At 32.6% G+C, this 53688-nt stretch overlaps 2 protein-coding genes across 2 annotated transcripts; both read left to right on the top strand.

The window, feature by feature from the left end:
• Nucleotides 1-11334: 11334 nt before the first annotated feature.
• LOC127730060 (failed axon connections homolog) lies at nucleotides 11335-28386 on the top strand. The gene is made up of 6 exons (XM_052238111.1): nucleotides 11335-11635; nucleotides 17253-17376; nucleotides 23991-24187; nucleotides 26153-26349; nucleotides 27583-27699; nucleotides 28194-28386. Exons 1-6 carry the CDS (start codon nucleotides 11529-11531, stop codon nucleotides 28295-28297), a joined length of 846 nt encoding a protein of 281 aa, XP_052094071.1. The 5' UTR covers nucleotides 11335-11528; the 3' UTR covers nucleotides 28298-28386.
• A 7048-nt stretch (nucleotides 28387-35434) lies between these two features.
• LOC127730058 (uncharacterized) lies at nucleotides 35435-51744 on the top strand. Its single transcript, XM_052238109.1, has 3 exons — nucleotides 35435-36020; nucleotides 38661-38894; nucleotides 50795-51744. Exons 1-3 carry the CDS (start codon nucleotides 35573-35575, stop codon nucleotides 51475-51477), a joined length of 1365 nt encoding a protein of 454 aa, XP_052094069.1. The 5' UTR covers nucleotides 35435-35572; the 3' UTR covers nucleotides 51478-51744.
• The last annotated feature ends 1944 nt before the right edge of the window (nucleotides 51745-53688 follow it).

The following is a 53688-nucleotide window of genomic DNA, read 5'->3' as shown; positions in this document are numbered from 1 at the left end:
GTCCTGATGATCAATTTTGGCTCTTTCAGAATCCCTCTATCTATTATAGTTTTAAAGATAATAACCTAAATCGAAAATAAATTTAGTGAAAATCGTCATTTAAGGGCAAGAACTCCTATAGAAAGTCGTATGACAGTTTTGGTCTGAATAAATGGTAGATAGATCTTGACATTCGGAACATTTTTGCTCTACTATATTTCTGTATCTATAAAGATTTACGAGACAATACATAATACTTGAATTTTACATCTCCGTTCTATTTTTAGCCTTGGGACCCATGATTCTTGGTAGGCGGGATAATTGAACACATTTTGTAAACTAGATACTAAGGATGATCGTGGCCAAGTTGGTTCTATTTGGTCCAGTTGTTTCAGAGGAGAAGATTTTTCTAAAAGTTAATGGATGACAACAGACGACGGACGCTTAATGATAGGAAATTTAATGGCCATGTGAGCTAAAATTGTAAAAACAAAAGAACCATTCAGTATTGTATGGCAATGCATTGAAGACAAATTTTATGTATATAGTAGGAGTTATACAGGCCTAGTTGTATCATTTAACTCAATGTCATAAACAATTATATAACTACATTATTCCGTTTACTAAATAGGACATTAATTAAAATTGAACGTCCATCCCCAGCAATTCCTCCTGGACATGGCTGTGTTTCATCAGCAATAAGGACAGCCGTTTGTGAACAAGGTCCATCAGGTACCACCTTACAATTATCAGGTTTTCTATTGATACGTGTGCCGATACTGAAACAGAGATGAAACTTTATAATGTGAATAAACCCATCATAGCTACCAGGTTTAAATTTTGTACGCCAGACGCGCGATTTGTTTACAAAAGACTCATTAGTGACGATCGAATCAAAAAAAAAAAAAAGAAAAAAAAAAAAAAAAGAAAAGCAAAATAAAGTACAAAGTGAAAGACCATTGAGGACCCAGTGAAAGGATAATGATTTGATTTTATCCGTTATTGAACATTGTTGTCTATAACTGCTTACAACTAATTCTTTTGAAATCAGGTGGATAGTTGCCTCATTGGTAATCATTCCACACATATAAATGTATACTTAAATAGTTTAAGTCTATCATTTAAGTTTTGATTCTTTTTGAAAAATACCGCAAAATGGAATACTTGCGAACCAATTGACAGTACCAAATTTCGAGAAAAAAAGTACACCAGAACAAAGTGCATAAAAAGTAAATTAATGATATACAGTAGTCGAAATGAAACCGATATGACAAACAGAAAAACAACTTACGAGCAGCAACTCAGGAATCCTTTCGTACAGCTGCAGTCAAGACATTCTTCGGTAGATTTATAATTTGTTCCATTCTTTATTATTCTTCCTTGGTAGACACAATCTAAAGAAAACGAAAGATTGACTGTTAAAATTACTGTAACAATCATTTTAAGTAAACTATTCCCCTTATCTGATTGATAATATCTCATTTCTTTTTGAAAGTATTTGTTAAGATACCAGACTTATAACTTTGTACACCAGACGCACGGTTCGTCTACATAAGATTCGTCAAATTATACTGAAATCAAACCAGTTGGAAGGCCTAACTAGCTCAATAACAAAGTTGAAGTTTCTTGAAAAAACATAAATGTTTCAGAAAGTTGTGCCAAATCTTTGCCTGGTTGTAAAAATGTTAGTTTCGAAATTTTAATATTTTATGAACCGTAAATTAACATGAAATAATACATCAATGATATGGCATGTCAGAACAATACCGCTTTCTATAAAGTTAATGCAAACAAATCTACCAAATGACATGTATAAACCATATTCAACAATTAAAACACCCTAATACTATCAGAAAAAAAAATTTAATATTTTAATATTAGTTTTTTCTAATTAAATTAATTCCTTTCACTGTTTTCAAGCTGCACATATAAAACTATAAATCGTTTAATCACTATGATTACACAGAAGCAATACATTTAATTCATTGAATTTTTCAGTGATCAGATTACTCGAAAACTTAGAAATTGGTTGATTTTGTATTATTGAAAGATGCTTACAACTACCTCTAAACACTATGAAAATTATAAATGTGCATTTTTATTCCATATTTATTTATAAATACAAAGAAAAGATAAACATTTAAATAAAAGAAATTAGCGTATTAAAGATTTTAATGTACTTACCTTAATCTGCGCGTCTAGTGTACAAAATTTTACGCCTAGTATCTAAGATGAGTTTATTTACTTTTTCCATAGTTCTCGACCAGTTATCCGTAAACATGATACGACTGCAATTAATGTCTTAGCGTATCCTTTGGTTGTTTATCAAAAGAAGAACAACAATCGATCTATTTTTTTGAAAACTATAGTAATAATCAGTTATTCAAAAATATTAGTCATTTGACCAAAATGAACTCTTGGTGCTCAAATCATAGTGTATATTTATATGACGTCACGGCCAATTCATATACACTACTAACAATTTTGAATTTGTTAAAATATTTTTACTATATAATAATTACATGAGGAAAAGTTTGAAATATTATACTGTACAGACAAAGATACATTGAAAACAATGTAATTCAAAAATCTGAATTTTAATAATTCATTCCGAATTATCAGAGTGTCATAGTGATCTGTAAATCAGTGTGATACTAAATTTTATTTGCATACAAGTTGCATTTGCATATGTCGCCAACACCACTGGGCTTAGAAGGAAATTATCTGCAAAATGTATGTGTTTGAGATACAATGAGTAATCGTTTGTTCTTTAAAAAAAGATACCATGAGCCCGGATGGCAAATGATATCTTTTTAACGTACTAACGCTTATTAATTGTGTCTCGCTCTTAAATTATTGTCGATTCGACGTTTTCTAATTGCAGTTCCTTTCTTAATTAGACCGTATTATTTGTAAGCTTAAACAACCACTTAATTCTTTAAACTACTAGATTCATACAGTCATGTTGATGATTTTAATAGTAAAAGAAAATTAATATAAAATCGTCTAAACTTATAGTATAAAGAATAATTTTCAGAAATATATCCATTATTGACAAACACAAGTATAATCGAACTAGTTTTCCAGTTAAACATAATGCTAATGGAAGAAAAATCCACTTCTCGAATTACACTTTATAATTAACTGTTAACACAACTTTGAATCATTCGAGAAAAAAAAACTAGGGATTTTCCAACGTCGAAATATATTACCTTAGCTGTATTTGGCAAACCCTTTAGGAAATTTTGGATCCTCAAATGGTCTTCAACTTCGTACTTGATTTAACCTTTTTAAAATCGTTGATTCGAGCGTCACTGACGAGTCTTTTGTAGACAAAACACGCGTCTGGTGTACAACAATTTATGCTTGGTATCTTTGATGAGTTATTATATATTTTATGAATATGTCAAAATATGCAGTCAAAAAACGAATGAAATTGGCTCAAATTTTATTTTGAGTTGCATGCAATGGTTGATAATAATCAAACAAAAACAAATAATTATCTTTGATATTGCTAAAATACCAACGATAACCCAAATGAAATTTATGAAAAACGGAAAGCTGAAACAGAGATTCGAACTATGTTTACAAGTGTAACTCTCAACGGTAACTCTTCATCTCATCCCAACCTTGATGTTACAAACTCACTCTATAAACATGTCGTTTTTAAGTATATTAAAGCACAAATGCTGTGTATATAGTGTACTGTGTCATACTGATATATGTGAAATTGACATTTGAATATCATCAGATTGGTAGCTGAGATGTGTCTTGAGTGAGTTAGAACCCCAGTCGCAGTCCATTTAAAATCCAAACTTTTCTGATTGGATTCCATTAATATATCCCCAGAACTAGAAATGAAGGAAACAACAGACACGGCTTCTTCTGCCTCATTTTTAGACTTATACCTCGAATTTGACATAAGTGGTCATCTCAGTACCAGAATATATGACAAACGACCTGATTTTAATTTTGAAATTATAAATTTCCCCTACCTTAACAGCAATATTCCAACTTCACCTGTATATGGAATATACATTTCTCAACGCATTCGGTATTCACGAGGTTGCAGCTGTTACTCCAACTTCATAAAAAGTCACCAGTGTTTGAGTAGAACGTTGACGAACCAGGGTTATGTCAAAGAACGTATTGTCCTTTTTCTAAAAAAAAAGTTCACCGGAAGATACGAAGACCTTGTTAATAAATATACCGTACCAACTTCACAAATAATACATGATGGTCTTGAAGTATAGATTCTAGGTACTGACGTTGTTCATCTAATTAATTACGTGTTGTAGTGTTCCATATTTGTCTTATTTTTGTTATTTTACTTTTAAAACTAATTCCAGATGTAAACCGATATCAGCAGTTTGCGAAATCAAACTTATTGAATTTAAGCATACACAGGGAACTATTAAATATATTCACGTCAAGTTATGACCTTAATTCTAACTACTAGTATTTCAAATCGCCAGAATATGGCCGTTTTCAAATTAAAAAAGGTCGTATTTGCATGTTAATGTTAACTATGATTACAGAACGCGAATTTTAGAATAAATCTGCAACGTAAGGTCTTTTTAATCTCTAAACGTAAATTTGTGATCTAAATAAGTTTATTAAAAAAAATGAGTTTAAAGGGACACTATTTAAATTAAAAACATCACCATAAAAATTAGGATGTGATATCCCGTTTGTAATCAGAATTCATCAGGTAAAGCCAAACTTTCTAACCAATCATTTGTATCCATGAAAGAATTTAGTTAAAGTCTTAATGAATTTGTGAAAACGAAATAATTGACTTAATAATTTACCAGTTATAAATAAAGAATGCAATATAACACTCCACAAAAAAACCAAATACTTGGCGAATGCAACCCCACCAAAAATCTAGGGGTAATATTATGTGATTCGGAAGGCTAATCAGATCCTGCTCCACTAGTGGCACCCATCAAGTGATGTGTGACATTAATTGCATTGTTGCTATAAAAGTGTGGTGAATGATATATTTCTTCTTTTTAAAGGGTCTATGCGCTAGCAGAGAGGTCTTAATTCATTGACGAAAATGATTTTGATAGGTTAAATTCAGGCCCCAATTATTCATATGATATGTGAATTTTACTACAGCTTCTAGTCTAAACTGTTTTAAAGTAAAAAGGAAATGGAAAGTAAAAGATAAATATTCGGTTTGTGTTATGATCATGATGACCACCATCATAAGTAATATACATTGTTTAAATTTACCTGTTGGTCCCTGCCCAAAACAGTTCTACAGTTGATGACAGCCCTACGATCAGACAAAACACACACAACAGCAGAATGTGCACCATGCTGCCAAAAAGTTTGAATACATAACCTAAATATATGCTGCTAAGTATTTATATAACCGGAAAACCAATGGCTTAAGAAAAGATTACTCAAGAATTATTAAATAGTCATCATCAAATCAAGCAGTATTTATATTGATGTTTTTGAAGAAATCACGTACACTTCCTGGACACATGTTCGTAGATCGCTTTCGATTATTAAGCTATTTATCGTAAAGGTTGTTACATAATTTATCAAATTTGGCATACCATGCATACTGAAATGTACTTTTGTAATTCTGAATTGTAATGTGCAACATGCCGTCTTTTCATTCGTTATAAACCTGTTTGTTGTATAAATAGAAAAGAAAGTTTCAAGGTCAGAAAAAAATCGGTATATTATCTGTTTAATAGGGTTGCTAGTTTTCTTGTTCTGTTATATTTTCATTTCATATAATGCACAATAAAGACACGCAGACTATAAACGAACCTAATTGACTTAAGGCTGCCTGTCTTCTTTGTTTTTCATTTGTTCGTTCTATAGAGCATATATTAGGCTTTGATTATCTTTAATATTTCACATTTTTGTCAAGCCGGGGCCCTTGTATATATAGACGTTGCGAACGGTATTGGTGTCTTTTTGAAAAAGTGTGGTAGATGGCGGGTTATTCACATTCAATAGAAATGAGAAGATGTGGTATGAGTGCCAATGAGACAACTTTCCATCCAAGTCACAATGTGTAAAAAGTAAACAATTATAGGTCAAAGTACGGCCTTCAACACGGAGCCTTGGTTCACACCGAACAGCAAGCTATAAAGGGCCCTAAAATGACTAGTGTAAAACAATTCAAACAGGAAAACTAACGGTCTAATCTATATAAAAAACGAGAAACGAGAAACACGCTCCTTTGATACACAATAAATGTCTATGTTTTCCATATCTTTCGAAAGAAAATAAACCAAAGAAATCAATAAAATAGTTGATTTGTTGCTTTGTATGTTATGTAAAGAAAAAATCTGCTCATTTCGATGCCTACAGTATAACGTCATTGTAACTTGTAAGGGTGTCCCGCTGTTACAATTTTGTTTTGTGCGTGTCTTTGAAATCCCATAGCGGATTAATTAGATGGTTAAATGTGATGAAATTTTACAACAGTATTGTACACCATTGACGAAAAATGGTGTCATAGATGTTTTTAACTGTGAGTGAAAGAATAAAGTCAGACGTCCTAAAGATGCTATCTGAAGTCATCACTATATAACTGCGGTCTTACTTTCAAAACATCGTCAGTTTTCCCGTTTCAAATAAAATGTCCCAATGGACAAAATGACGCATAGAACAATTTGGAGGCTGCTTATTAAATGAAATTTTACTTGATCCAGTATTTTAGCATTTTTAACTGATATAAATTGAAATTATATTTAATTTCCTCTAAAATGATATGACATATATTTTTTTTGAACTGCAGGTAGAAAATACGTAACGATCTAAGATGTCTAATGACATGTCCTCATAACTGTAATTTGACGTTCACGTCATGATAACGCTAAACTGTACACGAATCTTCATGTATATATTTGGTATGAAATTAATTTCAAAACATTGTCTGATCTATATTAAAGAAATAATAAAGTTCTTGTTTAATATGGATCAAACATATATCAGACTCCAATGTATTAATCAACATACACTCCCAAATACATTTCAACCTAGTTTAAGCCCCCTTTCTATGTATGCTGTGTGGATAAATGTTTCTCTCCGGCTACCTCCATCAATAAAACTGACCGCCGCAAGGTAGCAAATTGTGCTTTATGTTGCGTTTAACATCTAAAAAATCAATCAACAAATGTGTTCGGTGGAATTTTGTTTTATACTTGTTAAACCCGAAAATAAACCGTTTGGAAAGGGTCTAAAAATGTCAAAGAAAATGTAGTGTAAACCGATATCCAGTTATATGTTGAAATTGGAAACGCTGAAACAAAAAGAATTTATAGTATGAGAAGCTAATTAAATGCCTTTCTGGTTCATAGCACTTTCTTTTAGAAAACATTGATCATTGTATATTTACGAAAGCAGTTTCTGAAATAAATATATCTTGTCACAAGTATATGAGTATACTTTTTAAAAATTGGATTTTGGCCAGCTGTTAATCAAAAAGTGGTTAAGGTTTAGGTCTATATAAAAAGGCATAGAGTTTCCACATTTTGTCAAAATGCTATAATCAAAACATAATAAAAAGTATCGACCGCCGACCTATTTTAAAGCTTGAGTTTTTAAAAATATCAGATTTTGTAAGGATGCTGCAAAGACATGGCACTTTTATGTAAATATTGATTGATTGATTAGTTGGTGTTTAACGCCACTTTCAATACTATTGTGCCATTTCGTGGCGGTCAGTTTTTATTGATGGAAGAAGCCGGAGTGCCCGGAGAGAACCACCGACCTTCAGTAGGAAAACTGACAATCCTAGTCAATTAAGATTGGAGTCGAGTGCAACTGCCGCGTGCGGGATTCGAACTCACAACCTCAGTGTTGACATGCTAGTGATACAGTAGTTCGACTACTTAGACCACTCGGCCACTGAGGCCCCTTTATGTAAATAAAAAGAAAACTAAATAATAGTTTTAAATAAAATATATATGAGAAGATAGCTCATTGTTATAATGTGCTTTCCAAAAGCAAATTAACGAAAACAAACGGAATCAGCGTACTTGTTTTCTTACTTAATCACAAAATAGGTCAATTTATTGAGATTCCTTTATACAATAAAACTTTTGAAGGAAAAAGATGTTACCACAAAACAACCTCATAAAATATGCTTTTTTTATTTACATGAAAAGTTCACAAATTAATTTTTGCATCATACATGCTAATAATAGTTGTAAAAATTTAGAATCGATCATTTGCAGCTATCTACAATAAAAAGATTTACCTTTAGTATTGAAAATTGCCGATGGCAGCATAAGTACATGCAAGCATTTCTTTTTCAAACTTGATGCGCAAGTTATAAAGATTTTCGTTAGGGAAGAGGATTTTCGAATTTATCAAAAAGGATATTGCTTTTTTTTACAATTTAAACAATTCGCAATTGATGTAAGGATCGTGAACTAATACATAAATGATGATTATTTGTTCGATTTTAACCAAATAAGATATGAAATATAATATTAGCCACTTTTTAAGAAAATAATGAATACAGCTAACCTCTTATGAATAAGGGTGTAGATAAAATGAGATTAAGGGGAAAAATATCAGGCTCATACGTCGTCTATCAGCATCTTTCAAATAATCAAATTAACAAGAATTTGAATATGAACGTAAATTTAAAAAAGAAGACAAATTGTGGGAGAGAAATGACCAAATAACAAAAACAAACTAAAACGTATAATAGATAGAAACAAATCGTAACAATTTCACTACCCAAGATTGAGAAAGTCTTACAACAAAAATAACATTGCTAAATTTTAAGAACAAGAAGAAACTGATAATACTCAAAAAGTAAAAGGAAATTAAAAAAAAAAAAAAGACATCGAAGGTTATAAACGAAGACATTCATTGTGATATGTTTTAAACACGCTCGTCCGTAGAGTAATGAGGTAGCGTCAGTTTTCCCCCGTATCTATTTAACTCATATTATCAAAGTCAGTTTTAAAGTTTCAAAACATTATGGGTTTAGAGAAAGACGCCAAATAAGATACCAACAATATTTTAAATCATGTTACATACAATCATAACATCATATTGCTATTCGGTGTTGAATATTGCTGCTAGGGGCAATTTTGACACAAAATTACTAATTTTGCATGTGTTTAGATATTCTAAAAATTCTATGAAAATAAATTTTGATATGAATGTTTACATTTATTAATGCACCCCGGGTTGAAAATTGAAAATATCAACTTAAGCAACTTAAAAAAATCCCTGCAAAATGAACACTTATTAAGCACATTAGTAAAATACGTGTACGCTTGAAACTTTCTTTGGAGTTCTTTTTTGCTCCTGACTATCATAGTGTTTGCCTGCTTCAGTTGACTGTCCATCGCTCCAGAACGGTGGCGAACTCTTTTGGTATCAATCGTACAATTTGGACATAACACATTCAAACCGTACCCCTCTTCACTAACAGTAGTTCCACATGTAACATGAATGCGTTTGTCACATTTACTTCACATATGAGCTCCCGATGTATCCTTTTCACATACATAGCACTTTAAGACATCCTGAAAAACAGTTTAAATAAATAATAAGGTTAAAAACATGTAATTTGGTGTAATTAAAAATATTTATAAAGCCGGACTAAAATAAAGCTATTTTTCAAATTAACTTCCAATTTTGTGGTAATGACGTTTGTGTTTACAGATCGTTCCACTAACACTCAATATAAAAATACGAAGATGTGGTATGCTTGCCAATGAGATAACTGTCCGCCAGAGGCAGAATGATATATAAGTTAAGACCTATAGGTCACCATATGATGTTAATCCAATAGTTGCACATTTACCAAACAAAGCTTCATAGGGTGTACTTTGTTCTCGAACTTAATATTTGAAATAGTTGTCACTGGATGTTAAGGAATCCATCAATCATTTCAAACATTTTAAATGGATAATCGAAATTATAACAATTTCTGAAAATCAGTCATCAAAAATGTCCTTCAATTTTTTAGATGTGCTCATTTCTACAACCAAAAGAGAAAACACCATATTTGAAGAGGATGAACACGCAATTATACATAAAAACGTATAAAGGCAATTATACCATAAATGCTAGTCCTAAACCGAAAAATGGACTGTTAGTAGCCTATTGCCAGTTTTTTTTATGAAAATAGTTATTCAAGTTAAAACTTTTTAGATTAACAAAAAAATGAATGTAATTAAAAGATTTGAAAAACTTAAGATTATACACATTACGCACAGATAAAGCTCTTTCTTCTAGCTCCCTGCTAAGGCAAACAACTACTACAAATGGATATCTAATTACAGGGTCAATTACGAAGATGGCTAAAAACTATTATATAATATACGGCCGCCGGAATGAACACGTTGGTGGAAAATACAATTAAGGATACGATTTTCCTCCATTGAGATGTTATGACTGTAATAAAATAAAGAAGTTGACTTTTTTTGTTTTTATTTGTTTTGTTTTTTTAGGGTTTTTTCGGCCCGGGTGGGGGGGGGGGATGGTAGTTGAAAGATTAATTGTTACTTGTTACAGTATTTGTTATGAGACGATTTTTCTCTATTCTTTATTTATGCCCTTTATTCGATCTGCACGTTTTGCCCATTAGTCTCTATTCTGTAAACCCCATCCAGACCCTCATAGTGGCTACCACGTAATAATGTGTATTTCTCTAGTATCAACAAGCAAAAAGCTAGGTTAGTGGTTTGTGCGAAACGTTGTTTCAGTTTGCTGTTCCATTGTCTCGATTTGTGTGTATGGTTTTTTTTTCGATTTGTTACTGCGCGCAGTTTTAGTACAAGATTGAAGATTGAAGATTGAAGATTTTATTAACCAATTATGGACCCTCAAGGGGTATATACTCAAAATATAACTATTTCACAATGATTATCATAGCACACCAAATCATTAAAGATACATTGTTAGTGCACAAATAATTGTACAAAAAGAGGCAACAATTAAGATATAAGACACAAGATTTGCTCTGGAACTTCGTATTTTATTTGGCCTTTTTTTTTTTTTTTTTTTATCTTTTTTGATTCAAGCATCACTGACGAGTCTTTTTGTAAACGAAACCTACCCCGCCAGACGCGCGTATGGTGTACAGAAATTTAATCCTGTTAACTATGATGAGTTTATATGAGATATTTATAAGTATCAAATCCTAACAATCGGATTGCTGCTAAATGACACAAATAAACAATTTAATTAACAATACAAATATGTAACCTTTACAAAAACGAAAAAGAATTTAAAACAAAGTCTTAGTTTGTTTATTTGTTGTTTTTTTTCTTCTTCTGACTTTTCTTAAGTACATAAAAATCTATATATTTATGGAGTAAGGGAAATAACTCAGGTTATTACGGTATTTACCCACTCGAACGCAACACCAGTTTGTTTACGATCCAATGTGATATCATGAGACTGTTTAAATTAGTTGGATATGAATTATCCATCGTCTAAATATAAACAAGTTTACTATGCATTTAAATACACACTGTTATAGACTCTGCCTGTGTGCAAAAGTTGTGTACACAAATTGATGATCAATAGTGTGAGACAGAAACATGGAGAGCGATGAAGTATTGTTTTTAGCCAAAGCAAGTGGAACGTTACTGATTTCGTCGGCCGTGCTTTACGTCGCATGGAAAAAAATAACAAGTAAAGCTCCCAAGTAGGTTACGTTCTTTATAATCACATAATTTCATCATCTCTGCATTTATACATTATAATTTATATATATACTGAGCATCAAGATATATACAATAACAATAACACATTTATATATATATATACGCTGTCGAGTTGATGTAATCAGCAGAATGAAAGAGCAAAATTGCATTATCATTAGTAAATGATTATACATTTGCGATCACCTGAGGGGTATGCCACGCTTTGCTTTTGAGGGACATTTGGCGTAACACAGTACGGGTGTGGGATATAGGGGTAAAAAAGGTGGGGATCTGGGAAATAGGGGTACAAAAATGGGATATGGATAAAGGAAGTAAAAAAGTTAAAAGTGGGGAAAACATGTAAAAAAAGCGGGATTTGGGAAATGAGCACCCCCCTTTTTCATCACTTGTGCACTTCCTTCACTGTACTGGATACCAAAATTACATAAGTGTCCATACATACAACGTTATATCTATTTCCAAAGTATTAACACCAATTTTATCAGCAATCAAAGCCGGGCTTCAGATTTACTGTGAAACTTTCCATTCTAGGGGAGATGTGAATCCGATGTGGATACTTGAAAAGACATCTATTTTAGTACATACAATCTAAGTCTCTTTCCTCTTGTAACAGTATAAAACATTTGACTTCTCTTTCCTGTATACTAGTATTCACCATTCTAAAGTTAATGACAGATTGAAAAAAAAAATCCTTTTTTGTTCCAATAAAATGAATGACTAACGCCGTAGGGCTATGTTTAGTTCTTGTGTACCTCTAACTGTAATAAAACAATTCGTATAAAAGTGGGACTTTGACTGTTTGTCGTTTTACCTGTCAAAGTAACACCAATACACAAGAAAAAACTACACTATCAAGACAAGAATACTAAATGTAAGAATCACTATTATTATAGCCACAGCACTGTGTTACTTATAAGGGATCGTTGAGTCTCTGGCTTTTGGTGAATATAAATGAGAAAGTTGGATATACAATATATAATTTATTAACCATGTATAAGAAATAATTATAATTTGTTACACAAAAAATGTCTTATTATAGTCAATATATTTTTGGGTAGCTGCCTGGTCCTCTTGCACAATTTATTTTTCTGCGGAAATATATTGAGAACCTTATACAGATATGGAAATAAAACGGTTAGTCTTCTCGTGAGGATACTGTATAAATCTTTAAACGGACAGTCTTCTTTTTTTTTAACTGACGGTTGTTATGACACGGTAATATTCTCTATTATCATCTGTAACAATGATACATCTGCAATTGTAAATGCTCTTTTGTTCCGACGTTGGAAAATTCCGGGCGGAAAGAGCTAACTAGCCGAAAAGTTCCGGAGGAACTTATTAACTAGTTACTTTGTTCTTCCTCTGGTTTAAAAGTTCCACCGGAACAAAGTGACTAGTTAGAAAGTTCCTTTTTGCCAAATTAGTCAAACCGGAACTAACAAACTAGCCCAAAAGTTCCAACGGAACTTATCAACCAGGCAGAAAGTTCCATTTGGAGAATTGATGCAAAGTAAAAGCGCAACATATTATATTTGATCCTTTCAAAGGGAAACCAAGATACTGATTACAAAAGTCAGAAGGAACTTATCAACTAGCCACAAAGTTCCTCTTTGGCAAATAAGTCAAAACCGGAACTAACAAACTAGCCCAAAAGTTCCAACGGAACTTATCAACCAGTCACAAAGTTCCATTTGGAGAATTGATGCAAAGAACCACATGAGGAGGGGGGTATTCTTCCCTCTCTTGAGGTTACTATGAATACTAAATTTGCATGATAATGCAACTTATTCCGTTTTATGTGAGCTATGAAATACAACTTAAATTTTGCATATTTGTCCCCAAAGAAACCCCTTTCAGTGCGTTGGGTATTCTTGTAAATTAATGATTTGCTCTTATATATACTGATACTCATTCTTCCCCCTCTTTCTACAAAAAGGACGAAATATGGTATATTCGGAACGACGTAACTAGTTGTTCTGTTCCGCCAGAACTATTCAACTAGCTACATTGTTCCGGGACTTTTCAACTAGCTACTTTTTTCCGGAACTTTTCGACTGCACTCGGAATAAAACAACTAGTTGAAGGTTCCATCGGAACGAAATAACTAGTTGAGAAGTTCCGCCGGATCAAAGTAACTGACGGAACATAGTGGCTGTTACACTTTTAATATACTATACTAAAAAGCAAGGTATCCTAGATTTCATTTCTTCTGTATGCTGGAACTGGCTGGTCAGTACAAGTATTCTAATATAACTTGTTTATTGCTTTTATCCGAAAGTAAACTCTGTACAAATTCTAATGTATCTCTAACCAGATACGTTCTTTATTTGTACGGTAATTAAGGGTCGTATTGCCTGCTGTAATTTTACAAGTATGCTGATGTGTCAATCAACACTATCAATATAAATAATTTATAGTAGTTTTTGTAATTACACTACTAAATCTATTCACTTATTCAAATTCTCCGCCGGTTAAAGTGTAAAGAACTTGACAATAATTTATAACATTGTCTTAATCCAGACAAATAAATGAATCCCTTAATTTTAAGGAACTTTTGTCACAAGAAATAATTATATATTTCTCTAAATATTACGTGTTTGCTTTAGCTGTATTTATCGTTAAATTCAACTTGTGTACTTCTGAACCCTAATAGTTATGTATGAAACTCCGTTCACAACTAACCACGTAGTCAAGGTGCAAGTAAAGGACACCCTTTTTGTTTTATTAAATTAATTTCTTTTTCAGGAATATTCTGTATTTAGAAACCTTTCTTTGTTTCCCCTTTAGACAAATAATTAAAACTGCTCTTGCCTTCCGCCTAGCAGTTCTTTTTATTTTAGCTACGTTTCCGCCTTGATCCTTGTAGCCAGACTGCCCAACACACCCTGTGCAGGTTGTTTTATAATCATTCTCGCGTGCTCTATCCTCGTGCATCTCACGAGGTCCACTATGGTTACCCATAGATTAGATTACATCTATGGGTTACCACAATAACCAATCAGCCAATCATAAATTGATTTCTACGGGAAACGTCATATTTTCGTTTCCTACCTGTAAATATGTCTTTATTCCGCATTTACTTCGCCGTAAAACCTGTATAGTTATATTCTAGACATTGAGAGGAATTGGAGCATCACTCGTTTATCATGATACGAGTTTTATAAGTGGAGAACCGCATGAAAAAGCTATGAATATTGTGTCGTCTACAGTTAGATCAGAACAACGTCAATTTGCTATCAACTTTAGACAACATATTTCTATATTCAGACATCGCCGTAGATTAAAATTGTTATGAAGTTATTCTGTGGATTATGCGGGTTCTATGGACTATTCTTTTAAGCTGTTAAGACTTGTCTAAACTGAGAACATCGATTACGGCCTCTAGACTATCTGCCATTGTTCTAGGAAGTGTTTGTTTACGTCACATTCCAAAGAATGACAATGACAAATACTTGTGTAAAATTACACAACACATCTTTATACGTTATAGTTTTGTAACAAAACCGCTTTTACCATGAATTTCTTCAACTGCAGCCATATATATATATATAAATTCAAATTCTTTATTAACTTTGAGTCTTACGTCTCATCATGTAACGAAAATAAACACAAACAACCTCCCTGTCCTAGTGTGGTTTTTTTATCTTTTCTACACAAGATGTTTTTATTAGAACTCTACAGGGTCCTTGTTTCATGTGTACGTTATTTTAATTATAAGTATTTAGCGCAAGGTACATGATCGTGACAATACCAATATTATGCTTTACATGCTTTAGGAAGGGATAAATCATACTTGAAAGAAACACTTTGATTGAAACAAAAATTTCTCTGAGACTGACATCACCAAGATGCTTGATTTATTTTATTAGCAATATATTTGTTATGTTTGGAGGTCGTGTTTTTAAACAAACAATTTCTATGGGAACCAACTGTACTCCTTTTCTTGGCGACCTGTTCCTTTATTCATATCAGTGAGACAGACTTCATACAGGAGCTTTTCAGAAAGGATAAAAAAAGTTGGCCTTATCCTTTAACTTAATGTTCCGCTATATAAATGATGTCCTCTCAATAAATGATTTAAAGTTTGGATGTTGAATGCATCTATCCAATCGAAATTATAAATTTGAAACCTTGACTTGCATCTTGAAATTGACAATTGGAGTCGGTTGAGAACAAAACTTTACGACAAAAGGGATGATTTCAGCTTTCCAATTGTGAACTTTGCATTATATACTATGTAGCAACATTCCAGTAGCACCTGCATAATGATTATAATATTAAGGCATCAATCATACTGTGTATAATATGACGCAGGTTTCTTCAAAAGTGATGATTTTCTATAAATTGTTTGAAATTTCACAGTGATATCATACTTTAACTTTGTTTAAACCTGTTTATTTACTTTTGACTTTAATTATTTATCCCTTGTAATTTTTTATTAACTGTGCATTTGCATTCAGGTGTCACAGGTCAAATTTATTCGTTCATTGTGTGTTAATTTACGTTTTTGGATTGAGTTACGCCTTCCAATTGATATTTTATAGTGTGTTTTTCTATGTTGTGATGTTATACTATTGTTTCAGAAAAGGGAGAAGCCATTAAAACGTTTAATCCCGCTGCAAATGTTTGCACCTGTCCTAAGTCAGGAATCTGATTAAAGTAGTTGTCGTCTGTTTATGTAGTTCATACGTGTTTCTCGTTTCTCGTTTTTACATAGATTAGACCGTTGGTTCTTCCGTTTGAATGGTTTTACACTAGTAATTTTTGGGGGCCCTTTATAGCTTGCTGTTCGGTGTGAGCCAATGCTCCGTGTTGAAGGCCGTACCTTGACCTATAATGGTTTACTTTTATAAATTGTAACTTGGATGGAGAGTTGTCTCATTGGCACTCATACCACATCTTCCTATATCTATTGGATGGAGAGTTGTCTCAATGGCACTCATACCACATCTTCTTATTTATATTTGTAAGTTCTCCTTTAAACAATATTGTTAGGTATGTGCAACCTATTATCTGTATTTTGATTTTTTGTATTTTTAGAAGTTATAGATTATTAATTTCGGATAAGGTTTAGGAATTTGACCAGTGATAGGATAATATATATTGGTACTGAGTTAGCTTGAAAAATAACAGAAGTTAACTCGCACTAAGATCAAATTAGACTGAGTTTTGAATGTTCCCTTCGTATCTTCCGTCTTTTGTTTCCCATAATACCCAGTATGTCTTCAGTAACAACATACTAAAATATAAAACCATTAGTTGAATGGTTCATACTAAGTAAGTCATTGTACGGAAACAACATAGAGTGTCATTTTCCAATTATATCAAGGACCACAACTCCTGAACAGAACTGCAGACGACAATAATAATCGTCAATTTCGAATTATACCTCCATTCCGTCATTAGTAACAACATATTAAAATTTGAAAAGTATTGGTTGATCGGCTCATAAGTGATTGCACGGAAACTGTTGGCAGCAGCCCGCCGCCCGCCGTACTCCATTATTTCAATAACCGGATTTTTCCTTCGAATGAACCCGGTTAAAGTGTAAAACGCCTCAACAAGCTGTACATGTAATTTGTTATTTTGTAATTTTAGGAAGGATACTGCACCAGATACAGTAATATTGCATCAGATTGGACGGGGTCCATATGCACCCAGTCTGACACCATATGCTATTAAATTAGAAACTTACCTGCGTATGGCAAAAATTCCCTATGAGGTAGGTATACATATCTATTACATTATAGTTAGATCTGGTGTGTAATAATCGGAAGCTTGATACCTATTCGTCATTAATAACTAACTTCTCGATATCAGGAGCAAGTTTCGCCTTTTTTGTGACGCAGTGATGTTAAGGCAATTTCGATTAGATTTGGTCAGGGGGAGGTAACTCCGCAAAGACCTCATTAAATATTCATGTATTCATTAATGGCGATTTGACATAAACAGCTTGTTATGCACGTTGTATAAAAGAGAGGCGAAAGATACCAAAGGGACATTCAAAATCATAAGTCGAAAATAAACTGACAACGCCATGGCTAAAAAAGAAAAAGATAGACAAACAACAGTACACAAAACATAAAATAGAAAACTAAAGACTGAGCAACACGAACCCCACCAAAAACTAGGGAGGGATCTCAGGTAGTCCGGAAGGGTAAGCAGGTCCTGCTTCACATCTGACACCCGTCGTGTTGCTCATGTAAGAACCAACCCGGTGATAAGTCTAATTCGGTAGGTCACATTCGGGGAAAGGGGGACGGGATTGTAGCTACAACAATTGGAACATATCCGTAATCATCTGTATTGCATTACGGTCAACCAACTCGTGATGGCGTCCGTAAATTTTACAAAGGGCTGATTTCAACTTCACCACTTGGATCTCTTGATTTAATAGCTTCCTTGTGAGCAGCAACCCTCTATCAAGGAAATCAAGATAGAAAATGCAAGCCCTGGAATATCGTATCAACTGGGAGATATATACTCCGTATGCAGCACTGCTGGAATGTTGCTACATAGAAATGGAAGGCTCACTATTGGGAAGCTCTTTTGTAAGACGACGTCATATGTTGACCAGACATCCTTAATTTTATTTCTTTAGTACTTTATCTCTTGCGCTCTTTTCGAATTTTATATTAATTTCTTGTCCATCGTTTTTTAGTGTTCGAACATATATAGTTCTGTTTAATCTGTTTATTTCTGAAATATAAATTATCTGAATGTGCGAAAATAGTGATTAAACAAATCATATTTTGTCAATATCCAAATTGGACATTTTCCCATTGTTGAACTTTGTTGGCCGGGTTGGCCGAAAGTGGTTTCCTAACTTTTGTTATCAACTCCTACAGTTTTCAACCAAGACCCCTGAAACTTGGGAGAATGATTGCACATATTTTTAAGTTGTTCATCTGCTTTTATGGAATAGTTGATGAATTTCGTTTCTCTTTTTACCAGTCTTAAGAACTTAATAAAATTGAGAATGGAAATGGGGAATGTGTCAAAGAGAAAACCTGACCAAAGAGCAGAAAACAGCTCAAGGCCACAAATGGTCTTCAACACAGCGAGAAAATTCCGCAACCGGAGGCGGGCTTCAGCTGGCCCTTACACAATAATGTATACTAGTTCAGCAAAAATGGACGTCACACTAAACTCAGAAACATATAGACGAACCAAAATTTAAAAAGCATACAATAGATATAAGAAGATGTGTTATGAGTGCCAATGAGACAAATCTCCATCCAAGTCACAATATGTAAAAGTAAACAAGACTAACAAAGGCCAGATGTTCCTGACTTGGGACCGGCGCAAATATGCGGCTAGGGTAAACATGTTTTGTGAGATCTCAACGCTCCCCTTATACCTCTAGCCAATGTGGAATAAACAAACACACACGTCAATACGCACAGTAAAACTCAGTTCAAAAGAAATCTGAGTCCGATGTTAGAATAGGTAACAGAAGAAACTAAGCAAAATGACAATGATCAACATAAATTAATAAAGGACTACTAGCAGTTACTGACATGCCAGCTCAAGACCTTAATTAAACTGATTGAAAGCTTATGTCTTCATCATACAGTCTCTTACGTTAGGGATTTAGTATCATACCATTATATAAATAACACATAGCTGGGAGGGTGATAGAGCAGATTATTACCCCGAGAAAACGTTGTCAACTGAGCCGACCAAGGTTGACAATGTCTTTTCGAGGAGTAACAATCTGCTCTATCACCATCTCAGATATGTGTTATTTGATTTATAATCCTGAATGTTCTGTTATAACTGTCTATTAAATTTCAAATTCAAAGTAATAAATTATGTCGTCTTGTACGTACATAACAATCATCCGTACACTTGAGCAAGCGTCTCCGTGAAGGGTATTAGAGTATTTGCCATGGGATAGAGTAAATGGTCTCCCTCGTATTAACCAATCAAACTCTTGCATTTTGACATGAAGTTTAATAACATAAAATATACGAGAAGAACATAACCCGTATTATGCCAACAACTGGTGTTATAATAAATGTGTTTATTTCCGATGCAAAGACCCTATGAGTGAATCAATATTAATTCCAAAAAAAAATGCCATCTTTAATGACCTGACAAGCAGTCAGCAGTCAGGGATATATAACTCTATAGGGTTATTGGAGAAAATATCATACATGTGTTATTACAGATACTTTCATGAGTTGTCTACTCTTTATTGCTTAAATTTTCTAAATCTGTTTTAACATATGTTTGTTATTTATTAAATAAATCATTAATATTTTAATTTTTAATGGGCACTTGGGAAATCTTGAAACTTTGCGCAGAAGCTAAATACATAGCCTTGATTACTAATTTTCGAATTACATTAATACATTTTTCATCAACCATGGTAAATCAATGAGACAAGGCTTTCAAGGGATAAACTTAGCTGTAAAAACAAGGCTTAGTTATTAAAGACATGTAACTTATTATATAAGACCCTTGGTAATTACTTGGAAGCTTGCGCAGAACCTCATTACGTGCCATGATCATTATTTCTTACAATGAATTAAAATACATTGTGATTAAGCATGATTTATGTCTGAGGAAAGGCTTTGAAGTGATGTAGAGAAGCTGAAATAACATCCATTAGTTATTACAGGCATATTTTTTCTGTAAAAACATAGGTGTACTATGCATGATTGGCAAACTTTGAACTGTTATATCTTTCTATAGTTTAGTATACATAAAGACAATAATAATATCAATAGAACTTGTATACATTTTAACAAAACAAATGATGTATATTGGCCCTTTGAAACATGTGACATACATATGTTATCACAGTTCTTTGATTTTTTAGTCCACAATAACAAATGTATGTTATTTTTCTCTTATAACCCTATAGAGTTATAGCCTTGACTGCTGACTGCTGACTGACAACAGTATCGTAACTATATCCCTTCTGAATAAGTCTATTTAAAGATTTGGTTAGCTTTTGAGATTAATGACAACATTTTTTGTGCTTTGTATAGAATATTACCATAAAAGATGGGATGTGAAATACCTGAACATATAAGATGTCTACACGTTGATTTATATTTACGAATGATGTCCTTGTACCGATGATAAAATTTAGTGAATGTTTTGACAAGTTTGTGATATCGAAAACCCTGATGTTATAATTTTTCAGTAATACAGAGATTTTTTTCGTTAAAATCAAATACGTTGGTACATACACGATCGAATCGAACAAGTTGAGATACATAAACACCATAAGATGTAGGAACGTCACCATCTAAAAATGGATTATTAACAATCATGAAAAATCATCTCTTTCATTGTAAATTTTAGTATTAAGATTCCTGTTAAAAATAAAGTCAAGATATCAAGATCCAGAAAAGGGCAGTGTTCATTGTTCGTATTAGCTTTATTTAAAGTCAGTTCAACACGATAAATCTCTTTAGTGTACACACTGAAGTCGTCATTATTGAGAGCCAATTTTTCATTCAAATATCTAACAGTGTTATTAAATTTTTGTATCGATGGGTTTTTGCTGATTTTAGCCATAAATTGTAACCCGTAATAATACAGAAGCAGTTCCGCATAATGTGGTGCACAGTAAGTCCCCATTGGAATTCCAATAACTTGACGATATACAGAATCTCCATTGCGAACAAAAATGTTATCTAGTGAAAATTCAAGGACAGTTATCGTATCAAAGCTGGTCCAAATGACATACTTCTTTTGTTTGTTGTTACTAAAAACTGAACTAAAAGAGTTTGAGCATAAATATTCGCATTCTGACTTTTTAAATATAAAAATATTAAGAAGATGTGGTATGATAGCCAATGAGACATCTCTCCACAAGAGACCACATGACACAGAAATTAACAACTATAGGTCACTGTACGGCCTTCAACAATGAGCAAAACCTATACCGCATAGTCAGCTATAAAAAGCCCCGAAATGACAAATGTAAAACAATTCAAACGAGAAAACTAACGGCCTAATTTATGTACAAAATAATTGACAAAAAATATATATGGTACGCAGCAACAAATGACAACCACTGAATTACAGGCTCCTCACTTGGGACAGGCACATACAGAATGTGGCGGGGTTAAACTCGTTTGAAGGCGCCAACCCTCCCCTAACCTGGGACAAAATGCCCATCTAATTATGTATGTGATTTTCTTCTTAATGAGAATATGAGGCAAAGCGGTATATCGGGTAGAAAAATCAAAACTTTGAACAGATTCGAAATCACCAATATGAGCATCGAATTTATCAAGTAAGTCCAACGAATTTTTGAGACTACAAAAGTCATTAATTCCACTATTTTCAAAGGCCTTATTTGATCAATTTATTACCAGATTTTTGATTGTACCAAGTGTACTAGTAAGTAGAATAGACAGTTTAGAAGTGGACAATGGCTTGAAGACTCTTTTAGCAAACTAAATGAAAGAAGGTACACGTTTTTAAATTTTCCTACAGTTTTCCACCAAGATCCCTAAGACTTCACAGAAAGATTGCATATGTTGAAGTTGTGCACCTGATATTATGGAATTGTTATAAGAGTTTTTCTCATTTTCCAGACTTGGGAAATTAGTAATTTTTCGGGCAAAATTTATGAAAGAGGGTACAGGTTTTGTGTAATCAACTCCTACATTTTTCAGATTCATGCAGCTTCACAGGACGATTGCACATATGTTGAAGTTGTGCATCTGCCTTTAAGGAATTGTTTGAGGAATTTTTCTCATATTTCCAAACTTGGGAACTGAGTAATTTTTCAGAAAATGTATGAAAGAGGGTTCAAGTTTTCCACTTCTACAGTTTTCAACCAAGATCCCTTATCTAAGACTTCACATACAGATTGTGTAAAAATGCTGAAGTTGTGCACATTCTATTATGGAATCGTTTGAAGATTTTTTTCATATTTTCGGTACTGCATTGTAAACATTCTACATTGATTAGTCACAAGTATTGTAACCCTGTCATTGGAGATTTTGGCCCTTTGTTTACGTTTCATATAAGGATCATATATGCCAGCATTTTATTCTGATTTGTTAAAAATACTACCATGGTTATTAAGAGAATCGCGTACAAGTTATGAAATATATCGCATCATAGGGAAAAAACAAAAATTCTCCCATATTAAATCTCACAACAACTCCTAGGATATTTCTTCAAATCGAACGATGTTACCAAACTATAAAACGCAGCACAAGATATTTGGAGAGGAAGTTATATTGAAATATGCCTGAAGAAATTGCAACACTACACGATTATTTAATGTATAAAAAGAATATGTTTGAAAAATTGAATTGTCATTTTGTGACACAATTTTATATTTTTTGAAAACAAAACCATCACTGCCATCGCATATGCGATTGTTTCACGTATCTTGTTGCCTTATACAGGCTCTCCGCAAAATACTTCCCATTGTGCACTAGGGTCCAATATAAAGGTATGGAGATGTGGTATGATTGCTAATGAGACAACTATCCACCAGAGTTCAAATGAAGTAAATCCAAGTCAATTTCAAAAACATTAGTATTAGTTTTATTACAAAGGAATCGATACAACACTGACTTTAACATTTTCATATGTTCTGATTATAAATATACAAGTTATTAGTCCCCTACCGACGAAGTCGAAGGGGACTTTAGGATTGCACTCCGTCCGTCTGTCTGTCCGTCTGTCTGTCCATCTGTCAGTCCGGCAAATCAGTTTTCCAGACTTTTTTCTTCGTGCTTGAAGATATTGATTTAATATTTGGTTTATTGTTTTATCATGACAAGTTACAGGTCAAGTTCAATTTTCACGATTTTAGATTTTCTCTTTGTTCAGTTAAAGCCCTTTCCCTAGAATTAAATTTTTGATGAAATACTTATTAATTAGTAGATTTCTGTTCAAAGGGAAATAACTCATTTTTTAAAAGATTTTTGGATATTTTTCCTTTTCTTTGGTAAATTGTTTGAAGAATTTAGTGGTAAGTTTGTTGGTCATTCTTGAAGATATTAATTTGATAATTAGTATATAGTTTTATCATGACAAGTTACAGATCAAGTTTGAATTTTGTTCCGGTCTGATGATTTTGTGCAGAGTTATGGTCTTTGGACATAGAAAATTCACTTAAATAATCAGTTTCAACAGTTTTGTCGTCATGCTTGAGGATTTTGACTTGATATTTTTATGTAGTTTACACCATGACAAGTTATAGATCAAGTTAGAATTTCGTTCCATTACAATGAATTTCAAACCGGTAGGGGACTATGTATTGCCATGCAATACTCACAGAATGCTTGTTTTTAAAATTAACGTACCTCTATCATTTATATTTCATATATGCTGAGTATTTTTTTTAAGAATGTACACAGTTTCACTATTAGCAAGAAAGGAAAAGTCCCATGGATCGAATACAATGGAGAGAACATACCAGATTCTGAATTTTGTATAGAATATTTAAATAATAAACTAGGAATCGATCTAGATAAAGATTTTACAGCAAAGGAACGGGGAATAGCAAGAGCTTTCCAGAAAATGTTAGAAGAAAACACTTACTGGTATGTCAATTCTACGTTTTGAAATAATACACTTATGCCGAATACCATATCATGCATTTAAAAAAGAAAGTGACCAGTATTAGTTTATGTAGTTCATAAACAAGATTTTTTTAAGAGTCATCTCCACTTCGCACAAGCGTTCTCAGGTAGCAATTTTCATATACTAGTATCTGAATATTCTGAATACGACAGTACCATATTTATTATCAAACATTTTATATTTTTAAGTCCTACTATAGATATAGACTAATAATACCCTAGAAGCGTGGGTTATAAATTGTAATCACTTTGTCTGTTCTTCCAACACTCTTCTCATGTTCTACTGGACAGAATATTTTCATACTTGATCAGTAGCTTGCCACTGATGAGTTGTCACGTGTAAACAATTTTCGGGATTTGACGGACATCAATTTTCTGCTTGCCGGTACTTTAACTTTTTTAATATTTTGAATGAACTTAATATTTTCGTCGCGCAATTTAAAAAAAAAAATTCTAGTACTATACTAAACAGAATGACTTCATATTGGTCAGCAGCCTGACAGTGATGACTTCGTGTTGGTCAATCTTTAGTTTTCTATAATGTGTTTTCAATACTGTTGTTTGTCTTTTGATCGTTTTTCGTTTTTTGCGATGACATTGTCAATTTGTTTTCGATTTATGAGTCTGAATATCCCTTTGGTATCTTTCGCCTCTCTTGTAACATGTGAGTGCTTTTGCAAAAACACCATTAAGCCAATTGTTTATATGCACTAGATCGAACTTTTAAAAAAGGCAACAGTAGTATATCGCTGTTCAATAGTCATAATCCGATTGAGCAACAACAAATCCGGGTAACAAACTAAAACCGAGGGAAACACATCAACTATAAGAGGAAAACAACGGAACAACAGAAACACTGAACTACAACAAAAGCAAACGACAAAATACATAGAAACGGACTGTCAGATAAAAATTGCCATATTCCTGACTTGGTACAGGACATTTTAAGAATAAATGGTGGGTTGAACCTGGTTTTATGGCTAGCCAAACCTCCCGCTTTTATGGCAATGTTAAAATATTGCTACGTGACAGGAATACTGTACAAACAAACACAAGAACACTCAGCACAGAATACCTCGTATAACATATATTCCATATTGAGGTTACATCAAAGTTGATGTATCCCAAGGTCTTCTTTTATTCACTTTGAAGATCCAAACCAATTGTTTTTTTCAATTTTAACTGTGGACTCATTTTTTTTTCTCTGATACCAATTTCCATAGATTGGGGGGAATGCGTTTTTAAGTAGATTTTTGGTTTTCTGGTTTTGCAAAGTTGTATGTAAACAAGCCGAACGACAAGTTATGCTTCGTTGAACAATTAAATTCACCGTATCCATGAAATTATTGAAAACTAGTACTCCATGGATAATAATGAATCCAAATTTCATCATTATATCGTTTTTTTTCAACATTTGTCAATATTCAGAAATACATCGGTTGTTCCCTTCCGTAATACACACGTTTCCCATCGTGAAAAGTTCTGCATTGCGTACTAATAAAACCTTTCAAAGGGATTATTTAAGACACTATGAAATAGAATAAATTCTAATAAAAAGGATAACAATGCGCATTAAAAGGTGTGTTCATTTTTTTCAATCTGTCATTTACAACATGAAACAAGAAGTAGTAATTGCCTCGAGCAAAAGTTGCTTTCTCAGGGACAACAAACTTGCTATTATCCTCATAACCAGTCAATAAATACCCGTATATTTAATATTTATTTGAAATAGTTCGAAATGTATAAATGTAATAGGTTTTAATTTATGAAGGCTTCATTTTAAATACTTATGTTTAAGTCTACTTAAATGGAGATTAAATAACCATGACAAAATCTTTTTGACTTTTTTTTAATTGGTACTGGTTTTAGAATTAGCCGGTGTAAAACCATCAATCTTTTCACTATGAATTCTTTCGTTCATATCAGGGCCTTTGTTCTTGATAGATGGTCATATGATAAAGACTGGGCAGCTTTTAAAGCAATGAAAGTTCCAACACTAACTGGTTATCGTATCAGACGAGCTATGAAGAAAATGTCGTATGCCCATGGTATGGGACGACATAGTTCAGATGAAGTGTACCATATTATGGAGATGGATATGAAGGCTGTATCTGACTTCTTAGGTAACGTGTGGGTCACTGTGTAACATTTATTGAATTAAGATTTGACAAAGAAACTAAGGTTTCCTGTCCCTCATGCAAAATTGATCTTAGATGGATTTGGCTATTATTTCAAGGTCCCTTTTGATCATATAGCTCTTCAACTGTTTCGGTTCTTATACATCCTTGGCTTTCAAAAATACGACTTTAAGCGTTCCTGACAAAGGTAAGTTTAGAAAAGCGCTTCGGACGCATGAAATTTATAAAAGTGTTGTTTTCATTTGTTTCCTTCTGACATGCATTATACTCCATTAATAGGCAAAATAATGTAACATTGTATCTATATAAATTTCTATTAAAGGACAATCTCACAAACACCTTTATCATTTCGGAATTTGTTCTAATAGCTTTTATCCGCTAGGTTGAAAATCATAGCAATAGTGTCGAAGTTTAAAAATCTGCAGGTGGTGGGGGCGTAACACATTTTGAGGGATTGATGTGGTATAACAGTCTATTAGAGTGGTTCAGAGAAAAGAAATGTCCAAACATTTTGCAACTAGAATTCGTTTGCAAGATCGAAAATCGACTCTTCCACCTTGATTCAAAAGCGGCTCTCTTTTTTTCTGCGACTCCCTCGGTTGTGCACGGTGAATTACATCTGATGTAAAAATAATGTTCCTATGATTAGTCAGATGTTTATTTCAAAAAGGTACTCTTTAAGGAACATACTTACTTAAGCTTGTTCATGCTTTGACTCTCTAAAGATTTTAGTACTAGTATATGAAATTTATTGCTTAAGCTATACAAAAATATAATTTGTTTAATCAGTGGGATCATGGTGATATTGTTGTCATAAACATGTCACAATAAGCATATTTAAGCAAAGCAAATTAGGCATGCTAAAGCAGAGTTTCTTGATGATTTAAAGTATAAGAAACAATTTATCCACTAATTGATATTTTACTCTTATAATTTGGTTACCTTAAAATTTTGAATATGTTCTGTAGATTGTAGTTTACATTTATATCAAGCAAGCTTACACGAACACATTCATGGGTTGTTTTAGAAAGGTAGAGTTTCACGCAAGTCGAAAAAAACTCACCAAACTGTTAACAAAATGGAAACGAAATTTTTTATTATAAATCTACAGTACAAAACTCACTTTGCATAGCAGTGTACAGTTGAGAATTAGTTCTAAAACAAACCATTAAAAGAAGCTTGCAACTTTGTTTTTACTTTTCTCGAACTTCTTTTTAGGTAATAAAAAATTTCTGCTTGGAGACAAGCCATGCCAAGCAGACTGTAGTGTATTTGGTCTTATTGGTAATGCTTACTGGCAATCGTTCGGAAGTACAGTAGAATCAAGAATCAAAGGTAAGTATCACCTATCCAAATGTCATGGTTATCCTTATTTGTGTGATTTCAGAATGATGATTTTTAATTCAACGAAACCTAGTAAATATTTTTTTTAAAAATTCAATTCATATCTTTATTGTCATTATACTACATGTACATCTATAGCATGTGACACACCATTACAAAATAAAAACAACCAATATCGAAAGGAGCATGTATATACTTTATGAAAGTAAATATTTCAAGAATAACTAAAATTTTCATTCAGAAAAAAACAGTTTTTTTTCTTTCTTCTTTTTTGTAACAAATATAAATTTACAATATGAATAATGAGAAAACAATGCAAACCGTTTACTACATTATTTGTAATTCTTTATCAAAATATGCCTGTTCCTCAAATACATAAATATTGCTGACATATATATAAAAGAATGTCGTAAACGAAATACATTGATAACCATAGGAAAACTAACTGAACTTAAACAATTTAAAATCTTAATTTTTATTTTCAGAATATAGAAACTTATGTGACTATTGTGAAAGGATGAAGGAGACATACTGGCCTGACTGGGACGAATGTATTACCCATGGATATACAAAAGAGGCAACGAAATGATTATTTTTTTTGTAATGAGCTTGTTTGGACATGCGTGTATATTATCATAAAACGTGGGCATATAAATCTCAAATAAAATTCTTTCATTCCTTTTTCTTCAATATTCAAATAATTAAGATGTACTTGAAGTGAATTGATTCGATTAAAAGGGGGGCAATAGGGGGTCCGTTAACATGTTGACAACACCTCGATTTTGGCAAAAACAGTTAACAACAAATATAAAATGCTGATAACAGTAACAACAACTTTAATTGTGACTTTGGGATTTTTTTTATGAACACCACAGGTTTCAGTAGTGAAGCAAGCACTGCTTACTTTTCCGGAGCACCTAAATCCACCTTGGTTTGGGTCGGTTTTGTCAATATTAAAATTTTGGTGTTTGTTTTTGCGGATTAGCACTTTTAGTCCCAGATGGCGGGACGCTTACTCTGGCAATGCGTCCGGTTTCACTCATTCTGAAGATCCTGTTATTCCTTCAAGTGTTTTCTTCATTGTTTTCCCTTCATTGGTACCTTTTGAATGGATTTTTTAATTTTTTATTTGAACATAGGAAAACTACTGTTGCTTCCATTTTGGCCATGGTGTTGTCAATATTTCATTTGACCTACGGTTTTGATTCCACCTTCGATAGGTATCCTCTTACATTTGTATTTGCATTCGTGATGGTTAAAGGTCTTGATGGGAGGTCTTCATTTCTTTTTTTTTAAAATTTATTTTTAAAGACATTTTTTTTAATTCTTTATATTTTTTGTCAATTATTCTCTATTCTTTTTTTAACACCCATTCTTCTCTATTCTTTATCTTTATTACCATTTGTTCGAATCTTTATTTTATTTGCCTTTTAATCTGTGAACACCATCGAGACCATTATGATTGCTACTGGACATAAGTATCTAATGACTAGTAAATAAGACAACAGATACCGATCCTCTCTATACTGGTCTGATCTCACTTTGTTTGGATATTACGCGATTTCGTCTGTTTTCCCATAACGTGTGTCTGTTAATACCTTAACCTTCACATTATCAGCCAACTTACAAAGTGGTGAACAATATTGTGATTAAGTAATTTTAAAATGATAACGATATTGATTTTTTTAATGAGTCTTTTAGTATAGTCCCATTGTCTTTATGCATCTTTGGCATTCTGATCACAGGCACTTGTCTCTGAATTTTTTCCTCCTATATACCTTAACATAACACAAGGTACTTAACAGCGATCCTTATATTTCCAATCGGTTGTGGATATACAAAATAATTACGGTTGACATACTTGGGTAGGCCTGCTACGAATGATTCCGACAAAAAGGTAGGCGTGTTATAGGTCGTTTTCAAAATCCATCCATATTTTAGATAGAAATTGAGAAAATATATTTTTTTTCAACTAAATTCAATTTTGATTAATCTAATGAACTCTCAATTATTTATATGAACCTACAAAATCTAAAATGTGCAGTCTTAATGAAACTGGGAAGATTATTTTGAAAGCAAAATGAGATTACATAAATTACGGATTTGTCAACTACATACCGCGATAGCAATTATGTTGATATCTTAATGTTTGGTACTAATGAATGATGATCTTTTGCTTAAATATTATAAGATAAATTTACTTTTTTCTAATCACTTTGGTTATTACAGTGTTCAACGACCTATTTTGACTTTTGCTTTTTGTCACCTACATAACGAAATTAGGTGAATTGTTATGTAGTTGACATATTAACACTTTGGGGCATTTTTTAATACCACATTCAATGTGCTTTTCCTATAAAAAAAACCACAGAAAATTGATTATAATGATATAGATGTGGACGTGGTGTTCCATTGTTATCTTGAAAAAAAAATCATGTTACCAAGTGGACAAGCTAAATAAATACGGGGGTTCCTCTACTTAATTAAATGCCAATAATTGATGATACCATTTACAGAGTTATCTTTTTATGCTTCCATTATTATAATGATATGTAGAGTTTGTGCTGAGGCACTTTCTAGTTAAAAAGGGGTGTCAGAAGTTATAGTATAGTAAGCAAAAACGTTTTCGTTATGTAGTTGACAAAATATCAAGTACACTATAAAAATGTTAAATAAATCTGAAACCATAAGCAGCTAATATTTAAAGCCTTTATAATATCATTCTACATTGTATTTTCTATCTTAAAACAGAAAATTGTAAGATTTGTGTAATTATAAAGATGTCTATGTTGATACCATATTTGGTATTTTTTGGAGTGGGAACATGTTGTTTGAGGTAATTTTAGAGCTTTGAGCACGATTTTCAAGAAAATCCATGTACCTATTCCTTATTTTTCTTCTGCAATTAGTAGAACTTACGCATGATGCACTATGTAGGACACCAAAATTCAAATAATGATAAAGCCGTATTTTCCTCACAGGTCAGCCGTACAAGAATATTGACGGATTTTTAAAATGACATCAATGTGTAGATAAATCAATTTAGATTTACGGCATAACAAGTTTTAGTTGGGTAGACAACCGAGAAATCGAAATATAACGGAAGTTCGCGACCGGTTGACATTTTTCAAAAACGCAAGTTAAGTACCTGGTGTTATATTAAGGTATAATAGGGAAAAGATGTGCTTGTGATTCTGATCTGTCCAAAGACAGTTACATCGCATGTATGCTGTTTATGTTAATCCTTTGAGGGAGCACCGAAAAGAAAGAAATTAACAGCAAATTTAATGGGATTAGTGAGAATCTTGAAAATTAGTTAACAAAACGCGCAGCCCTCCTTTGAACTTTTTCAATGCTATATATGTCTTGTTGTAAGTATGGATCCCAAACAGAGCAAGCATACTCTAGTGATGGTCTTACTAGGGACTTATATGCTTGCTCTTTAATGGATGTTGAACTTATGTTCAGGTTCCTCCTTAGAAAGCCTAGTGTGCTATTAGCTATTTGCATATGTTGTTAATATGCACATCCCATTTAAGGTTGGAACTGATGGTGACCCCCAGATATTTTGCTGTTGTTACATGTTCTAAAGAATGATTGTGTAATGTGTAGTTAAGATGTGTAGATCTTAATGTTGCCATTCCGTCATAAACTCCATACTAACAAAAAATACAGTTGACGATCGCTCTTTCCTACCAACGCACGTTTAAATTCTAAAAGTCATTTTTCACTTGCCGAAAAAAAAACCCAGTAACTTCTTATTGCAGTTTACTATCATCTACGACACAAAAAGGGGTACAATTAACACAAAGAAACATAAAACAAACAAAAAATGGCTGTCTTCATTATTAGCAGAATTATATAAAACAGATTAGGACGGACAAATAAATCAAACCAAAACTAACGATTACCCTTTCCCATCAATAACAGTATGATATTGATGTACATCAAAGGAATAAGCTGAAAAAAAGCGGAAAAGGATCTCTTAATGTTGTCATGCCGTCATTAACCACATACTAACAAAAACTAAAGATGACAATCGCTCTTTCCTACCAACACACGTTTAAATTCTAAACAGCATTTTTCCCTTGTCGCAAAAAGATCAGTAACTTACGATTGCACTTTCCTACCAATTACGACACAAAAACAGGTACAATTAATAAAAGGAAACATAAATACAAACTAACGCTGTCTACGTTATTAGCAGAACTTCGTAAGACAGGTTAAGACCGACGAACTAAATCAAGCACAAACTAACAGTCCCCTTAATTTTCCTATCTATAACAATATGATAGTGATGTACATAAAAAAAAGAAGATGAAAACGGCGTAATAAAAAAATGATCTTAATGTTGCCATTTTATCATAAATCCCTTACTAAGAAAAATTTCCATTGACGGTCGCTCTTTTCTACCAACACACGTCTAATTTTAAACAGAATTTTTCACTTCCAAAAAAAGAGCAGGTACTTGAGTTTTCCTACCAATCACGACACAGAACGAAGTACAATCAATATAAGGAAACATCAAAACAAACTATCCCTATCTACATTATTAGCAGACATTCATAAAACAGGTTAGGACGGACAAATAAATCAAACACAAACTAACAATTACCCTTTCCTATCAATAACAGTATGATAGTGATGTACATCAAAGAAATAAGCTGAAAAAGGCGGTAAATGATCTCAAGGTTGTCATTCCATCACAAACCCGCTACTTACAAAAAATAAAGATGACAATCGCTCTTTCCTACCTACACACGATCAAATTATAAAAGTCTTTTTCACTTGCAGAAAAAAATGTCAGCATTTTACTATTGCACTTTCCTACCAATTATGACACAAAAAGAGGTTTAATTAATACAAGTAAACATAAAAACAAACTATCCCTATCTACATTATTAGCAGAAATTCATAAGACTGCAGGTTAGGACGGAAAAACTAAATCAAACACAAACTAACGATCGCTTTTTTCTATCCATAACAATATGATAGTGATATGCATCAAAGATATAACATAAAAAAGGCGGAAAACAAAAATGATCTTAATATTGTCATTTTCTCATACACCCCTTACTTAGGAAAAAAATAAGTTGACGATCGCTCTTTCCTACCTACACACGTTTAAATTCTAAACAGCTTTTTCCCTTGTCGAAAACATATCAGTAACTTACTATTGCACTTTCCTACCAATTACGACACAAAAACAGGTACAATTAATATAAGGAAACATAACAACAAACTATCGCTGTCTACATTATTAGCAGAAGTTCATCAGGCAGGTTATGACGAACAAACTGATCTCAAAACAAAATGATGATCGCCTTTTCCTAACAATAGCAAAATGATAGTTATGTACATCAAAGAAATAAGCTAAAAACGGCGGAATTCAATAATGATTTTAATGTTGCCATTCTGTCCTAAACCACTTACTAAGAAAAATTTAAGTTGACGATCGCTCTTTCCTACCTACACACGTTTAATTTTGAACAGAATTTTTTACTTCCAAAAAAAAAGAGCTTCCTACCAATTACGACACAGAACGAGGTACAATCAATATAAGGAAATATCAAAACAAACTATCTCTATCTACATTAGCAGAAATTCATAAGATAGGCGAGGACGGACAAGCTCTTTCGATCGCCTTTTCTTATCAATAAGAATATGATAGCGATGTGCTTCAAAGCTATAAACCGAAAGGAGGTGGAATACAAAAATGATCTTATTATTGCCATTCTGTCATGAACCCCTTATTTCGAAAATCTTAAGTTGACGATCACTCTTTACTACCTACACAGGTTTAAATTCTAAACGTCATTTTTCACTTGCTAAAAAATCATCATCAACTTACTTTTGCACTTTCCTACAAATTACGACACAGAAAGACAATTAATATAAGGAAGAATAAAAACAAACTATCACTGTTTACATTATTAGCAGAACTTCATATGACCGGTAAGGACAGACAAACTGACGATTATCCTTTCCTATCAATAACAATATGTTAGTGATGTACATCAATGAAATAAGATGAAAAAGGCGGGAAATTATCCTAATGTTGTCATTCCGTCATAAACTCCATACTAACAAAAAATAAAGTTGACGATCGCTCTTTCCTACCAACGCACGTTTAAATTCTAAAAGTCATTTTTCACTTGCCGAAAAAATGACCGGTAACTTCGTATTGCAGTTTACTATCATCTACGACACAAAAAGGGGTACAATTAACACAAAGAAACATAAAACAAACAAAAAATGGCTGTCTTCATTATTAGCAGAATTATATTAAAAAAATTAGGACGGACAAATAAATCAAACCCAAAATAACGATTACCCTTTCCCATCAATAACAGTATGATAGTGATGTACATCAAAGGAATAAGCTGAAAAAAGCGGAAAAGGATCTCTTAATGTTGTCATGCCGTCATTAACCACATACTACTAACAAAAAATAAAGATGACAATCGCTCATTCCTACCAACACACGATTAAACTCTAAAAGTCTTAGATCGCCTTTTCCTATCCATAACAATATAATAGTGATATGCATCAATGATATAAGCTGAAAAAAAGGCGGAATACAAAAATGATCTTAAAAGAGGGACGAAAGATGCTTAATGTTGTCATTCTCTCATACACCCCTTACTTAGGAAAAAAATAAGTTGACGATCGCTCTTTCCTACCTACACACGTTTAAATTCTAAACAGCTTTTTCCCATGTCGCAAAAAGATCAGAAACTTACTATTGCACTTTCCTACCAATTATGACACAAAAACAGGTACAATTAATAAAAGGAAACATAAAAACAAACTAACGCTGTCTGCGTTATTAGCAGAACTTCGTAAGACAGGTTAAGACCGACGAACTAAATCAAGCTTAAACTGACGATCACCATCCATAATAATATGATGTTGTTGTACATAAAAAAAAGAAGATGTAAACTTTTTCACTTCCAAACAAAGAGCAGGTACTTGAGGTTTCCTACCAATCACGACACATATAGCTCTTCAAGTGTTCATGTTCTTATACATACTTGGGTTTTCAACGTTTTATTTGCCAGATCGAATTTTAATCATAGGAACAGACATAGAGTTAAAATTGTTAAGCCATTCTACAGTCTATGTTCAACACAAGTCTTTTCTTTTTAAACTTTAGGGTTTATTATTATCATAATACATTTTCTTTAGAATGTTTTAACTAAACTCTACAGTAGTTAATATTTGCCGGCAGTGGATCAGACCATATTGTTCAAGGTCCTTCAAGATTATCATCGCTAACGTGGCGAATACATGTAATATAATATATATATGAATTGTTACAGTTAGGAAAATGTGGATGTCCAAATAATCAACATGTGGGTTAACCCGACTAAATTCATATGTCGTGAATTCCTGCAAGGACTGGCTCAGCTTTTTAAATAGCTAAATATTGTTCATAGTGACATTCCGCAGACTCGTTTTCGTAAAGTCAAAATTGTCGGCAAATATTGTCATTGATGATGACATAATCAGCCTGTATCAGGTTACATCATCATCACCATTATCGAACACAACCCCTGAAATATTATTCACATTATTATATTTTATAATGAATTTCAAAGGAAGCTGAATTTACAGAAAATTCTTCAGGACTGAATTAAATCTTAAACCACGTATAGTAGAGTAATTCATCAAAAGGGAATATTCACGAATTAGACAGCCTGGTTTTCCCGCAATCTTTTTTTAGAACATACATTTATGATTAAGCAACTGTCCAGCGCCACATTCTATGTGGAAAACTGTTTAGGTAAACATGTTAAAATAGCTGAATTATTTTAGCAAGTCCACTATCGATAGCGTCTCAAAAGTTAAAGGTCGAATCCAAATGGCGACACGTATTCTTTCGAGGTTGTGCAACAAGGTTCGTTTACAGTTGACGTATACCCCAGTTTCTTGTTTGTATTCCAAAGAATCTGCATTATCACGGAACGCATCTTGTTCCAGACTTATAAGAGAAGCACTCAGTGATTTCGAAGACACAGAATTTCAACCCTTACGAATAAGAGGATATGCATTAGGTAGAAATTTTTCCAGGGCTAATGTTGATACTATACAGTATCTGGAAGATAAATCCGGAAAAGTTCTTGATATAATGGAAGCACAGGAAGTCATGAAAACAGGTGAAGGGGTTTTCACTAAACGAGTATCATTCAAGTCAATGTTTGAGGATGGTTTCCGTTCTCTTGAACTAAACATCGAAGGAAAGAAATGTCCAGATCCAAGTCTTCAGTTCGTTACGGACGCTTTTATATTAGGATTCTTAGAAGAGAAAGGTATGTAAAAATTGTAGTTTTTGTATACATTTTGATTTATGTCAAAAACCCCAAATGAAAAATTCATGATGTGAAATTCACAGGTGCTTGCGGAATGCCCCGCTTTTTTATTTTACTTTTTTTTGTTGTTGTAAATATTAGGCAGCGCCTGCATATGGAGTATTTATCTCCCAGTTGATACATTATTCCAGGGCTTGCATTTCCTATCATGATTTCCTTGATAAAAGTTTGGGATCACCTGAACTTGGGGATCACAATCTCGAGATCACATTACTGGTATACCATGTACATGTATACAATGTACACTGGTACATGTACCAGTATTGCTAACAATAATGGTATAAAATTTTATTCGAGTATTGTGTTTTTTCTCTTAAAAATACTATGATACTGGAATATGAGTGTATTCTAGCAGTCTAGTCCAAATAATTATGACGTCTTGAAAGGCTATTTTAATTTTTTGCTGTGACGACAACGTAGTCTTTCAAGAAGTCATTTATAATTACATGTATTTAGACTGGGTCACTGTATACCATGTATACCAGTATTGTTAGAAGAAATGATCAAATTTTAAAAGTTATGTTAAATTTTGATTAACAGATTAAGTATGATAATTGTGCATCAGCCATCAGGAAGGTTTTTAGAGAAGTACATTAATTGTGCCCAATTAATTGTCATGATTGTTGTACTAAGTTATAAGATTTAGTTAGAGATTTGGCTCATGTTGATAAGGAATACCTTGCTATTTATTGTCTGTCAGATTTATAAGAAGACAAAATAATATCTGCACAACATTTTTATATTTATTCATGGATACATGTACTGTACATACTATGAATATACATGTAAACCAACAAATTGACACTTGCTACAATAATATCAATCAAATCATTAACATAATTCAAAAATGTTTATAAATGAAATATTAAACTGTATTATTGCTTAGCAATGAGAACCTCAGTAGTATGATGAAAACTACTTCTCCAGTTAATAACACCTTATATATAATTTGCAGAGGTCTTATTTGGCCTAAATATTATAGCAATTTGAAAAGTTACCATACATATTCTTAAATTTGTCCTGACTCTAATAAGGTATAAGCGCGCTTAAGGTTTTCAGAAAATAAAAACACATTTCACATCACATTATTAACATGTTACTATATACATGTATTGCAATTAACAAACTATGACACACATGACAAAATGTGTGTATTTTGTAAAATTTCTTGATTTTCCTTGATTTACATCTTTTAAGTATATATATATTAGATTGGAAAAGTATGTGCATCCAAGAAACAACTTTATATTTAGTGACAGTATGTCAATATTTATAATAAAAATACTCTTAAATTATTTTGTTGTTTCTTGGCTGCGCATGATTTTTCCACACTGGAAATAACGATGGAAAACTGTAGAAATTCTGGAGTTTTCTATGTTTTCATGAAAACGGTGCATATTATGACATAATTGCGACTACATTACATCAAAAATCTTTTGTGATTCATTTACATTTTTTTTTATTTTATGCATTTCCAAACAATATGTGCAAACTTGAAATAGTTCTAAAAAACTTTATTTTCTTGGGCCAAACCCGGCCTTAATGCACCTACTTTGTATTAATATTAAGCAATGTTTTTCAAAAATATATGAAAAAAAATGGATTGACCACACAGCTTTACTTTAAGCTGCAATCTTGTTTTCGAGTCTCTGGGCCAATACTAAACTCGAATCTATACCAGGGCTAATACAGAAACAGCCAGTTAATTATGCAGCACTAACAGTAAAATCTGTTCGGTAGTAAAATTTGTTCCCCAGTCTTTTTGTTTCCTAGGTAATCGTCCATGACCACAATTTTACTAGAAAAGTGAGCCCCAGGAAAAGTTTTCCAAGGAAAATAAATCTTAGTATTCTATAGCTAGTCAAATATGCTGTTTTCCTCTCTTTGGTCAGTTTGTTGTCTCTTTGACACATTCCCCACTTCCATTCCAATTTTCTAGAAAATTTAGAAATTTGTATCAAAAATGACTAAATAACATGAATAATATAAATATAAAATTTTTGAACAAACGAGATGTCTAATTTATGGTTCTAAAAGTCTGTGATATCAATTTTTCTAGGGAAACAAAATCTCTGTAAAATTTCAATTCTTAAGACCTTGCTTAATATTAATACAAAGTAGGTGCATTAAGGCATTGTTGGGTTATTTCCCCTGAAATTTCACAGTTTTTGGTTATTATCTTGAATATAATATATACATGTATATACAAATGTAGATAGAGAGAAACAGTAACAGAAAAATGTTCAGCAAAGTAAGATATACAAATAAGTCAGACCGACGGAAATAGTCAATTGAACCCTTATAGGAGTTATTGCCCTTGAAAGACTATTTTATTAATTTTAAAATTTTTGGCAGAAGCTATGATAGATAGAGAGAAACTGTAAATGGCAAAAATGTTTAGCAGAGTAAGACCTACAATAAGTCACAGTGCTCCAGCTAGAAATCAAAAGGGGCAGGGCACTTTTTATGATAAGAAACTTGAAATGGCAAAAAAGTTCAGAAAAGTAAAACCTACAAATAAGTACAAGGAGCCTCTTGTTTCTTTACATATCTAATGCAAACATGTATATATATTTGCAGATTTCCATGAGGATTGTTTGAGATGCATGCATAGAATACCTGAAAAAAGAGATAGACCTATAAAAAATGATGAATCATATATTTGCACATTATTAGCAAATCATCTGTTCTCCAGGCTAACTATTCGGTTCTCTGGACATCATTATTTTTTAACAAATGACTATCACAATAAGTTCGATGTTTGTCCTTGTATGAAATGTGGTCAGCAGATCAGATATCGGAATACTGGAATTGGTGAGTTATTTGTCATAATTTGCATGTATATATTTCTTTGAACAGCCACATGAATATGTGACAAGATTAAACCAGATCTTCTGAAATGCCAACCCTCCTCCTTTTTAACTTTAAAAATGTTGATCGATGTAATTACATGTACAAAAGTGTACAGTGATTAGCCAATGAAATGTATGATTTTACAAATAAACATGAATTTAACATGTATACATACAAACTTTGAATATAATTATATAGCAAAGTGCTCTTGACTAATGAAATTGTAGGATTTGATGTGTTTTAATCGTGAAGAATGAATGTAAATCATGTTCTTATGTCCTATTGTTTAGGCCTACTTATTGTTCAAAACAAAGAATTTCTATAAATGCGTGATAGCTGCCCAAAGCATATTTATCAGCTTGAAAATATTAAATTTCATAATTGAAATTGTTTAAAAATTGAATTGTTAAACAAGCACTAAAATCAAAATAATTTGAAATTCACCGGTGCAGTAAACATTGGTATCATTAAAGTTATAAGTTGAATACTAATAACTTCAAAATTACTAGAAAAATCACAATATCAAAGCAATGCAAAAAGAAATAAAAAATTTTTAGAATTGAATATTATAACTCCAATCTTTATCTAGAACACGATTATCCAAAAACTCTGATTACTGGATCCGCGGTTGGTAAAAATAGTATTTGCAAATATTCTGATGCAATTAAAACAGGAGGTTAAATTAAAATGTCAATTGTTCTTGAACAATTGAGAGGTCTTTCCTTTTGTAATGTAAAATACATGTTCCAATAGACGTAGAGTGTATTGAAAAGTTCTTACACAGGTTATGCCCCTTACAGAAAGGTCAAATGTAAAAAAGTTGTGCCTCATCCTCTTAACGTTTTTCACTATTTACTATTTCTGTAAGTACAATCGTTTTTGAGATATCGACTAAAAAGTTGTAAGGTCAAAGGTCAAGGTCAACCTTAAAAAGCTTCAAAACACACTGAAAATGTTTAAAACACACTGAAAATCCTTTAAATTAGGTCAAAAACACATAATTCGCTATATGGGACATGACCTTGACCTTTTACCTTTTGACCTTTGTCAAGGTCATTAGTCCCCAATGTCATTGCTGAAAACCCCATGGGTCTAGGACCTTTGGTTATATAGTAAAATCTGATTTCGTCTTTTCGGAAACCTAAAACTGGGGTTATGCCCCTTATAAAAAGGTCAAATCTCTTTGGTCAAAATGTAACAAAGTTGCGCCGTAATGACCCAAACATTTTCCACTATTTAAAACTTCTGTAAGTATAATGGTTTCTGAGATTATCCCATAACAAGGTGTTAGGTCAAAGGTCAAGGTCAACATACAAATTTGACCTTGAGGTATTTTTCAAAGATACATGAATTGATGATGAATGGTGAAGATCCTAGGTGTCTACGACTTACGGTTTCTGAGTTTTGGTGGCCAACCGACACCGGTTAATTTTCATAGGGGCATAACCCTACCAATGAGTCGTTAACTCTTTTCGATCCAAATGTAACGAAGAACCAGGGTCTGGTCCTGAACAAATTTCACCCTTCGTTTTATTTCTACCTATGATGGTTACGGTGTTGGAACGATAACAAGGTTTTTGGGTTTCGGAGGGATTACTCCGAACCGACAAAATATTTCGACTAACAGGGTAAGTTCAGGATAGGTATTCATGAGACCGATACAAATTGTGAACATGAAAGCGACACGCCTTACGGTTAACAAGGATAAATTTGTCAAAGTTTGGCGGAAGAATAATAATAATAAACAGAAGAAATACAGTAAGGTCTTTCCCTTTTGTAAAAGGAAAGACCTTAATAAACCTTTGAATTTCATATAAAAGGCATTTTATTTGAACATTTAAAGGAGTAGGTCCGGTAAGGGCCGATTTTGGCCTCAAATTTCAGGTTCATCTAACGAAAGTTTTTGGGCACTTTTTAAACACTTAAGTGTTTATTTCAATTGATTCGATTATGTGAAAGATTTTAACTGATTTAGTCATTAAAAAGGCTCTGATTCAAGCTATAATATGAAAAATCTATCAAATATGCCAAAAAACGTCACTTTTAAGATGTTTTTTGTCAAAAATGAAAGTGGCCGCATCTGTGTTCATCCTCAACCTTTATATATGTTTTGTATTATCATCAAATACAACTTACATTTCAATATTATGAATGAACATGAATGCGGCCACTTTCATTTTAGACGGAAACCGTCTAAAAATTAACCAAAATGCTAAAATTTTGAAGATTTCAGTAATTTAACATGACTTAATGATGCTAGAACACGATATTTGTGCATTGCATTGTCAAAAACTGCTCATATTTATGTAGCAGAAGCGCTTTACTTGGCAAAATATAGCTTAAAGATTACATTTTCACAATTTTCTAAAACTGCTATAATTTGGGGCCAAAAATGGGTCTTACTGAACCTACTCCTTTTAGTTAATCATGTCAATTACCTCACTTAATGAAATAGTATTTGATGTAAAGTGCTGGAATAAAATTTAGTTGTAAGTAAAATTTTGCATTTATTGATTTGAACTGTAAACAAACAAACAGATACTTCCTCACTAACATATTAAAACTTATAACCTTTACTAAATTCTTCCATAGATACAAAGATTTAGTTTGGAAGTTTGGCTGTACCTGTAGAAAACTTATTTCAAACGGAATAGCACATCCTACATGTCCTAATTTTTACGGTGATGTTGTTTACCGTGCCCGGAAATTTAGATACGATCAGGTTAAACTTATCAATCCTTTAAGTAAAATTATTCTAAAAGGTTACCAATTCAATACTGTAAAAAAAACACCGTAAGGGAACCAATCACCCACACCTGTGAAAAGGCTTAAATTATTGTAATATATAAACAAATTTGTTTTCAAATTAGTATAATCTAAATAATTCCTTATTAATTAGTAATGTACATGTAAGTATGCTAAAATTGTGTATACATTTTTTAACAATGAACAAAAATTGTTGAATAGACAATTTTCCTTAACCAAAATTAATAGATAACTCTTAAGTTAATATAAGTTATATATATATAAAAATGAAATGACTTTGGCTTCAAGTTTGACCAATTTAGACAGAATGGCAATTTATGTTTAGGAGGGTTACATACATCTATAATCTTTATGAGTAAACTTTTCACATAAAGTTTGTCTATCATGTCTATGTGTGGTCATGTATATCTAAGAGTTAATGCTGTACCAATACTTTATCAAATTTATACACTTTTTAGTTTATAAATGTCTCAAACAAATTAACTTATAAAGTAAATTAGTTTGTTTTACATACATGACATATATATCTTTTATGTATTAAATTTTAATACTCTTAAAGAATGAGGCTACTATTTTATATTACCCATTAAAACCCAGGTTTTCCCAGTATTTCCCACCCGGCTGAGCAATACTCATAAAACACGTGTTTTTAACAACCCTGTTTCTAGTTTATTACTGTTTTATCTTTAATAATTTTGATGTAAGTTGAGTCGTGAAGTTATTAATATTTTTTTTTTATTTCAACCAATTGAAGTAAATATACTTCAGGGCAGTTGTAACTCATTGATAGAAATTCTTTGTTTTGAACTGTAAGTTATATTGATTAACATAAAACAGTAAAACTTGTCAGGGAATCTGGTAAGGCAGCTTGAGACAACAGATCCGAATAAAGCATTTGATAGAAGTCTCAAGTCATATATTTTATACATTCTATTTTATATGTACTGTAAACTGAAGAATACATGCAGTTGTCTATTTTCATTTAAACTAGATTCTATTTCATCAAACTATTTAGCTCACCTGGCCTGAAGGGCCATGTGAGCTTATGCCATCACTTGGCGTCGGTCGTCGTCCTTGTCTGTCAGCAACAGCATTGTCGTCGTAAACTATTTCAAGAATCTTCTACTCTGAAACTATTGAGCAAAATATCTTCAAACTTTAAATGAATGTTCCTTAGGGTATCTAGTTTATAAATTGTATCTGAATTTGTGATCTATCAACAAACATGGCCGCTGTTGCTAAAATTAGAACATAGGGGTCAAATGCAGTTTTTGGCATAAATATCTCTGAAACTAAAGCATTAAGGGCATATCTGAAATGGGGTAAAAATGTTCATCAGGTTAAGATCTATCTGCCCTGAAATTTTCAGACGAATCAGACAACCCATTGTTGGGTCGCTGTCCCTGAATTGATCATTTTAAGAAAATTTTACAGTTTTTGGTTATTATCTTGAATATTATTATAGATAGAGATAAACTGTAAGCAGCAATAATGTTCAGCAAAGTAAGATTTACAAATATGTCAGCATGACCAAAATTGTCAATTGACCCCTTAAGGAGTTATTGCCCTTTATAGTCAATTTTTAACAATTTTTCGTAAATTTTTGTAATCTTATACAAAAATCTTCTCCTCTGAAACTACTAGGCAAAATACCTTCAAACTTTAAATGAATGTTCCTTATGGTATTTAGTTTATAAATTGTATCTGAAGTTTTGATCTATCAACAAACATGGCCCCTGTTACTAAAATTAGAACATAGGGGTCAAATGCAGTTTTTAGCTTATATCTCTGAAACTAAAGCATTTAGAGCAAATCTGACATGGATAAAAATGTTCATCAGGTTAAGATATATCTGCCCTGTAATTTTCAGACGAATCAGACAACCCATTGTTGAATTGATAATTTTATGGAAATTTTACAGTTTTTGGTTATTATCTTTAAAATTATAGTAGATATAAAAAAAGTGTAAATGAGAAAAATGTTCAGCTAAGTAAGATCTACAAATAACTTAGCATGATCAAATTATCAATTGACCCCTTAAGGAGTTATTGCCCTTAAGACACAATTTTTTTACATTTTTTTGTGAGTCTATTACTTTTTCAAAAATCTTCTCCTCTGAAACTACTTAGCCAAATACTTGCAAACTTTAATGGAATGTTCCTTAGGGTATCTTTTTATAAATTGTATCCAAAGTTTTGCTCCATCAACAAACATGGCCACCATTAATTTTTTTGCTAAAAGCAGAACATAGGGGACAAATGCAGTTTTTGGCTTATATCTCACAAACCAAAGCAGTTACAGCAAAAGTGACAGAAGTATTGATTAGATTAAAATCTATCTGCAACAAAATGTTAATTTTTATACGACCGCACAAAAATTGTGTTCATAATCATATATTGCTATCAGGTCGGCGTCAGGGGCGTCCGTAAACAGATTTGTTTCCGGACAATAACTTTAGTTTAAATGTATGGATCTCTATGAAATTTAATCAAAAGGTTGTATACCACAACAGGAAGGTTTGGATTGATTTTGGGGGTGATGGTCCAAACCGTTTAGGAATTAGGGGCAAAAAAGGGGCCCAAAACAAACATTTTTCTAGTTTCAGGACAATAACTTGTGTATAAGTATTTTGATTGTTCTGAAATTGTACCATTAGGTTCAATACCACAAGTAAAAGGTTGGGATTCATTTTGGGGGTAAGGGCCCAAACCGTTCAGGAATAAGGGGCCAAAAAAAAGCATTTTTCTAGTTTTCAGACAATAACTTGTATTTTTAAAGTGGATGGATGTCTCTTTAATTGTATCACATTTTACAACAAGAATATATTTATTTAAAAATTATTCTTTTTGGAGGGGTCAATTTTTTTCCGAAGATTTAAAAAATTGGGGGTCACAATTTATTTTGCTAATTCTTTGTACATGTATATAGTCTGAAAACAGATTTTACTAAGTATTGCACAACAGCAAGAAATCTTCAATTGAATGTAAATTCAAATCATATAAAGAATTTCAAGTTCGTTGACTAATCTGTATCAGAAACCTATAATGTGTCAAATATGTAGTTACAATCCAAATTCAGACCTGTATCAAGCTTGAATATTGTGTCCATTTTTGCCCCAACTATTCAGGGTTGGACCTCTGCAGTCATATCGGGCCGCGCTCGGCGAAGCACATTTTTTATACGACCGCAAAAAAATTTTTGTGGTCGTATATTGGTATGACGTTGGCGTCGTCGTTGTCTGGCGTCGTCCGGCGTCGTCCGAAGACACATTGGTTTTCGCACTCTAACTTTAGTTTAAGTGAATGGATCTCTATGAAATTTTACCATAAGGTTCAATACCACAAAAGGAAGGTTGGGGGTTATGGTACCAACAGTAAAGGAATTAGGGGCCAAAAAGGGGCCAAAAATAAGCATTTTTGTAACTTCCGGACATAACTTGTGTGTTAGTGTATGGATCTCTCTGACATTGTACCACAAGGTTCCATATCACAAAAGGAATGCTGGGATTGATTTTGGGGGTAATTGCCTCAAAATATTAGGAATTAGGGGCAAAAAAAGGGGCAAAAAAACAAGCATTTTTCTAGTTTCATGACAATAACTTGTGTGTAAGTGTATGGATCTTTCTGAAATTGTACTACAAGGTTCCATATCACAAAGGAAAAGCTGGAATTGAGTTTGGGGGTAATTGCTGAAATGTTTAGGAATTGGGGGCCAAAAAGGGGCCAAAAATAAGCATTTTTCTAGTTTCCAGACAATAACTTGTGTTCAAGTGTATGGATCTCTCTGAAATTGTACTGCAAGGTACCATACCACAAAGGAAAGGCTGGGATTGATGATGGGGGTAATTGCCTCAATATTTTAGGAATTAGGGGCCAAAAAGGGGCAAAAAACAAGCATTTTTCTAGTTTCAGGACAATAACTTGTGTGTAAGTGTATGGATCTTTCTGATATTGTACTACAAGGTTCCATATCACAAAGGGAAAGCTGGGTTTGAGTTTGGGGGTAATTGCCCTAATTGTTTAGGAATTTGGGGCCAAAAAGGGGCCAAAAAACACATTTTTCTAGTTTCCAGACAATAACTTGTGTTCAAGTGTATGGATCTCTCTGAAATTGTACTGCAAGGTACCATACCACAAAGGGAAGGCTGGGATTGAGTTTGGGGGTGATGAATCATAAGGGGGTTAAAAAAATTTGGGGGAGGTTTTTTTTTTTTTCCTTTTTTTCCTTTTTTTCCTTTTTATACGACCGCAAAAAAAATTTTGTGGTCGTATATTGGTATGACGTTGGCGTCGTCGTCGTCGTCTGGCGTCGTCCAGCGTCGTACGAAGACACATTGGTTTTCGCACTCTAACTTTAGTTTAAGTGAATGGATCTCTATGAAATTTTACCACAAGGTTCAATACCACAAAAGGAAGGTTGGGATTGATTTTGGAGGTTATGGTACCAACAGTAAAGGAATTAGGGGCCAAAAAGGGGCCAAAAATAAGCATTTTTGTAACTTCCAGACATAACTTGTGTGTTAGTGTATGGATCTCTCTGACATTGTACCACAAGGTTCCATATCACAAAAGGAATGCTGGGATTGATTTTGGGGGTAATTGCCTCAAAATTTTAGGAATTAGGGGCCAAAAAAGGGGCAAAAAACAAGCATTTTTCTAGTTTCGTGACAATAACTTGTGTGTAAGTGTATGGATCTTTCTGAAATTGTACTTCAGGGTTCCATATCATAAAGGAAAAGCTGGAATTGAGTTTGGGGGTAATTGCCGAAACGTTTAGGAATTGGGGGCAAAAAAGGGGCCAAAAATAAGCATTTTTTTAGTGTCCAGACAATAACTTGTGTTCAAGTGTATGGATCTCTCTGAAATTGTACTGCAAGGTACCATACCACAAAGGGAAGGCTGGGATTGATGATGGGGGTAATTGCCTCAATATTTTAGGAATTAGGGGCCAAAAAGGGGCAAAAAACAAGCATTTTTCTAGTTTCAGGACAATAACTTGTGTGTAAGTGTATGGATCTTTCTGAAATTGTACTACAAGGTTCCATATCACAAAGGGAAAGCTGGGTTTGAGTTTGGGGGTAATTGCCCTAAACGTTTAGGAATTTGGGGCCAAAAAGGGGCCAAAAAACACATTTTTCTAGTTTCCAGACAATAACTTATGTTCAAGTGTATGGATCTCTCTGAAATTGTACTGCAAGGTACCATACCACAAAGGGAAGGTGAGGATTAAGTTTGGGGGTGAATAATCATAAGGGGGTTCAAAAAATTTGGGGGGGGATTTTTTTTTTTCCTTTTTTTTTTTCTTTTAAAATTTTCCATTTTAAGTTGGTTATTTCTGATTTATATTTAAAAGCAAATAATAATGATATGGTAGGAGATACACACCAAACAGGATGTGTAAATTATTATATAATAAGTATTGTGCAATAGCAAGAAATTTTCAATTGCACAGTATTGCACAATAGCAAGAAATCTTCAATTGCACAGTATTGCGCAATAGCAAGAAATCTTCAATTGCACAGTATTGCGCAATAGCAAGAAATATCCAATAGCACAATATTGCGCAATAGCAAGAAATTGTCAATTGTACAGTATTGCGCAATAGCAAGAAATATTTAATTGCACAGTATTGTGCAAAAGAAGATACTTCGTATAAATTGCTTATTTCTTGACCAATTTCAATGGGGTTTTATTCTTGAATTCTTGGGGTTCTTTAATATGCTGAATCTAACCTTGTATTTAGATTTTCGATTTTGGGCCCCGTTTTTAAATTGGTCCACATTGAGGTCCAAAGGGTCCAAAATTAAACTTTGTTTGATTTCATCAAAAATTGAATTATTTGGGTTCTTTGATATGCCGAATCTAACCGTGTATTTAGATTCTTAATTTTTGGTTCCGTTTTCAAATTGGTCTACATTAAGGTCCAAAGGGTCCAAAATAAAACTTAGTTTGATTTTAACAAAAATTGAATTCTTAGGGTTCTTTGATATGCTGAATCTAAACACGTATTAAGTTTTTTGATTATGGGCCCAGTTTTCAAGTTGGTCCAAATCGGGGTCCAAAATTAAACTTTGTTTGATTTCAACAAAAATTGAATATATGGGGTTCTTTGATATGCTGAATCTAACCATGTATTTAGATTTTTGATTTTTGGGCCCTGTTATCAACTTTGTCCACATTGAGGTCAAAAGGGTCCAAAATTAAACTTTGTTTGATTTCATCAAAAATTGAATTCTTGGGGTTCTTTGATATGCTGAATCTAACCATTTATTTAGATTTTGGATATTAGACCATAATAGGTGAATGTCCAATTTAAAATTTTTAAGTTCTTAGACCACATTCATTCTGTGTCAGAAACCTATGCTGTGTCAAATATTTAATCACAATCCAAATGCAAAGCTGTATCAAGCTTGAATGTTGTGTCCATACTTGCCCCAACTGTTCAGGGTTCGACCTCTGCCGTCGTATCAAGCTGCGCCCTGCGGAGCATTTTATTTAAATTGGTCTACATTAAGGTCCAAAGGGTCCAAAATTAAACTTAGTTTGATTTTAACAAAAAATGAATTCTTGGGGTTCTTTGATATGCTGAATCTAAACATGTGTTTAGATTTTTGATTATGGGCCCAGTTTTCAAGTTGGTCCAAATTGGGGTCCAAAATTAAACTTTGTTTGATTTCAACAAAAATTGAATATATGAGGTTCTTTGATATGCTGAATCTAACCATGTATTTTGATTTTTTTATTTGTAGGCCCCGCTATCAAATTGGTTCATATTGAGGTCAAAAGGGTCCAAAATTAAACTTTGTTTGATTTCATCAAAAATTGAATTATTGGGGTTCTTTGATATGCCAAATCTAACCGTGTTTTTAGATTTTTAATTTGGGTCCCATTTTTTAAATTGGTCTTCATTGAGGTCCAAAGGGTCCAAAATTAAACTTAGTTTGATTTTAACAAAAATTGAATTCTTGGGGTTCTTTGATATGCTAAATCTAAACATGTGTTTAGATTTTTGATTATGGGCCCAGTTTTCAAGTTGGTCCAAGTTGGGGTCCAAAATTAAACTTTTTTTGATTTCAACAAAAATTGAATATATGGGGTTCTTTGATATGCTGAATCTAACCATCAATTTAGATTTTTTATTTTTGGGCCCTGCTATCAAATTGGTTCATATTGAGGTCAAAAGGGTCCAAAATTAAACTTTGTTTGATTTCATCAAAAATTGAATTATTGGGGTTCTTTGATATTCCAAATCTAACCGTGTATTTAGATTTTTAATTTTAAGTCCCGTTTTTATACTTGGTCTACATTAAGGTCCAAAGGGTCCAAAATTAAACTTAGTTTGATTTTAGCAAAAATTGAATTCTTGGGGTTATTTGATATGCTGAATCTAAACATGTGTTTAGATTTTTGATTATGGGCCCAGTTTTCAAGTTTGTCCAAGTTGGGGTCCAAAATTAAACTTTGTTTGATTTTAACAAAAATTGAATATATGGGGTTCTTTGATATGCTGAATCTAACCATGTATTTTTTGATTTTGGACATTGGACCATAATAGGTAAATTAAAAAAATTCAAGTTCTTAGACCACATTCTTTCTGTGTCAGAAACCTATGCTGTGTCAAATATTTAATAACAATCCAAATTCAGAGCTGTATCAAGCTTGTGAATGTTGTGTCCATACTTGCCCCAACTGTTCAGGGTTCGACCTCTGTGGTCATATCAAGCTGTGCCCCAGCGAAGCATTTTATTATTGTTTGGTCTGTTTTTTAGATACAAAACATGTACTATAAGGTATCCGGAACTATATTTGGTTCATGGAATGATTTTAAGGTGTATAATTGTCTGGCAGGTTTCATCTGACCTTGACCTTATTTTTCATGGTTCATTGGTTGATGTTAAACTTCTCTGATTTGGTCTTTTTTTCGGTACTATAGAGATAGTTGTCAGCCAAAGAGTTGCATTCAAGTAACACAACTACATGTAACAACTTGATTTATGCAGATCAATTAAAACAATTGATATCTACAGTTTTTTTTCTAGGATCAATTATTGGACAGCAGAAAAATTTAAAAAATCACCCTCAGAAATGAAATGGCAAAAATAATTATACCTCAACAAACACATTTTTAAGAATTATATATACAATGTAGGAATCACCCTGTCTGTCCCTTTGTCCATATTTCTTGTAAGTGAAACTCCTCCTTAATGTATTGACAGATACAAATGAAACTTAATACAGTTGCAGTACAAAACCTGAGTATGTACATGTCCATAAACGAGAATAATCCTGGTCCAAAGTATTTCTAGGGAGATATTTGAACTTGCATGCACTTAGTTTATTACAACATGTGGCAACAGTTCTCAGAAGCACAACTCCTTAACAGCTCAATTGATATTGATGAAACTCCACATATAGTACACAACCTGCTGATGTGCATAATTAAAAATCCTGGTCTGAAATATTTCAAGAGAAATAATTGAACTAATTATGAGATGTGGGATCCTTGAGTGAATTGACTCACATTTCTATGCAATAATCTCAGAATGCTTACAGATACTATCCATGTCCACTCTTGTTTGAAATTATACCTTGAATTTCTATTCAGTATTTAGCTTAGAAATTATATCTTGAATATAATGCATTGAAAAACATGGCTGCTATTGCATGTATTGCCAAGAAAGAACATAGTAGTAAAATGCAGTTTTTATATTTCATCTCTTAAGCACCAAGGACAAAACTTACAGAATAAATATGATCAACAATTTAAAATCTACATGTATCTGCAGTGAGATTGCAGACAAATATTTTTTTTAATTTTGAAGCAAATATGACCAAAACAAAGAATTTTTAAGTGGCATTTTTAAGCAAACACCCGATATACATTAAAAAGCAAATATATAAATCATGATTGATGAATGAATTGAGCAAAAAAATTCAGGTGAGCGATTCAGGCTCTTGAGAGCCTCTTGTTTACTAAAGAAAGCGAAATGTAATTCTTCTGCCGCTTTTAAATTTGAATTTTTCCGCACAGCTGCCAAGATTAGAATTGATTATTTAAATTCTAATCATTCTAATTCATTGTTTATGTTATTTAAGGGAGTGAATATTTATGGTATGGAAGACCAGACATCATGTTGTTCACTATGGCAGGAGGTGGCTGTAATATTATATATCCAGAAGACTGCAGTGCAGATGACAGAGAGTTTGATGTAGACCAAGCAGAAAATCAGATAATTGAAATTGATTTGAAATCATCAACATTACGAAAAAAGGAAAACATTGAGCAAGTTGTTGCACAGACAATTACTTATTCAATGTACCAGAGGGTACGTCAGAGAGAAAAAGGCAAAACACTTCCTCAAGCTTTTTTAATTCCTACTATTGTTGCAAGTTCTGACTACTTTGATATTTATATGTATGATACACAGAATGACATCCTGTTAAGAAATAAAGGAGATCCTATTCCTATTTGGAATAAGAATAAATTTAGTGCAGAGGGTGAAACATTAAATTTATCAAACATTTTAAAAATTTGGATGACATTGAATCATTTTACCTTAAAGCCTAAACTTTTAGTAGATGAGATTAAAAGTTTAAAAGGAACATGTGATTTTTTAGGTCGTATTGCTCCAAAACGCTTACATTTGATTGAAAAAACAATTTCTATGCAAAAAAAATTTCTCCCATTAAAGGAGATGGAATTGGAATTGGATGTTCCTAGTGTTCCATTAAAACAAAAGTCTCTACCCAGTACATGCAGTAATGATGAAGAAAAATGACAAATCTACATTTATGGTATAATTGCTTACATGTATGGCGTTCATTATTACTGAACTAGTAAATATTATGTTTAGGGGGCAGCTGAAGGACGCCTCCGGGTGTGGGAATTTCTCGCTACATTGAAGACCTGTTGGTGACCTTCTGCTGTTGTTTTTTTCTATGGTCAGGTTGTTGTCTCTTTGACACATTCCCCATTTCCATTCTCAATTTTATTTCATTTGAACTCTGGTGGATAGTTGTCTAACATGTTTAACACCACCACATTATTAATGAATGTATGTGCCTGTCCCAAATCAGGAGCCTGTAATTCAGTGGTTGTCGTTTGTTTATGTGTTACATATTTGTTTTTCGTTCATTATTTTTACATAAATAAGGCCGTTAGTTTTCTTGTTTGAATTGTTTTACATTGTCTTATCAGGGCCTTTTATAGCTGACTATGCGGTATGGGCTTTGCTCATTGTTGAAGGCTGTACGGTGACCTATAGTTGTTAATGTCTGTGTCATTTTGGTCTTTTGTGGAAAGTTGTCTCATTGGCAATCATACCACATCTTCTTTTTTATATATCATTGGCAATCATACCACATCTCCTTATTTTTATATTTACATCCATATTATATTTTCAGCAAAAAAAGTTAAGGACCACCAACATGACCAATTTGTACTTTCCATTACAAAAATATTAAAAACTCCTGTCTGAAAATCTTCTGTAGCAGCCTTGGTATTAAAAGTGGCACAGAGAAACATCTTTTTGTCTGATCATTGACAACTCATTTTTACTCATTAAAAAGTTTTATGAAGTTGATAATTCCAACACATGTCAAAAGGTATAAAACATAATTTGTGAAATTTGATTTTCGTCCCAAAAAAGAGTTAAAAATGTGTTCTATTAAGATGGATTGTGTTACAAAAGATTTGTTTCTTTTGAACTGTTTATTACAGAAAATTTCATGACTTTCTCATTTTTAAAAAGTGGTTTTAATAATTATTTAGATTTACCGTTAAACATATATATGCTAAAGAAAATGACTCATCAAAGCAATCTTTATTTCTGTCTTCATATACTGATAGTTAAATGGTGTTAGAATTCATTTAAATTGACAGAATGGAATTTTTCAGGGGGAGAATGTTGATATTAAAAAAAAATATGATAAACTTGATTTTTTTTTAAATGTGATAACGTTATAAAAGTTGGTTAATTGTTGCATAACACATTAAAACCACAATGCCAAGTGTCATATTTCTGGCTACAGAAGTTATTCCTGTAGCCCTTGTAGATAGTTTAAGTGATCTATAATTTTTTTTTAGATCCCATACAACAAAGTAGCAGGGGTATATAATGTTTGTGCTGTCCGTCATTCAGTATCGTCATTTGGCAATTTGTAATTGTAATGCTTGTAATATTACATTTTTTTTTATGTAATGTAAAGTAATTTGTAATGCACATTTTCTGCATTACAATTACATGTATTGTAATGTAATGATTACTTTTGTTAAAAATCAATGTAATGCCTCCATTACTGTACATTACTTTTCATTACAAATTGGTTAAATAAATAAAATTGCAGAATATTGTAAAATAAAAATAAAATAAATAAAATATTAACAAAAACAAAAGAAAGTATTGAATAAAATTATTGTCACAGTTAATTACTGTATTAAATAAATTGCATCAAACTTTAAAATACAGATAAAGGTAAGAAATATAAAAACTTCTTTAATTGGCAAAAGGGGGGGGGGGGGGGTGTTAATTATCAAGTCTTGATCTTTGTTTCTGATATTTGTATAAATGATATTAGGAATATTTTGGTAGTCCATGAAAAATCTTCTAAAAAAATTATAAAACAAAATTATATTTATGAATAGAAAAAATATGGAGATGAAATTTCATTATTCCATACACACCTTGCAGGTATTTCAATGAAAGATTGAATATGTCAATCGACATTTTTACACCAAACTGTAATTTGTGTCCTGATTAATATCAAATTGTTTTTATTGTAATCAAATCTTCTCAACTTATATTTGTCCTGAGCCCTTAGGCATTTAACAAGATAATCTTTTAATGACACATTTATTATATTCCTTTGAAATCCCTTTATGATGTCTTAATAATTAAGTGAGCAATGTTAGAAACGAAATTATATGATAATTTATTTATTTTTCACCACCACCTAAGAAACTTGAAAGTGACTTTTTCAGTTTCATGCCT

This window comes from Mytilus californianus, unplaced genomic scaffold (assembly GCF_021869535.1).
Source record: "Mytilus californianus isolate M0D057914Y unplaced genomic scaffold, xbMytCali1.0.p SCAF_2, whole genome shotgun sequence".
In the NCBI taxonomy this organism is placed as follows: Eukaryota; Metazoa; Mollusca; class Bivalvia; order Mytilida; family Mytilidae; genus Mytilus; species Mytilus californianus.
Note: the sequence above shows the minus strand (reverse complement) of the source record. Positions and strands in the feature narration are given on the sequence as shown.

Excerpts from the sequence above, each read along its gene's own strand:
- LOC127730060 (XM_052238111.1), top strand. The coding sequence starts at position 11,529 with ATGGAGAGCGATGAAGTATTGTTTTTAGCCAAAGCAAGTGGAACGTTA. Across the intron at positions 17,377-23,990 it reads TGGCAAAAATTCCCTATGAG|AATGTACACAGTTTCACTAT; the intron begins GTAGGTATACAT and ends ATTTTTTTTAAG. Across the intron at positions 27,700-28,193 it reads AGTAGAATCAAGAATCAAAG|AATATAGAAACTTATGTGAC; the intron begins GTAAGTATCACC and ends TTTTATTTTCAG.
- LOC127730058 (XM_052238109.1), top strand. The coding sequence starts at position 35,573 with ATGGCGACACGTATTCTTTCGAGGTTGTGCAACAAGGTTCGTTTACAG. Across the intron at positions 36,021-38,660 it reads AGGATTCTTAGAAGAGAAAG|ATTTCCATGAGGATTGTTTG; the intron begins GTATGTAAAAAT and ends ATATATTTGCAG. Across the intron at positions 38,895-50,794 it reads ATATCGGAATACTGGAATTG|GGAGTGAATATTTATGGTAT; the intron begins GTGAGTTATTTG and ends ATGTTATTTAAG.